Below are 71,738 nucleotides of genomic sequence, written 5' to 3'. Positions count from 1 at the left end.
TTGATACACCTCCGATTTTGCAGGTTTTCCTACTTACAATGCATGTAGAAGTCTGTAATTTTTATCATAGGCACACTTCAACTGTGAGAGACGGAATCTAAAACAAAAATTCAGAAAATCACTCATTTGCATTTTATTGCATGACATGAAGTTTTTGATACATCAGAAAAGCAGTACTTAATATTTGGTACAGAAACCTTTGTTTGCAATTACAGAGATCATACGTTTCCTGTAGTTCTTGACCAGGTTTGCACACACTGTAGCAGCGATTTTGGCCCACTCCTCCATACAGACCTTCTCCAGATCCTTCAGGTTTCGGGGCTGTCGATGGGCAATACGGACTTTCAGCTCCCTCCAAAGATTTTCTATTGGGTTCAGGTCTGGAGACTGGCTATGCCACTCCAGGACCTTGAGATGCTTCTTACGGAGCCACTCCTTAGTTGCCATTGCTGTGTGTTTCGGGTCGTTGTCATGCTGGAAGACCCAGCCACGACCCATCTTCAATGCTCTTACTGAGGGAAGGAGGTTGTTGGCCAAGATCTCTCGATACATGGCCCCATCCATCCTCCCCTCAATATGGTGCAGTCGTCCTGTCCCCTTTGCAGAAAAGCATCCCCAAAGAATGATGTTTCCACCTCCATGCTTCACGGTTGGGATGGTGTTCTTGGGGTTGTACTCATCCTTCTTCTTCCTCCAAACACGGCGAGTGGAGTTTAGACCAAAAAGCTCTATTTTTGTCTCATCAGACCACATGACCTTCTCCCATTCCTCCTCTGGATCATCCAGATGGCTATTGGCAAACTTCAGATGGGCCTGGACATGTGCTGGCTTGAGCAGGGGGACCTTGCGTGCACTGCAGGATTTTAATCCATGACGATGTAGTGTGTTACTAATGGTTTTCTTTGAGACTGTGGTCCCAGCTCTCTTCAGGTCATTGACCTGCCGTGTAGTTTTGGGCTGATCCCTCACCTTCCTCATGATCATTGATGCCCCATGAGGTGAGATATTGCATGGAGCCCCAAACCGAGGGTGATTGACCGTCATCTTGAACTTCTTCCATTTTCTAATAATTGCGCCAACAGTTGTTGCCTTCTCACCAAGCTGCTTGCCTATTGTCCTGTAGCCCATCCCAGCCTTGTGCAGGTCTACAATTTTATCTCTGATGTCCTTACACAGCTCTCTGGTCTTGGCCATTGTGGAGAGGTTGGAGTCTGTTTGATTGAGTTTGTGGACAGGTTTCTTTTATTTTTATACATGTAACGAGTTCAAACAGGTGCAGTTAATACAGGTAATGAGTGGAGAACAGGAGGGCTTCTTAAAGAAAAACTAACAGGTCTGTGAGAGATGAAATTCTTACTGGTTGGTAGGTGATCAAATACTTATGTCATGCAATAAAATGCAAATTAATTACTTAAAAATCATACAATGTGATTTTCTGGATTTTTGTTTTAGATTCCGTTTCTCACAGTTGAAGTGTACCTATGATAAAAATTACAGACCTCTACATGCTTTGTAAGTAGGAAAACCTGCAAAATCGGCAGTGTATCAAATACTTGTTCTCCCCACTGTATATATATTTTTTTTTTAAATATTTATTATCAGAACACTAACCATGTGTGTTTGCTTGTTTTGTACTGTTCTGTAGTTTCGACCCAATGATTCATCTGACAAACAAAGATCTTCGCGTCCTGCAGGTCCAGGTATGGATAAAAGCTGGCGAGACATTCAACAATGTCATCTTCACAGACGAATCAACCGTGGCCCTTGAGCAATTGGCTCAAAATTGCTACAGAAAAAAGGAAGAAGATCAAGCAACCCGAGTCCCAACTTTCCCTCAAGCTCCATGTTTGGGGGGCAATTTCTTGCCAGGGACCAGGCCCATATTTGATTTTTGTTGGTAAATTTGGCTATTTACAAAGCAAAAGGTACATAAAATATTGTAGCCTACACCTCACAGACTGTTATGTGTTCCACAATAATTCACTCTTGCCTCCTTTTTCAGGTATCATGGCTCAAGATTTCTTTGAGGAAGAAAACTTCAAGCGATATGATGGGCCCTATGTCAGAGAGGTATTTCTGGGTACACATAATTTCTATCAAGGTAGGATTATAGAAATATTAGGTTACGTTTAGGGCGATTTACATTTCTATTTCTATTATTGTAACTAATGTTGGCTGTTAGGCTAAATGTCTTGTTTTCTTCTTCAAATGCAGACAATGACCCAAAACACACTGCCGCCCGGGTTTGCATTGCAAATGAGGGCATAAACTGGGTCAGAACGCCAACAGAGTAAGTAGACTTTTATGTAGTAAAATAAAGGTTAAATAAAAATACCTTCGGTAGACCTACAGTATATCTAAAAAATATATATTTTGTTCATCTCTACATGTAGGTCTTCTGATTTCAACCCGATCGAACTTGTTAGGCATCAACTGAAAACATTAATCCGTATCTCTGCCAAGCCGTCAGGCAAAGATGAACTGGTCAAGACCATCGAGATGTTTTGGCTAGAGAAATTGACGATACAACAATGCAACAAATACACTGATCATCTCAGCAAGGTTTTACCTGTGGTCGTGGAGCTGGGTGGAAGCTAAAATGTAGCTAATATAAACATCTGCATTTGACTGTCTTTTTTCTTGTTATTTTATTTTATTAACGAAAGCATAAAGATGTTGATGAAGAAATGCTGTACTGCTGTTTTGAGTTAGAAATGTAACACTTTAGAGTACTCTAGCATTGAATACATTGCAAGTTGAGGGATTTTCACAACAGTAGCCGGGCTATAAGAAGTATATTGTCCTGCTAATAGGAAACATTTGCATGACGGGCTACATTCTTTATTGTAACCACAATTCCGCACATCATTTGTATCTACCTTTCCAATTACTTTTAGAGTTTGGGATTTACAAATGTGCGCTTTTAATCATTAGTTACATTGTTTTAGTTCGAATGTGCAGACTTTTCTTCTTTAAATTATTATTTATGTAGGATGCTACATGTTTGACCAGTTGCAAATGTAAGTAGGCCTAATAAAAAAATCCTAAACTCTACTAGGCTGTTAAGCCTCATAGCCTACCTCAGCCAGTTATTTTATTATTGATTTATTATTGATTTATTATTTATTTAAGTTATTTTATATTGGTCTAGGCTCCGAAGAAATAGACTCCAATTAAGCCCTCTTGTTGTTTGTAAAGTCTAATTCAAATTCATTTTTGTTGTTGAAATGAATTTGCTGGACTGGTGTTCTTCATCTGTTGGTGTGCAACACTTGCATAACAAGTCAGCTATATTTTCAGCACCAGCCCCTGTTCACCTCCTATTGATTGTGCTGCGGTTGCAGCCAGTTGTTGTTTGAATTGAACCTTTATTTAACTAGGCAAGTCAGGTAAGAACCAATTCTTATTTACAATGAAGGCCTACCCCGGCCAAACCCGGATGACGCAGGGCCATTTGTGCCCCGCCCTATGGCACTCCCAATCACGGTCGGATGTGTTACAGCCTGAATTCGAACCAAGGACTGTAGTAAAGCATCTTGCACCGAGATGCAGTGCATTAGACCGCCACTCGGGAGTCATGACCAATATATACAATTGAAGTCGGAGGTACACACACACTTAGGTTGGAGTCATTAAAGCTCATTTTTCAACCACTCCACAAATTTCAATTATTTTTTTCAAATCTGAGCTACAGTTGAAATCAGAACATACACCTTAGCCAAATTCATTTAAACTCAGTTATTCACAATTACTTGAAATTTAATCCTGGTAAAAATTCCATGGCTTAGGTCAGTTAGGATCACCACTTTATTTTAAGAATGTGAAATGTCAGAATAATAGTAGAGAATGATTTATTTCAGCTTTTATTTCTTTCATCACATTCTCAGTGGGTCAGATGTTTACATACACTCAATTAGTATTTCGTAGCATTGCATTTGAATTGTTTAACTTGGGTCAAACGTTTAGGGTAGCCTTCCACAAACTTTCCACAATAAGTTGGGTGAATCTTTGCCCATTCCTCCTGACAGAGCTGGTGTAACTGATTCAGGTGTGTAGGCCTCCTTGCTCACACACGCTTTTTCATTTCTGTCCACAAATGTTATATAGGATTGAGGTCAGGGCTTTGTGATGGCCACTCCAATATCATAACTTTGTTGTCCTTAAGCCATTTTGCCACAATTTTGGAAGTATGCTTGGGGTCATTGTCTGTTTGCAAGACCCATTTGGGACCAAGCTTTAACTGCCTGACTGATGTCTTGAGATGTTGCTTCAATATATCCCCATAATTTTCCTCCCATATGATGCCATCTATTTTTTGAAGTGCACCAGTCCCTCCTGCAGCAACGCACCCCCACAACATGATGCTGCAACTCCCATGCTTCACGGTTGGAATGGTGTTCTTCAGCTTGCAAGCCTCCCCCTTTTTCCTCCAAACATAAAGATGGCCATTATAGCCAAACTTTTCTATTTTTGTTTCATCAGACCAGAGAACATTTCTCCAAAATGTACAAACTTTCATCTTCCCATGTGCAGTTGCAAACCGTAGTCTGCCTTTTTATGGCGGTTTTGGAGCAGTGGCTTCTTCCTTGCTGAGCGTCCTTTCAGGTTATGTCGATATAGGACTCGTTTTACTGTGGATATAGATACTTTTGTACCTGTTTCCTCCAGCATCTTCACAAGGTCCTTTGCTGTTGTTCTGGGATTGATTTACATATTTCGCACCAAAGTACGTTCATCTCTTGGAGACAGAATGCGTCTCCTTCCTGAGCGATATGACAGCTGCATGGTCCCATGGTGTTTATACTTGCATACTATTGTTTGTACAGATGAACGTGGTACCTTCAGGCGTTTAGAAATTGCTCCCAAGGATGAACCAGACTTGTGGAGGTCTACAAATATTTTTCTGGGGTCTTGGCTGATTTCTTTTGATTTTCCCATGATGTCAAGCAAAGAGGCACTGAGTTTGAAAGTAGGCCTTGAAATACATCCAGAGGTACACCTCCAATTGACTCAAATTATGTCACTTAGCCTATCAGAAGCTTCTGAAGCCATGACATCATTTTCTGGAATTTTCCAAGCTGTTTAAAGGCACAGTCAACTTAGTGTAAACTTCTGAACCACTGGAATTGTGATACAGTGAATTATAAGTGAAATAATCTGTCTGTAAACAATTGTTGGAAAAATGAATGGTATCATGCACAAATTAGATGTCCTAAATGACTTGCCAAAACTATAGTTTCCTAACAAGAAATGTAGTGGTTCATTGGAACTTTTGGTGGTTCATTGGAACCACTCGATATGATTGGTCATATAAAAACCTTGTGACCCAAATGCATAATGAGTGCTCTAACTCTCCCTTGTGGTGGTATAGCGCAATGAAGCTGTGACGCTGGGTACTTCTAAATCCCGCAACGTAAGCTCGGAGGTACCACTGTACTGTGGGATAAATCTTTGGTCTCGACATACAGGTAACTGGCAAAATAATGGAAACACTTGTGTAAATGAGGGATACAAAGTATAATGAAAGCAAGTGCTTCCCCAGAGGTGTGGATCCTGAGCTAATTAAGCAATTAACATACCATCATGCTTAGGATCATGTATAAAAATTCTGGGCAGGTCTTTATTTTGGCCAATATTTTGGCTACCATGGCTATGTACCCCATCCACAGGGGGGGGGGGGCATAGCCTGTTGTAATTTGTAGAATCTATGCCAATGTGCATTGAAGCTGTTCTGGCTCATGGTGGCCCAACGCCCTATAAAGACACTTTATGTTGGTGTTTCCTTTATTTTGGCAGTTACCTGTACATTTCCGCATGGTGTAAAACTGTTTTTCATCAACACACCTATAAAGACACACTTTTTTTTATTCCACACCACAATCAGTAGTCTCACTGCTGGTAGCAACAGGTGCATGTTCCCTGAGTAAAACCCAGTAGAGTGCCTCTCACTTCTTGTTACTGTAATGATGGAAAAATGCACTCTTTACTTTGATCCAGGACCAATGCTGTTGCTGTCTGTGATGGAAACACTCACTGAGCATGGTGGGCTTTTTATCAGAGCTGACTGTCTTTAATCATGTCTTTCATCATCAAAGCGAAACAATGGTTATTTTGTGATTCATTTTGCTCCGTCATAAACCATTCTAAAAAGCAGTGTGTGTGCATACGTATATACCAATGAGATATATATCCATACAACTCATAATAATGACGCCAGAGCATTGTGGCATTAGTTCTCTGGATGCTACAGTACCTATTCCACCAAGTGAGGAAGAGCTCATTACTGAACAATATTTCCCGTCATGCCAAGATCAATATGTCATTGAGAGAGAAAGAGGAGAGAGAGAAGAGCAAGAAAGAGAGAGAGGCAAGGGAAGAGAGAGATATAAAGAGAGAAGGAAAGAGGGAAGAAGAGCGAGAGAGAGACAGAGAGAGCGAAAGAGAGGACCCAGAGCATTCCCCTCGGGAGTGTTTCTTCTTGAGGAGACTTTTCAGAGAGTCAGAGTGATATTGCTGATTTAACATGGCGTATGCAGCGAGGGAAGGACAAGCGGAGATAAACAGTGTTTGTAAACACAAAGTAGCCAGAACTAAAGAAGAAGAAAAAGCAGGACAGAAACATACCGCCAGAGGACGGCTTGGAGAAGTATACACACACCTAAAGCTATAGAGATCGTCTCACATGTTGAGTTATCTGTTATCTGTGATTATAGGAAACAAACAAAGAGGATCTTTCTGTATGTTTTTCTAAGATCATACTAACCCTCCTCATAACTCCACGGAAGTGAATACTCTAATTTTGCCAAAGAGTTCTGAAACCTTCTTGTTAAGGCTTGACTAAATTGTTTTTTTATCTGTTTCTGTTTAGAATCAAGTGCTGGCGTGAAGAATGCAAGGAAACGCCCCTAATGGAATGGAATAGTACAATGGCTGCATCGAGGAAAAACGACAACCCTCCTTTTCAACCAGAATCCCACCACTAGGCTGTATTAAAGCAGTCGAAGGTACTGAATTAATGTCAAGCATCTCGTGGAGGCAGCATCATGCTGCACCACTGGAAGTAGCTGGAGGACCACCCTTGGAGATTCCGCCTTCTCAACGTTCTCAATGCTCCTAACACGCGCCAAGTAAACAGAAATGCCTTCAAAGGTCAGCTGCTTATACTTGTTGACGGTCGTTTGCTGGGCTAGCGCTCTCTGGTACCTGAGTCTGTCCCGTCCCTCCACCTCTTACGTGGGCCAGCTGTCCATCCCCATCCGCCAGAAGAACAAGCTCACCAAGAACGTGACCTTCAGCAATATACGGACTCGGCCGCTCAACCCACACGCCTTCGACTTTGTCATCAATGAGCCCAAGAAGTGTGAGACGGTGGCACCTTTCTTAGTCATCCTGATCAGCACCACCCACAAGGAGTTTGATGCACGTCAAGCGATTCGAGAGACGTGGGGCGACGAGAGCACGTTCGGCGATGGCGTTCGCGTCCTCACACTCTTCCTGCTTGGGAGGAATACGGACCCGGTGCTCAACCAGATGGTGGAACAGGAGAGCCAGATCTTCCACGATGTCGTGGTGGAGGACTTCATAGACTCCTACCACAACCTCACCCTCAAGACCCTGATGGGCATGCGCTGGGTGGCCACCTTCTGCTCCAAGGCACAGTACGTCCTCAAGACGGACTCTGACATCTTCGTCAACATGGAGAACCTGGTCTACAACCTCCTCAAACCCACCTCCAAGCCTCGGAGACGCTACTTCACGGGCTACGTCATCAACGGAGGTCCGATTAGAGACATGCGCAGTAAGTGGTACATGCCCAGAGACCTTTACCCTGAGGCTAAGTACCCGCCTTTCTGCTCGGGCACTGGGTACGTGTTCTCAGCAGATGTGGCCGAGCTCATCTACAAGACGTCCCTGCACACCAGACTGCTCCACCTGGAGGATGTGTATGTGGGTCTGTGTCTTCGCAAGCTGGGCATCCACCCCTTCCAGAACAGTGGCTTCAACCACTGGAAGATGGCCTACAGTCTATGCCGCTACCGACGGGTCGTAACGGTCCACCAGATCTCCCCGGAGGAGATGCACCGCATCTGGAATGACATGACCAGCAAGAAACACCTCAAGTGTTAATCAGCTACCTACATTTCGTGCCAATATGAGGAGGTCCGGAATTCTTCTTCTTCTTCTTCTCCTTTACTGCTTCTTCTCTTCCTCCTCTTCTGCCCCTTCCTCCTCTTCCGATCTCTGCTTTTCTTTGTCAATGTACAGCACATGATCCTGAGGGAACGGTACTATAACAATAACCTTCTGGCCATTTGCATAGTCCAAGAGACACTTCGCTAAAAGCCTCTTTATCAGACCAAGGTTTCGCTCTGCCGTTGTAAGTCCTGCATTCTCCCCCGTAGCTATTGATGAGTTTAAAGTCCACAGGTAAGAAAATATCATAATTATAGACATTTTCAGAATTACTCTATGACTTTACTTTACTCTTATGAAAATCAAATAATGTCCCACAATGCAACAGTATGCCATTTGCACCATATGTTGTTTATGAGATGAAATCCCTAAAACACAGAGGTAGAAGCTTAGCAGTGGAACAGAATAGCTCAGATGCTATTAGGCTAATCTATGTAGGCAACGCTGCTAATTTACAGAAAAAGTCTGGCCCCGTTACTGAAGTAGTAGGGATGATAAGAAATACCACGATATACAACCTATGTAACATGTTCTGCTGTCAGTTAGGTTGATAATGAATGTCCACTCTTAATTTCCAGTCTTTGTATATTTAATAAAGATGTATTTGTGGGATGTACTGTTTTGGTACCGCAACAGATGTTGTCATAGTGAAAAGACCATGATTAGTATACAATGTAACAACGTGCTGTCGACATAGATTGAGTGTTCATTGGAATGATCTAAGATTGTTAGAACATGAGACTAACAGTTCAATGGACCTACTGTGTGACATGACGGACATACTTGCCTCTGCAATTGAGTTGTAATATATTGTTTTAAAGATCAAACATATTTTCTTACTATGTATTTGGAGTCCTTTGTATTGTACTAGGTAGAGAATGGCTTCATTTCTTGAACACCAGTATTTCTTATGGGACGGTACAAATGGCGATGTAACAATATTAACCACATGCATTCCCAGGTGAATGTTATTCTATCTGTATGTGATGCGCAATAACTTCTTCGCTCTTTAAGCCGCGCTGTGACAAGACAGACTGCAGAGTGTTATATTTTATATATTACTTGAAGCCGCATTACATTAAAGACGTATTTCATTTGAGAGTGTATCCCTTTTTTCCTACGTATTTGGGATTTTAAAAATGCTGTAATTTATTGTGTGTGATCCTAATAAGAGGGCAGTTTATAATATTGTTTAATTATTCAATGAGTTTTATTTCAATACATGCAGTAGACTGCCAAATACCTATTTATACCTGAACTAATGACTTCAGCTTTACCCAAGTCCCTCTCTGTAGTTGCAGTGCATCCGGTAATGAATTGTAAACATGTTCGGCGCTCATTAAGATTGCCTATCAACACAACTCTCTGTGTAAAGCTGTCAACACGCCATGAACAACTACTCAGAGAAACGCCTTCATGCTATGACTATGAACTACTCGACTGAATACTGAAGATTTGCATTTGCTCATCTGTAGAGGTGTGTGTGTGTTTTGAGTTGTCAATTAGGCTCCCCATTAGCTGACGCCATTGGCGACAGCTAGCCTTACTTGGGTCCGACACATACATTACAGACATTTAAAAACGTGTGTGTGTGTGTGTGTGTGTGTGTGTGTGTGTGTGTGTGTGTGTGTGTGTGTGTGTGTGTGTGTGTGTGTGTGTGTGTGTGTGTGTGTGTGTGTGTGTGTGTGTGTGTGTGTGTGTGTGTGTGTGTGTGTGTGATGTAAGAATAGAGCTCCAGTAATTGGTTCTTCCTATCTGTGAGAGCAGGTTTGTCAGATGCAGACAGGTGTGTGTGTGTGTGGCGGAGGTGAGAACACTTTGAAACACAAGTTTACCATCATGGCTCCTGGGAGCCTCTGGGGAGTTAGGTAGATTCTATATAGAACAAAAGGGGATTCTCAACAGTATATATGTTGAACACACAAAGACACACTGTGGTAAACATTTACTGTGTTCTCACAAACAATATGGACATGAAATCTTTGGGGACAGACACATCTCTATGTCCTAACCGTTTTCCTCAAAATAAGAGTATTCCCAGATGCTGTTCGGGTAGAAAATCTATTTGGTTAACTTGTGATCAACTTGAAACCCCTTGAAATGTAATTGGACTTTTAATACTGTAGATAAATGGTGTTTTGATGGCTTGCTCCATTCTAAATGGATCCACTTAACCACATGTTCATTCCCAGAGATTGTTCAGTAGAATGGCCATTCAGCTGATGGTTTTCTATTAAATGACTCGCGGGTGATATATTCACTATATGACTCATTTTGTGTTCCATAGATTGCAGTTATATTTGCAGTGTTGTACAATAAACTGAACAATTGTGAATAACATACTGTAGTAATGGAAGACATGTGGACAAGGAGACAAGGACAAGGAGGCATCAGCCAGACGGAGAAGACAAACTGCTGTGTTGACAGATAACGGTAGTTCTGGTGAGTCTTTGAAGTGTATTCTTTTGTGTGTTTATTTCAATAGACTCTAGGCCATTGGTAAAACAAATTAGAAAATAAAGAGATACAAGTTTCTTAGTAGACTTTTATCACATTCAAAGTGCATTTAAGTAAAAAAACTGAACCACAAAAATTTGCGACCCACGTTTTTTTTTAAATGGTACCAATCTGAGGGCAGCATGTACCATCTGCCATGGTAGCAAAGGGCTCCTTCAGATGAGGGCTCACTGAAAGCAGCTGGGCACACAATAGTTTTTATTTTCAGTGATGCTATTGTGTCACAAAATGATCTCTGAATATACAATGGGATTATGGAGTGTTGCTGTTGGTTGGTGTTGTTCAGCTGGAGGAATACGCATAGGGCTTTTCTGCATCTGTTTCACAGAGGGTGTTGGTGGATCTAATAGAGAGAAGTTATCTAGGTTACTCATTGTACACTGTTTCGTGTTGAGCCTGTGGTCTGTGTGTATGGGAGCACACACACAGGAAGAGGGGGGCGGGGATGCTGTTGCCCTGCTTTTCTGAGTGGATGAGTGCAGATCACTTGTTGTGAGTGTTGAGGAAAAGCCTTGAAATAGAAATGATCGAAGAACGAGACATTTTTATTCTAGTGCCAGTCTCCTGGGAGACAAGCTCCCCCACGCACACTGTGATGAAGCAGAAAAATGAGTTGATTATGCAGATTTTAAAATCTAATCGTTTTTTTCCCCACATCTGCCAATCAACAGCTATCTCCTCTGGAACTGTCTTGCAAAGCAGCGTGCCGTGCTGTATGTGAGCAGGCCTGTCGGTGCGTGCATGTAGGCTTACACATGCCAAAGCAATACTCCATCACATGGGTAAATACCCCAGCTCAATCCTCAGTGCCGAGTAGTTCCAAACATCTATTGACACGGTCTTGTACTCTGGAGAGGGCACAGTGTATTTGTCAGTTGGTGACATTTTCTTATTACTTAGAACTGACTTAAAGGTCAGGATGTGATGCAGTGCCTCTATGATCCTCCCACGTGTTATTCGTCTTTGTTACAGTTGCTGGAGTTTAAAAGTGTGATAAATATGCATGAAACAAAAGTACATTTGTTTGGATTGGAATGTTTTGGGATTGAATTTGCATTGCCCCCCCTGCAAATCAGATCAATCAGAAGAGAGGCAAGCAGAGAGACAAGCTGAGTTCGTGTTCTTGTGTCTGCTATCTTTTACTCCATTGAACCACAACGATAATATCATGCCCATCACTGCAGTTTTTAGGGAAGGGATTTTGTCTGCCTCGTTTTTCAGACACTTTATATTTGCCCCAAGATGATTTGTGAAGGCAGGCTTTGAATTTATCATATCAAATCACTTGCAGACATTGCCTCAGACATATCTTATATTTGTAAGACATCCTGTTGACATGTAATCGCTAAAGCTAATGCAATACATCGTTCATGGAGACCCTGACTACATTCAGTAGTCCAACAGTCCAATAGTTAGAGGATAAAAACGTAATATTCACCGTTCACTAAAGACGTGTCATCTAAGCACAAAATCAACTCTGACTCATACTGAGTCAACTCCGACTCATACTGAATCAAATCTGACTCATACTGAATCAACTATGACTCATACTGAATCAAATCTGACTCATACTGAATCAAATCTGACTCATACTGAATCAACTCTGACTCATGCTGAATCAAATCTGACTCATACTGAATCAAATCTGACTCATACTGAATCAACTCTGACTCATACTGAATCAAATCTGACTCATACTGAATCAAATCTGAATCATACTGAAGCCAATCTGAATCAACTCTGACTCATACTGAATCAAATCTGACTCATACTGAATCAAATCTGACTCATACTGAATCAACTCTGACTCATACTGAATCAAATATGACTCATACTGAATCAACTATGACTCATACTGAATCAAATATGACTCATACTGAATCAAATCTGACTCATACTGAATCAAATCTGACTCATACTGAATCAAATATGACTCATACTGAATCAACTCTGACTCATACTGAATCAACTATGACTCATACTGAATCAAATATGACTCATACTGAATCAAATCTGACTCATACTGAATCAAATCTGACTCATACTGAATCAGCTCTGACTCATACTGCTCATACTGCACGGTTGACATTCATTAATTCCCTCTCTTTCTGTTCTCTACGCCACAAGCCTGTCTGCATCTAAAACAACTGCTTTCTCTTTCTCTATTTCTTTCTCCATCTCTGTCTCTTTTGCGATCTCTTTATCTATCTCTGTCTCTTTCGCTATCGCTGTCTCTGTCTATGTCTCTTTCTCTATCTCTGTCTCTTTATCTATCTCTGTCTCTTTCTCTGTCTATGTCTCTTTATCTATCTCTGTCTATGTCTCTGTCTATGTCTCTTTATCTATCTATGTCTCTTTATCTATCTCTGTCTCTTTATCTATCTCTGTCTCTTTCTCTGTCTATGTCTCTTTCTATATCTCTGTCTCTTTATCTATCTCTGTCTCTTTATCTGTCTCTTTCGCTATCGCTGTCTCTTTATCTATCTCTGTCTCTTTCTCTATCTCTGTCTCTTTATCTATCCCTGTCTCTTTCTCTGTCTATGTCTCTTTATCTATCTATGTCTCTTTATCTATCTCTGTCTCTTTCTCTGTCTATGTCTCTTTATCTATCTCTGTCTATGTCTCTGTCTATGTCTCTTTATCTATCTCTGTCTCTTTATCTATCTCTGTCTCTTTATCTATCTCTGTCTCTTTCTCTGTCTATGTCTCTTTCTATATCTCTGTCTCTTTATCTATCTCTGTCTCTTTATCTATCTCTGTCTCTTTCTCTATCTCTGTCTCTTTATCTATCCCTGTCTCTTTCTCTGTCTATGTCTCTTTATCTATCTATGTCTCTTTATCTATCTCTGTCTCTTTCTCTGTCTATGTCTCTTTATCTATCTCTGTCTATGTCTCTGTCTATGTCTCTTTATCTATCTCTGTCTATGTCTCTGTCTATGTCTCTTTATCTATCTATGTCTCTTTCTCTGTCTATGTCTCTTTATCTATGTCTCTTTCTCTGTCTATGTCTCTTTATCTATCTCTGTCTCTTTCTCTGTCTATGTCTCTTTCTATATCTCTGTCTCTTTATCTATCTCTGTCTCTGTCTATGTCTCTTTATCTATCTCTGTCTCTTTCACTATCTCTGTCTCTTTCTCTGTCTATGTCTCTTTCTATATCTCTGTCTCTTTATCTATCTCTGTCTCTGTCTATGTCTCTTTATCTATCTCTGTCTCTTTCACTATCTCTGTCTCTTTCTCTCTCTATGTCTCTTTATCTATCTATGTCTCTTTCTCTGTCTATGTCTCTTTATCTATCTCTGTCTCTTTCTCTGTCTATGTCTCTTTATCTATCTCTGTCTCTTTATCTATCTCTGTCTCTTTCTCTGTCTATGTCTCTTTCTATATCTCTGTCTCTTTATCTATCTCTGTCTCTGTCTATGTCTCTTTATCTATCTCTGTCTCTTTCACTATCTTTGTCTCTTTCTCTGTCTCTTTCACTATCTCTGTCTCTTTCTCTGTCTATGTCTCTTTATCTATCTCTGTCTCTTTATCTGTCTCTTTCGCTATCGCTGTCTCTTTATCTATCTCTGTCTCTTTCTCTATCTCTGTCTCTTTATCTATCCCTGTCTCTTTCTCTGTCTATGTCTCTTTATCTATCTCTGTCTCTTTATCTATCTCTGTCTCTTTCTCTGTCTCTTTCGCTATCGCTGTCTCTTTCTCTATCTATGTCTCTTTCTCTGTCTATGTCTCTTTATCTATCTCTGTCTCTTTATCTATCTCTGTCTCTTTCTCTATCTCTTTCACTATCTCTGTCCCTGTCTATGTCTCTTCATCTATCTCTGTCGCTTTCACTATCTTTGTCTCTTTCTCTATCTCTTTCACGATCTCTGTCTCTTTCTCTGTCTATGTCTCTTTATCTATCTCTGTCTCTTTCTCTGTCTATGTCTCTTTATCTATCTCTGTCTCTTTCTCTGTCTATGTCTCTTTATCTATCTCTGTCTCTTTCACTATCTCTGTCTCTTTCTCTGTCTCTTTCACTATCTCTGTCTCTATCTCTGTCTCTTTCTCTATCTCTCTCTTTCTCTGTCTATGTCTCTTTATATATCTCTGTCTCTTTCACTATCTCTGTCTCTGTCTATGTCTATTTATCTATCTATGTCTCTTTCACTATCTCTTTCTCTGTCTCTTTCACTATCTCTGTCTCTTTCTCTGTCTGTCTCTTTATCTATCTCTGTCTCTTTCTCTGTCTCTGTCTCTTTATCTATCTTTGTCTCTTTCTCTGTCTATGTCTCTTTATCTATCTCTGTCTCTTTCTCTGTCTGTCTCTTTATCTATCTCTGTCTCTTTCTCTGTCTATGTCACTTTCACTATCTCTGTCTCTTTATCTATCTCTGTATCTTTATCTATCTCTGTCTCTTTCTCTGTCTATGTCTCTTTATCTATCTCTGTCTCTTTCTCTGTCTATGTCTCTTTATCTATCTCTGTCTCTTTATCTATCTATGTCTCTTTCTCTATCTCTGTCTCTTTATCTATCTCTGTCTCTTTATCTATCTCTGTCTCTTTCTCTGTCTATGTGTCTTTATCTATCTCTGTCTCTTTCACTATCTCTGTCCCTGTCTATGTCTCTCTATCTATCTCTGTCTCTTTCACTATCTTTGTCTCTTTCTCTGTCTCTTTCACTATCTCTGTCTCTTTATCTATCTCTGTCTCTTTCTCTGTCTCTTTCGCTATCGCTGTCTCTTTCTCTATCTATGTCTCTTTCTCTATCTCTGTCTCTTTATCTATCTCTGTCTCTTTCTCTGTCTATGTCTCTTTATCTATCTCTGTCTCTTTATCTATCTCTGTCTCTTTCTCTGTCTCTTTCACTATCTCTGTCCCTGTCTATGTCTCTTCATCTATCTCTGTCTCTTTCACTATCTTTGTCTCTTTCTCTGTCTCTTTCACGATCTCTGTCTCTTTCTCTGTCTATGTCTCTTTATCTATCTCTGTCTCTTTCTCTGTCTATGTCTCTTTATCTATCTCTGTCTCTTTCTCTGTCTATGTCTCTTTATCTATCTCTGTCTCTTTCACTATCTCTGTCTCTTTCTCTGTCTCTTTCACTATCTCTGTCTCTATCTCTGTCTCTTTCTCTATCTCTCTCTTTATCTGTCTATGTCTCTTTATATATCTCTGTCTCTTTCACTATCTCTGTCTCTGTCTATGTCTATTTATCTATCTATGTCTCTTTCACTATCTCTTTCTCTGTCTCTTTCACTATCTCTGTCTCTTTCTCTGTCTGTCTCTATCTATCTCTGTCTCTTTCTCTGTCTCTGTCTCTATCTATCTTTGTCTCTTTATCTATCTATGTCTCTTTCTCTATCTCTGTCTCTTTCTCTATCTCTGTATCTTTCTCTGTCTATGTCTCTTTATCTATATCTGTCTCTTTATCTATCTCTGTCTCTTTCTCTGTCTATGTGTCTTTATCTATCTCTGTCTCTTTATCTATCTCTGTCTCTTTATCTATGTCTCTTTATCTATCTCTGTCTCTTTCACCATCTCTGTCTCTTTCTCTGTCTATGTCTCTTTATCTATCTCTGTCTCTTTCACTATCTCTGTCCCTGTCTATGTCTCTCTATCTATCTCTGTCTCTTTCACTATCTTTGTCTCTTTCTCTGTATCTTTCACTATCTCTGTCTCTTTCGCTATCGCTGTCTCTTTCTCTATCTATGTCTCTTTCTCTATCTCTGTCTCTTTATCTATCTCTGTCTCTTTCTCTGTCTATGTCTCTTTATCTATCTCTGTCTCTTTATCTATCTCTGTCTCTTTCTCTGTCTCTTTCACTATCTCTGTCCCTGTCTATGTCTCTTCATCTATCTCTGTCTCTTTCACTATCTTTGTCTCTTTCTCTGTCTCTTTCACGATCTCTGTCTCTTTCTCTGTCTATGTCTCTTTATCTATCTCTGTCTCTTTCTCTGTCTATGTCTCTTTATCTATCTCTGTCTCTTTCTCTGTCTATGTCTCTTTATCTATCTCTGTCTCTTTCACTATCTCTGTCTCTTTCTCTGTCTCTTTCACTATCTCTGTCTCTATCTCTGTCTCTTTCTCTATCTCTCTCTTTATCTGTCTATGTCTCTTTATATATCTCTGTCTCTTTCACTATCTCTGTCTCTGTCTATGTCTATTTATCTATCTATGTCTCTTTCACTATCTCTTTCTCTGTCTCTTTCTATCTCTGTCTCTTTCTCTGTCTGTCTCTTTATCTATCTCTGTCTCTTTCTCTGTCTCTGTCTCTATCTATCTTTGTCTCTTTATCTATCTATGTCTCTTTCTCTATCTCTGTCTCTTTCTCTATCTCTGTATCTTTCTCTGTCTATGTCTCTTTATCTATATCTGTCTCTTTATCTATCTCTGTCTCTTTCTCTGTCTATGTGTCTTTATCTATCTCTGTCTCTTTATCTATCTCTGTCTCTTTATCTATGTCTCTTTATCTATCTCTGTCTCTTTATCTATCTCTGTCTCTTTCTCTGTCTATGTCTCTTTATCTATCTCTGTCTCTTTCACTATCTCTGTCTCTGTCTGTCTCTTTATCTATCTCTGTCTCTTTCACTATCTTTGTCTCTTTCTCTGTATCTTTCACTATCTCTGTCTCTTTATCTGTCTATGTCTCTTTATCTATCTCTGTCTCTGTCTCTGTCTATGTCTATTTATCTATCTATGTCTCTTTCACTATCTCTTTCTCTGTCTCTTTCACTATCTCTGTCTCTTTCTCTGTCTGTCTCTTTATCTATCTCTGTCTCTTTCACTATCTCTGTCTCTTTCTCTGTCTCTTTCACTATCTCTGTCTCTATCTCTGTCTCTTTCTCTATCTCTCTCTTTCTCTGTCTATGTCTCTTTATATATCTCTGTCTCTTTCACTATCTCTGTCTCTGTCTATGTCTATTTATCTATCTATGTCTCTTTCACTATCTCTCTCTGTCTCTTTCACTATCTCTGTCTCTTTCTCTGTCTGTCTCTTTATCTATCTCTGTCTCTTTCTCTGTCTCTGTCTCTTTATCTATCTTTGTCTCTTTCTCTGTCTATGTCTCTTTATCTATCTCTGTCTCTTTCTCTGTCTGTCTCTTTATCTATCTCTGTCTCTTTCTCTGTCTATGTCTCTTTCTCTATCTCTGTCTCTTTATCTATCTCTGTATCTTTATCTATCTCTGTCTCTTTCTCTGTCTATGTCTCTTTATCTATCTCTGTCTCTTTCTCTATCTATGTCTCTTTCTCTATCTCTGTCTCTTTCTCTATCTCTGTATCTTTCTCTGTCTATGTCTCTTTATCTATCTCTGTCTCTTTATCTATCTCTGTCTCTTTCTCTGTCTGTGTCTTTATCTATCTCTGTCTCTTTCACTATCTCTGTCCCTGTCTATGTCTCTATCTATCTCTGTCTCTTTCACTATCTTTGTCTCTTTCTCTGTCTCTTTCACTATCTCTGTCTCTTTATCTATCTCTGTCTCTTTCTCTGTCTCTTTCTATCTCTGTCTCTTTCTCTATCTATGTCTCTTTCGCTATCGCTGTCTCTTTCTCTATCTCTGTCTCTTTCTCTGTCTATGTCTCTTTATCTATCTCTGTCTCTTTATCTATCTCTGTCTCTTTCTCTATCTCTTTCACTATCTCTGTCCCTGTCTATGTCTCTTCATCTATCTCTGTCTCTTTCACTATCTTTGTCTCTTTCTCTGTCTCTTTCACGATCTCTGTCTCTTTCTCTGTCTATGTCTCTTTATCTATCTCTGTCTCTTTCTCTGTCTATGTCTCTTTATCTATCTCTGTCTCTTTCTCTGTCTATGTCTCTTTATCTATCTCTGTCTCTTTCTATCTCTCTCTTTCTCTGTCTCTTTCACTATCTCTGTCTCTATCTCTGTCTCTTTCTCTATCTCTCTCTTTATCTGTCTATGTCTCTTTATATATCTCTGTCTCTTTCACTATCTCTGTCTCTGTCTATGTCTATTTATCTATCTGTCTCTTTCACTATCTCTTTCTCTGTCTCTTTCACTATCTCTGTCTCTTTCTCTGTCTGTCTCTTTATCTATCTCTGTCTCTTTCTCTGTCTCTGTCTCTATCTATCTTTGTCTCTTTGTCTATCTATGTCTCTTTCTCTATCTCTGTCTTTCTCTATCTCTGTATCTTTCTCTGTCTATGTCTCTTTATCTATATCTGTCTCTTTCACCATCTTTGTCTCTTTCTCTGTCTCTTTCACTATCTCTGTCTCTTTCTCTGTCTATGTCTCTTTATCTATCTCTGTATCTTTCTCTGTCTATGTCTCTTTATCTATCTCTGTCTCTTTCACTATCTCTGTCCCTGTCTATGTCTCTCTATCTATCTCTGTCTCTTTCACTATCTTTGTCTCTTTCTCTGTATCTTTCACTATCTCTGTCTCTTTCACTGTCTATGTCTCTTTATCTATCTCTGTCTCTTTCTCTGTCTATGTCTCTTTATCTATCTCTGTCTCTTTCTCTGTCTATGTCTCTTTATCTATCTCTGTCTCTTTCTCTGTCTATGTATCTTTATCTATCTCTGTCTCTTTCTCTGTCTATGTCTCTTTATCTATCTCTGTCTCTTTCACTATCTCTGTCTCTTTCTCTGTCTCTTTCACTATCTCTGTCTCTATCTCTCTCTTTCTCTGTCTATGTCTCTTTATCTATCTCTGTCTCTTTCTCTGTCTATGTCTCTTTATCTATCTTTGTCTCTTTCTCTGTCTGTCTCTTTATCTATCTCTGTCTCTTTCTCTGTCTATGTCTCTTTATCTATCTCTGTCTCTTTCTCTGTCTATGTCTCTTTCACTATCTCTGTCTCTTTATCTATCTCTGTCTCTTTATCTATCTCTGTCTCTTTCTCTGTCTATGTCTCTTTATCTATCTCTGTCTCTTTATCTATCTCTGTCTCTTTATCTATCTCTGTCTCTTTCTCTGTCTATGTCTCTTTATCTATCTCTGTCTCTTTCACTATCTCTGTCTCTGTCTGTCTCTTTATCTATCTCTGTCTCTTTCACTATCTTTGTCTCTTTCTCTGTCTCTTTCACTATCTCTGTCTCTTTCTCTGTCTATGTCTCTTTATCTATCTCTGTCTCTTTCTCTGTCTATGTCTCTTTATCTATCTCTGTCTCTTTCTCTGTCTCTTTCACTATCTATGTCTCTGTCTCTTTCTCTATCTCTCTCTTTCTCTGTCTGTCTCTTTATCTATCTCTGTCTCTTTATCTATCTCTGTCTCTTTATCTATCTCTGTCTCTTTCTCTGTCTATGTCTCTTTATCTATCTCTGTCTCTTTCTCTGTCTATGTCTCTGTCTGTCTCTTTATCTATCTCTGTCTCTTTCACCATCTTTGTCTCTTTCTCTGTCTCTTTCACTATCTCTGTCTCTTTCTCTGTCTATGTCTCTTTATCTATCTCTGTCTCTTTCTCTGTCTATGTCTCTTTATCTATCTCTGTCTCTTTCTCTGTCTATGTCTCTTTATCTATCTCTGTCTCTTTCTCTGTCTCTTTCACTATCTATGTCTCTGTCTCTTTCTCTATCTCTCTCTTTCTCTGTCTGTCTCTTTATCTATCTCTGTCTCTTTATCTATCTCTGTCTCTTTATCTATCTCTGTCTCTTTATCTATCTCTGTCTCTTTCTCTGTCTATGTCTCTTTAACTATCTCTGTCTCTTTCACTATCTCTGTCTATGTCTCTTTATCTATCTCTTTCTCTGTCTCGTTCACTATCTCTGTCTCTTTCTCTGTCTGTCTCTTTATCTATCTCTGTCTCTTTCTCTGTCTCTGTCTCTTTATCTATCTTTGTCTCTTTCTCTGTCTATGTCTCTTTATCTATCTCTGTCTCTTTCTCTGTCTGTCTCTTTATCTATCTCTGTCTCTTTCTCTGTCTCTTTCACTATCTCTGTCTCTTTATCTATCTCTGTATCTTTATCTATCTCTGTCTCTTTCTCTGTCTATGTCTCTTTATCTATCTCTGTATCTTTATCTATCTCTGTCTCTTTCTCTGTCTATGTCTCTTTATCTATCTCTGTCTCTTTATCTATCTCTGTCTTTTTCTCTGTCTATGTCTCTTTATCTATCTCTGTCTCTTTCTCTGTCTATGTCTCTTTATCTATCTCTGTCTCTTTCTCTGTCTATGTCTCTTTATCTATCTCTGTCTCTTTATCTATCTCTGTCTCTTTCGCTATCGCTGTCTCTTTATCTATCTCTGTCTCTTTCTCTATCTCTCTCTTTCTCTGTCTGTCTCTTTATCTATCTCTGTCTCTTTATCTATCTCTGTCTCTATCTATCTCTGTCTCTTTCTCTGTCTATGTCTCTTTATCTATCTCTGTCTCTTTCTCTGTCTATGTCTCTTTATCTATCTCTGTCTCTTTCTCTGTCTATGTCTCTTTCACTATCTCTGTCTCTATCTCTGTCTCTTTCTCTATCTCTCTCTTTCTCTATCTCCGTCTATTTAGCTATCTCTGTCTCTTTATCTATCTCTGTCTCTTTCTCTGTCTCTTTCGCTATCGCTGTCTCTTTATCTATCTCTTTCTCTTTTCTATCTCTGTCTCTTTATCTATCCCTGTCTCTTTCTCTGTCTATGTCTCTTTATCTATCTCTGTCTCTTTCGCTATTGCTGTCTCTTTCTCTATCTATGTCTCTTTCTCTATCTCTGTATCTATCTCTGTCTCTTTCTCTGTCTATGTCTCTTTATCTATCTCTGTCTCTTTATCTATCTCTGTCTCTTTCTCTGTCTATGTGTCTATCTTTCTCTGTCTCTTTCACTATCTCTGTCCCTGTCTATGTCTCTCTATCTATCTCTGTCGCTTTCACCAGCTTTGTCTCTTTCTCTGTCTCTTTCACTATCTCTGTCTCTTTCTCTGTCTATGTCTCTTTATCTATCTCTGTCTCTTTCTCTGTCTATGTCTCTTTATCTATCTCTGTCTCTTTCTCTGTCTATGTCTCTGTATCTATCGCTGTCTCTTTATCTATCTCTGTCTCTTTCTCTGTCTATGTCTCTTTAACTATCTCTGTCTCTTTCACTATCTCTGTCTCTGTCTATGTCTCTTTATCTATCTCTGCCTCTTTCACTATCTCTGTCTCTGTCTATGTCTCTAACTATCTCTGTCTCTTTCACTATCTCTGTCTCTGTCTATGTCTCTTTATCTATCTCTGTCTCTTACTCTATCTCTGTCTCTTTATCTATCTTTGTCTCTTTCTCTGTCTGTCTCTTTATCTATCTCTGTCTCTTTCTCTGTCTATGTCTCTTTATCTATCTCTGTCTCTTTCTCTGTCTATGTCTCTTTCACTATCTCTGTCTCTTTATCTATCTCTGTCTCTTTATCTGTCTCTTTCTCTGTCTATGTCTATTTATCTATCTCTGTCTCTTTCACTATCTATTTCTCTGTCTCTTTCACTATCTCTGTCTCTTTCTCTGTCTGTCTCTTTATCTATCTCTGTCTCTTTCTCTGTCTATGTCTCTTTATCTATCTCTGTCTCTTTCTCTGTCTATGTCTCTTTATCTATCTCTGTCTCTTTCTCTGTCTATGTCTCTTTATCTATCTCTGTCTCTGTCTCTTTCACTATCTCTGTCTCTATCTCTGTCTCTTTCTCTATCTCTCTCTTTCTCTATCTCTGTCTATTTAGCTATCTCTGTCTCTATCTCTGTCTTTGTCTCTTTCTCTATCACTATCTCCTTCTCTTTCGCTCTCTGTCCCTCTATCCATGTAGTTGGACAACCCCACATTCACTTTCCTAAAAGTCATTAGATGACAATCTTAAAGATGGCTCTGAATGCGTCACATCCTTTATTGCCACTTCAACAGCAGGAAGTATTTGCGTAATAGTATTTACCCCATTTCATTTCGTCCAAGACCGAGACGCCATTTGCAATCCATCAACCAGCAAAATGAAAAACATGACATTAATATTGAATTCTTCCTTAAGAGACTGCCCTTGCCGTGGTGGATAGACAGGATTCAGCCCTATGTGAATTATGCTCTGTCATACATAACAGATGGATGTGATTTCAATGGGCCGCATACATCAGCCAGAGACTAGGAGGAGAGCAGTGAGACTGACAGATAATTGTGACACCCAAGGAAACGGAGGAATTCTCCTGTGATAAATTAACTCTTTAAAGTGCAGAATGAAACCATTCTGTTAGATGTGATGGAGATGTGAGCTAGGCCTATTCCACCTTCCGACTCCGACTCCGTTCATTTCACATCAAGTAGTAGTATTTATGGTTAGCGCCTCCCACTGCCTCAGACGAGGCAGCCCTGCTTTATTTGATTGTGCGAGGAGAGGCGGTCGTGCCCGTGGAGGTGACCACCATAAATATCTGATGGGTTTCATAAAGAGGGTGATTCAGACCACCACTGATGCTAAATAGACCAGGTACCACACTGAAGCACACCGTGTCAAGGCAACTCCATTACAGAAACCCTCCTAAAGCCAGCAGCACTCCATTGCTTAACATTACAGTCGCATGCCGTTATACCCCAGAACATCGCCTGTGACAGAAACAGTAATAGGTTACTTATGTCACAAGGAAGGTGTTATGTGTCAGATGCCTCCCATGTCTCCTCTGTCTCCTTCCCCCAATCCACAAAGAAGATATTGAGAAATACCCGACCTGAAGTCCCCTTGTGGTAATAGACATTCTATAAGGTAAGCCTGCTGCTTACAACATCCTGTTTTGAGGCCATGTCTAGTATTGTACCATGGTGAATCACAGTGTTTATGTGGTGTTGTCTCAGTGGGACTGATAGGGGTCAAGGCTGTGTTCCTCTGTTCTCCCGACCATGACAGACTCAGCAGTGTTCACAGCAGCATACCTAACCCATCCGGACAGCTGGGAGGGTTCCTCTAGTCTACACTAGCCCAGCCTAGAGACTCAGCCCTGGGATAGCTCTGGGCTGCCCTAGCTTTATGAATCGTAGTTCGGATCACAATCAGATCCCGCTGGTTGTCTGGGCTAGTTGAGAGGTGTTGCATTCAAAAGGATTTATCATTCATCACAATTATTTTAACGTCCATTGTTGTTGTTATTGTTGTTGTCACGCCCTGGCCATAGAGAGGCTTTTTATTCTCTTATTCTCTATTTTGGTAAGGCCAGGGTGTGACTAGGGTGGGCATTCTATGTCCTTTTTTCTATGTTTTGTATTTCTATGTCTTGGCCTGGTATGGTTCTCAATCAGGGACAGCTGTCTATCGTTGTCTCTGATTGAGAACCATACTTAGGTACCCTTTTCCCCCACCTGTTTTGTGGGAAGTTAACTTTGTCTTTGTTCAGGGCACATAGCCCAAAGCTTCACGGTTTGGTTTTGTTCTTTGTTTTGTCGGCGTCATTTTTAATAAAAAGAAAATGTATGCTTACCATGCTGCACCTTGGTCCAGTCCTTCAGCCAGCCGTGACAGTTGTCAAAAGGAGATTGTAATTGATAAGCTTTTAACAAACTGTGTTGTTGCTTTTGATACATTTCTGCTGAAACTTTAATGATCTCAGCAGTAATTTGAAATAATTCATCAGGTAGCTAATTAATTGATGAATTATTCAATGTGTTGACAGATGATTTGATTTAGGATGTTGGATATAAGACTGACAGAATTAGTTCAGAATACAGAGTGCTTCAGAGTAGGAGTTCAGCAGAACATGTACGATGTTGATGTCTCGCTATTGCCTCAGGCTAGTCTCAGTATGCAAGACACATGACACATGAAGGAGAGATTAAAATGACTTATCTTCGTGATCAATCACTGCATTACAATCAATCTCCTCATCCTCTCAAACTGCTCTTTCCATAAGCCCTGTCAATACAACATCATCAAGCCAGCTCTTTCCATAAGCCCTGTCAATACAACATCATCAAGCCAGCTCTTTTCATAAGCCCTGTCAATACAACATCATCAAGCCAGCTCTTTCCATAAGCCCTGTCAATACAACATCATCAAGCCAGCTCTTTCCATAAGCCCTGTCAATACAACATCATCAAGCCAGCTCTTTCCATAAGCCCTGTCAATACAACATCATCAAGCCAGCTCTTTCCATAAGCCCTGTCAAAACAACATCATCAAGCCAGCTCTTTCCATAAGCCCTGTCAATACAACATCATCAAGCCAGCTCTTTCCATAAGCCCTGTCAATACAACATCATCAAGCCAGCTCTTTCCATAAGCCCTGTCAATACAACATCATCAAGCCAGCTCTTTCCATAAGCCCTGTCAATACAACATCATCAAGCCAGCTCTTTTAGATGCTTCTTTTAGATTGGTGTCTTTCAAGTTTTTAACTTTCATCTACAGTGTTCTTAAATACCATTAATAATAATTGAAACACAGGAGGAGGAGAATTAGGTGGCTCATTTGGGAGGCAATTCATCTCTATTCTAATCTCTTCCATCTCCGACCTGCTCTTCACTTCGCTCTCTTATTCACCTGACCTACTGTACATCCCAGGATGCTGGCGGTCTCAATGCAATCGAGCAGCAAACACGTCTTATTACTGAGCAGGTCTATGGAGCTCTGTAGGAAAGAGACGGAGGAAGGAAGGGATGGAGGGAGGATTATATCAAACACTCCTTTCTGTCTCACTTTTGTCATGTAAGGAGTGCATCTTAGAGAGTCAGTGTGTTGCTGCTTTAAGACTCTGAGGTGACAGGCACTAGATGGATCTCTCTCCCTCTCTCTCTCTCTCCCTCCCTCTCTCTCTCACTCTCTCTCTCCCCCCTTTCTCTCTCTCTTTCTCTCTCTCTTTCTCTCTCCCTCCCTCTCCCCCCTCTCTCTCTTTCTCTCTCCCTCCCTCGCTCCCTCCCTCTCTCTCTCTCTCCCTCTCTTCCTCTCTCCCTCTCTCCCTCTCTCTCTCTCCCTCCCTCTCTCTCTCTCCTTCCCCTCTCTCTCTCTCTCTCTCCCCCTTTCTCTCTCTCTCTCTCCCTCTCTCCCTCTCTCACTCTCCCTCCCTCTCTCTCTCCTTCCCTCTCTCTCTCTCTCTCCCCCTTTCTCTCCCTCCCTCTCTCTCTCCCCTCCCTCCCCCTCTCTCTTTCTCTCTCCCTCTCTCTCTCCCTCCCTCTCTCCCTCCCTCTCCCTCGCTCTCTCCCTCCCTCTCTCTCTTTCTCTCCCTCTCTCCCTCTCTCTCTCCCTCTCTCTCTCTCCTTCCCTCTCTCTCTCCCCTTTCTCTCTCTCTCCTTCCCTCTCTGTCTCTCCCCCTTTCTCTCCCTTTCTCTCCCTACCTCTCTCCCTCTCTCCCTGTTTTCTCTCTCTCTCTCTTTGTTTTCCTCATCCCTATCTCTCTCCATTTTCCTAATTTCTCCTCTAAGGCTCCCTCCATTGTCCACACCAAGAGTGAAATCCGCAGCAGATGCCTGTGAAGCTTTTGACAGGCAGGACAAGACTTTGTGTGTGTCGGCTTCAGACAGCCAGAACAGCTTGGAAAACATAACAGGGTATTTCTGGGAAAGCTATGCACAGGAGATCAGGCATTTCTGTCACCATAGAGTTTCGATGAAAAATGAATTCATTGTTTTTTATTTAATAGCCCTCCTAAACCAATCTATGGAGAGTGCTTTAAGGCAGAGCTAGTCTGAAACTTCTTTACACCTTTTGCCCCTTATCAAATCATCACAGCAGTGCTGCTTATAGTCCTAATAATATTATAAGCCTCTCCACAGCCTCCTCATAGTCAAAAGCATGTCAATGATGCTTCCTACTCCCTACACAAGAGTTCCTATTTCCTATTCCCTACCTCCTTGTCTTTGTTCCTATACTTCCTCTAGGCCACCATCATTTTTTCTCCTCCTACTGTGAAAGATGCCCTCAGAGACAACAGTTTCATCTCATCTGCAAATAGAAACTAATAAAGCGAATCCAATCAATATCTATTAGATGTGGCACTTACTTTGCCTGCGATACTTTGTAGCTTTGTGGGGATGAAAAGATAATGCAGATTCCAAGGTAATTTAATCAGCCCGAATAGTGCTGTCAATTTCAATTGGATTAAATGTGCCCCCTTTGAGACAAATGCATTTGCTTCTTTCCCTCCCTATCAAATGATAATGACGGCGCGTGATTAATCGAAACAGAAACCAAATCTCCATGTGACACAGTCGAATAAAATGATTTATTTACCTCTCCTTTTTGCTTTCATGTGTTTGGAAGGGCTGGTGATTCAGTCTTTATTTACCTGTGTAGGAAAGGGAGGTACGCAGCAATAGTGAGTGGACTAGGGATGTACTGACTGGCAGAGAAATATTCCCCTCACAACAATCTAAACATTATCATCCCTATTTATGTCTCTTTACTATATCTCCCTTATATAGGTACATGTAAGCCCTGATCCGTGAACAGTACTTGTCTTTATCTGATCATTGTGATTATCAGTTCCAAGCTCAACTGGCTGCAATCTAACATCTGAAGATCTGCACTCAGATCAGCATGCCCATAGTGTCACAGTGTAGTTCCACCTTTATGGGATGTTTCAGCTAAACGCATACAACTGTCCAAAAGATTAATAGCTGGCCTTGTCATTTTTCATTTCAAGGGGATTTGGCTCAAGGTTATGGTGTTTCTTCAACTTAAGAGGAAAGAAAATATGTGTTTGTGCTTGTTTGTGTGTGTGTGAGTGTGTGTGTGAGAGAGAGAGAGAGAGAGAGAGAGAGAGAGAGAGAGAGAGAGAGAGGGGAGAGAGGGGGAGAGAGGGGGAGAGAGAGGGTAGAGAGAGAGAGAGAGAGAGAGGGTAGAGAGAGAGAGAGAGGGAGAGAGAGAGAGAGAGAGAGAGGGTAGAGAGAGAGAGAGAGAGAGAGAGGGGAGAGAGCGAGAGAGAGGGTAGAGAGAGAGAGAGGGGGTAGAGAGAGAGAGAGAGAGAGAGGGAGAGAGAGAGAGAGAGAGAGAGAGAGAGAGAGAGAGAGAGAGAGAGGGTAGAGAGAGAGAGAGAGAGAGGGGAGAGAGCGAAGGCAGGTGTTTTATATGCAGACAGGTTTGTGCCTGTGAGGACAGAATGAGGCATGAAAGAAAGAAAATTAGCTGATACCATCTGTTCATCAGTCTCCTGTCCAAAACCCAAAAGCTACAAGGGTATTTCAGAGCGAGAGCGAGAGGGGGGTGCGACGAGTGGAAGTGTTTGGAGTGTCACACAGACAGTGATGGATCTTTGGTCTAGAGCTTCAATTTCCTCGGTGTCCACATCAACAAGGACTTAACATGGTCCTCTCACACCCCCTCAGGAGGATGAAAAGATTTGGCCCCTCAGATACCTGCTGCATCACCGCTTGGTATGGTAACTGCAACGCAGTCGATCTCAAGGCGCAAGAGGGTGGAGTGGATGGCCCAGTACATCACCGGAGCTGAGCTCCCTGCCAGTCCAGACCTCTATACCAGGCGGTGTCAGAGGAAGGCCCTGGAAAATTGTGAAAGACCCCAGTCACCCAAGCCATAGACTGTTCTCTCTGCTACCACACAGAAAGCGGTACCGGAGTACCATGTCCTGGACCAAAAGGCTCCTGAACAGCTTCTATTGTACCCCCAAGCCATACACTTTTTTCACCTTTATTTATTTAACAATGATGGCTTACACCAGCCAAACCCGGACAACACTGGGCCAATTCCCACATGATTACACAGACACTCCAACACACCCACACTACATATGCTCACACACACACTACAACACACATACACATACACACACACACACACTTTCCACATACACTGCTGCTACTCTGTTTATTATCTATGCCCCTACCTACATGTGTCATGGCTCAGGAGAAGACCCAGATGCAGACAGTTCGAAGTAACAAAAGTTTATTACAAAAACAGGGGGCAGGCAAACGACAGGTCAAGGGCAGGCAGAGGTCAGTAATCCAGAGCAGAGTCCAAAAGGTACAGAAGGGCAGGCAGGCTCAGGGTCATCCAGAATGGTCAAAACTGGGAAAAGTTTTTTAAAATTAGAACGGGAAAAACGCTGATAGGCTCGACGAGACAAGACAAACTGGCAACAGGCAAACAGGAGAACACAGGTATACATACACAGGGGATAATGGGGAAGATGGGCGACTCCTGGAGGGGGATGGAGACAAGCACAAAGACAGGTGAAACAGATCAGGGTGTGACAACATGTACAGTCGTAGCCCAAAAGTTTTGAGAATGACACAAATATTAATCTTCACAAAGTTTGCTGGCTCAGTGTCTTTAGATATTTTTGTCAGATGTTACTATTGTCAAGGTGCTACTGGTGGAGAAGTCCAGTGCAGAGAGTTGTGAACAGGTGCACACTTCATTAGGCAATAAAACAGACAAGAAGCCACTGTGTCAAAACCACCAGCCAAAGGTCAAAGGGCAAAGAGCGAAACATTCACAAAAATGAGCAAATGTTTTACAATAAACATCCTTCGTGAAAATACCACGGACTAACGGGAAAAACCCAGCCTGGCGCGTACACACGAAACACGTAACACAAAAAACATTTCACACAAAGACATGGGGGGGAACAGAGGAATAAATACATGCAGTGTGATTAGGGAATGTAAACCAGGTGTGCAGGGAACAAGACAAAACAAATGGAACAATGAAAAAATGGAGCGGCGATGGCTAGAAAGCCAGTGACGTCGGCCACCGAAGGCCGCCCGAACATGGAGAGGAGCCGACATCGGCGGAAGTTGTGACAACTATGGAATAAGGAAGTATAATTACAAGCATATCATAAGTGTCAAAGGCCATTATTGACAATTACATGAAGTTGATGCAAAGAGTCAATATTTGCAGTGTTGACCCTTCTTTTTCAAGACCTCTGCAATCCGCCCTGGCATGCTGTCAATTAACTTCTGGGCCACATCCTGACTGATGGCAGCCCATTCTTGCATAATCAACGCTTGGCGTTTGTCAGAATTTGTGTGTTTTTGTTTGTCTACCCATCTCTTGAGGATTGACCACAAGTTCTCAATGGGATTAAGGTCTGGGGAGTTTCCTGGCCATGGACCCAAAATATCAATGTTTTGTTCCCCGCGCAATTTAGTTATCACTTTTGCCTTATGGCAAGGAGCTCAATCATGCTGGAAAAGGCATTGTTCGTCACCAAACTGCTCCTGGATGGTTGGGAGAAGTTGCTCTCGGAGGATGTGTTGGTACCATTCTTTATTCATGGCTGTGTTCTTCAGGAAAATTGTGAGTGAGCCCACTCCCTTAGCTGAGAAGCAACCCCACACATGAATGGTCTTAGGATGCTTTACTGTTGGCATGACACAGGACTGATGGTAGCGCTCGACTTGTATTCTTTGGACAAGCTTTTTTCCGGATGCCCCAAACAATCGGAAAGGATATTCATCAGAGAAAATGACTTTACCCCAGTCCTCAGCAGTCCAATCCCTGTACCATTTGCAGAATATCAGTCTGTACCTGATGTTTTCCTGGAGAGAAGTGGCTTCTTTGCTGCCCTTCTTGACACCAGGCCATCTTTCAAAAGTCATCACCTCACTGTGCGTGCAGATGCACTCACACCGAGCCTGCTGCCATTCCTGAGCAAGCTCTGTATGGTGGTGCCCCAATCCCACAGCTGAATCAACTTTAGGAGACGGTCCTGGCGCTTGCTGGACTTTCTTGGGTGCCATGAAGCCTTCTTCACAACAATTGAACCGCTCTCCTTGAAATTCTTGATGATCTGATAAATGGTTGATTTAGGTGCAATCTTACTGGCAGCAATATCCTTGCCTGTGAAGCCATTTTTGTGCTAAGCAATGATGACGGCATGTGTTTCCTTGCAGGTAACCATAGTTGACAGAGGAAGAACAATGATTCCAAGCACCACCCTCCTTTTGAAGCTTCCATTCTTTTATTCAAATTCAATCAGCATGACCGAGTGATCTCCAGCCTTGTCCTCGTCAACACTCACACCTGTGTTAACAAGAGAATCGCTGACATGATGTCAGCTGGTCCTTTTGTGGCAGGGCTGAAATGCAGTGGACATTTTTTGGGGGGACTCAGTTCATTTGCATGGCAAAGAGGGACTTTGCAATTAATTGCAATTCATCTGATCACTCTTCATAGCATTATGGAGTATATGCAAATTGCCATCATACAAACTGAGGCAGCAGACTTTGTGAAAATTAATATTTGTGTCATTCTCAAAACTTTTGGCCACGACTGTACATATTACCTAAACTATCCCTGCACATTGACTTGGTACCGGTACTCCTTGAAAATATTATTGTTATTGTTGTTTATTGTGTTACTTTTCATATTTATATTAGCACATTTTCTTAAAACTCTTTTTAACTCTGCATCGATGGGAAAGGTCTCGTAAGTAAGCAGTTCACGGTAAAGTCTAGACCTGCTGTCTTCGGCACTTGTGAAAAATAAAACTAGATTTGATTCGATTTGATTTAAGTTAGAGGAGCTAAAGTAAAAGTGCAATATCAAAAAGACCAGTTTGGACGAACACAAGGTCAGTGATTACATAACTTTGGGTGTTAGTCATCTACCCTTTCCTTTCCAATCCATTTCATTTGGGGGAAGCTACCCGTCCCGGCTTCTCTGCTGGGGAAGATAATGGGAAAATGTAATTAAGGCGGTTGGCAGTGGGCTCTTGTCACAGGGGGATTGTGGGAGATATGGCTTCTGTGGGCTGATGGGGAGATAATCTGTGATAGGATAATGGCTGACGGGAGAATAGCACTGAGGTTCTTTATGGCAGTAATAATCAGTACCTCGACTGGCACTGCAAGGTGAGACACACACAAGCATGCATGCACACACACACACACAACAACAACAAAAACATGTGCAGGGGCGGACACACACCTGCATGCACACACACACAAACACCCACACAGGGCTGAATGATATCAGTGTCAGCTGAAAGACTCCCTCCTGGAGTTGTATTGACTCAAAACACTTAGAGGGGCTCCACACTTACCCAATCATGACAAATCACTGTTCCCAATGTCTGGCTGTCACACCTGAGGGGACTGTAATGATATCTCAGAGCAAGGAAGGAAAGAGCCCTTCAACTCATAATGGAATCATTGGACCAATCATGTGTTCTGCTTTATCTTATTGCTCCTCCTTTGTGTCAATTTGTGGTGAGGTATTGCTTTATTTCATTGCACCGTATGTCTCAAGTGCTGTGATTGGCGGATGCTTGTGTTGTGCGGTTGTTTCAGCCTGCTAATTTGAGTGCTTGTATTGTTGCTCTGGGTGATAAGAGTGTCTGCTTAGTGACTAAAATGTAATGTGCATGTCGATGTAATCGTAATGTACTTCAGTAGGCGTCATCTTGTTGCTTCTATTGGAATGACCATAGATGACACTGAGAATGGATGTTCAGCTCTCCTAAAGCCTATATTTTTCATTATGTATGGCTATAATGAATTCTAGAGACAACGTTGCAAATTCAGGGTACAGGGACAAAAAATGGAGACAGTGTGTGCCATAGTTATTGCACATGCAAAAAAAGCCCTGCAATGTAATTACTGCCTGTAAACATCACTCACACACACACGCACACACACACACACACACAAACACACACACACACACACACACACTGTCAACACATACACATCCATTTTCAGAAGTTTCTCATGACAGGATCCTAAAATGCCACTCTTCTCTTGGCTGTTGCCACTCTGTCTTCTAATCAAATTGAGCAGAAGTCTACCATAACCTATACAAAAACATGGCAATGTTGCATCTACTGCTCATGTTTATTGGTGCGCTTTTGGGGACACAAGAAAACTGGGTTGTGTGTGTGTGAGTGACGTTTGATAATGCAATGGCTCTGAACTGACTGAGAAAACTCTGCCCTCTATTGGTCAAGTCAACTTAATGTCCCACCCACATTCCAGGGATCATCAACTAGATTCAGCCATGGTCCGATTTCTTCTTTAAGTAGATGGTTGGGGGAGCGGAGCATAATTACAAATAATTTGGAAATTGCAAATTGACCGCAAGAAGCCCACACAGATATAATACTTGACTATAACATCATATTTTCAAATTATTACATTTGTATACGATCACGTCTCTCTATAGGGAATACTTGGGAACAGAATTCCAAAATTAAAATCTTTGTTCAGTCTTTTATGAGTAGGGGTGTCCAAACTTTGGACTGTATATATAGTACCAGTCCATTCAGAGGTTTTTCTTGATTTGTACTATTTTCTACATTGTAGAATAATAGTGAAGACATCAAAACTATGAAATAGTAGTAACCAAGAAAGTGTTAAGCAAATTTTTGATTCTTCAAAGTAGCCACCCTTCACTTTGATGACAGATTTGCACACTCTTGTTATTCTCCAAACCAGCTTCACCTGGAATGCTTTTCCAACAGTCTTGAAGGAGTTCCCACATATGCTGAGCACTTGTTGGCTGCTTTTCCTTGACTCTGCGGTCCATCTCATCCCAAACCATCTCAAATGAGTTGAGGTCGGGTGATTGGGGAGACCAGGTCATCTGATGCAGCACTCCATCACAGTGTCACCAGCAAAGTACCCCCCACACCATCACACCTCCTCCTCCATGGTTCACGGTGTGTCTCACAAAGACATGGCGGTTGGAACCAAAAATCTCAAATTTGGACTCAGTGGACAGATTTCCACTGGTCTAATGTCCATTGCTCATGTTTCTTGGCCCAATCAAGTCTCTTCTTATTATTGGTGTCCTTTATTAGTGGTTTCTTTGCAGAAATTTGACCATGAAGGCCTGATTCATGCAGTCTCCTCTGAACAGTTGATGTTGAGATGTGTCTGTTACTTGAACTCTGTGAAGCATTTAATTGGCCTGCAATTTCTGGGGCTGTTAACTCTAATGAACTTATCCTCTGCAGCAGAGGTAACTCTGGGTCTTACTTTCCTGTGGCGGTCCTCATGAGAGCCAGTTTCATCATACCTGTAACGGTTTTCTAGTGGTGATGAAGGAGAGTCGGACCAAACTGCAGCGTGTCGATTGCGATCCATGTTTAATATAACAAAGAAACACGAACTTACAAAAAACAATAAACGAAACCGAAACAGCCTATCTGGTGCAAACTAACAACGAGTACACATAGGACACTAAGGACAATCACCCACGACAAACTCAAAGAATATGGCTGCCTAAATATGGTTCCCAATCAGAGACAACGATAAGCACCTGCCTCTGATTGAGAACCACTCCAGACAGCCATAGACCTTGCTAGACAACCCACTAAGCTACAATCCCAATACCACCACCAAAACCCCAAGACAAACACACCACAATTACAAAAACCCCATGCCACACCCTGGCCTGACCAAATACATAAAGATAAACACAAAATACTTTGACCAGGGCGTGACAGAACCCCCCTAAGGTGCGGACTCCCGAACGCACCTCAAAACAATAGGGAGGGTCCGGGTGGGCGTCTGTCCATGGTGGCGGCTCCGGCGCGGACGTGGACCCCACTCCTTTAATGTCTTAGTCCCCTCTCCCTTCGTCCCTGGATAGTCCACCCTCGCCGCCGACCATGGCCTAGTAGTCCTCACCCAGAACCCCACTGGACTGAGGAGCAGATCGGGACTGAAGGACAGCTCGGGACCGAGGCAGCTCGGGACTGAGGGGAAGCTCGGGAGTGAGAGAAAGCTCAGGAGTGAGAGAAAGCTCAGGAGTGAGAGAAAGCTCAGGAGTGAGAGGAAGCTCAGGAGTGAGAGGAAGCTCAGGAGTGAGAGGAAGCTCAGGAGTGAGAGGAAGCTCAGGCAGGTAGATAGATCTACCAGCTCCTGGCTGGCTGGTGGTTTCAGCAGATCCTGGCTGACTGGCAGATCCTGGCTGACTGGCAGATCTGGAAGAGTCTGGTTGACTGGCAGATCTGGAAGAGTCTGCAGATCTTGACTGGCAGATCTGGAAGAGTCTGGTTGACTGGCAGATCTGGAAGAGTCTGGTTGACTGGCAGATCTGGAAGAGTCTGGTTGACTGGCAGATCTGGAAGATCTGTTGAAGATCTGGAAGAGTCTGGTTGACTGGCAGATCTGGAAGAGTCTGGCTGACTGGCAGATCTGGAAGAGTCTGGCTGACTGGCAGATCTGGAAGAGTCTGGCTGACTGGCAGATCTGGCGGCGCTGGGCAGACTGGCGGCGCCGGGCAGACCGGCGGCGCTGGGCAGACCGGCGGCTCCGGGCAGACTGGCGGCGCCGGGCAGACTGGCGACGCTGGGCAGACTGGCGGTGCTGGGCAGACTGGCGGTGCTGGGCAGACTGACGACGCTGGGCAGACTGACGACGCTGGGCAGACTGGCGGTGCTGGGCAGACTGGCGGTGCTGGGCCGACTGGCGATGCTGGGCAGACTGGCGATGCTGGGCAGACTGATGGCGCTGGGCAGACTGGCGATGCTGGGCAGACTGGGGGCACTGGCGGCGCTGGGCAGACTGGCGGCACTAGCTGCTCCATATAGGCTGACAGCTCTGGCGGCTTCTTACAGTCTGACCGCTCTGGCGGCTCCGTGCTGACTGGCAGCTCCTTGCAGACTGGCAGCTCCTTACAGACTGACAGCTCCGTGCAGACTGACAGCTCCGTGCAGACTGACAGCTCCTTGCAGACTGGCAGCTCCATGCAGACTGGCTGCTCCATGCAGACTGACAGCTCTGGCTGCTTCATGCAGACTGAGAGCTCTGGCTGCTCCATGTAGACTGGCTGCTTCATGCAGACTGGCAGCTCGGGCTGCTTCATGTAGACTGACAGCTCTGGCTGCTCCATGCGGACTGACAGCTCTGGCTGCTCCATGTAGACTGACTGCTTCATGCAGACTGGCAGCTCGGGCTGCTTCATGTAGACTGACAGCTCTGGCTCCTCCATGCAGACTGACAGCTCTGACTGCTCCATGCAGACTGACAGCTCTGGCTGCTTCATGCAGACTGGCAGCTCTGGCTGCTCTATGTAGACTGGCTGCTTCATGCAGACTTGCAGCTCGTGCTGCTTCATGTAGACTGACAGCTCTGGCTGCTCCATGCGGACTGACAGCTCTGGCTGCTCCATGCAGACTGACAGCTCTGGCATCTCCATGCGGACTGACAGCTCTGGCTGCTCCATGTAGACTGGCTGCTTCATGCAGACTGGCAGCTCGGGCTGCTTCATGTAGACTGACAGCTCTGGCTGCTCCATGTAGACTGGCTGCTTCATGCAGACTGGCAGCTCGGGCTGCTTCATGTAGACTGACAGCTCTGGCTGCTCCATGCAGACTGACAGCTCTGACTGCTCCATGCAGACTGACAACTCTGGCTGCTTCATGCAGACTGGCAGCTCTGGCTGCGCTGAACAGGCGGGAGACTCCTGCAGCGCTGTGTCGGAGGAAGGCTCTGGCTGCGCTAAACAGGCGGGAGACTCCGGCAGCGCTGGAGATGAGGAAAGCTCTAACAGCGCTAGATAGGCGTGAGACTCCGGCAGCGCAGGAGAGGAGAAAGGCTCTGGCTGCGCTAAACAGGCGGGAGGCTCCGGCAGCGCTGTAGAGGAGGAAGGCTCTGGCTGCGCTGAACAGGCGGGAGGCTCCGGCAGCGCTGTAGAGGAGAAAGGCTCTGGCTGCGCTGAACAGGCGGGAGGCTCCGGCAGCGCTGTAGAGGAGGAAGGCTCTGGCTGCGCTAAACAGGCGGGAGACTCCAGCAGCGCAGGAGAGGAGAAAAGCGCTGGCTGCGCTGAACAGGCGAGGCACACTGAAGGCCTGGTGCGTGGTGCTGGAACTGGTGGTACTGGATCGAGGACACGCACAGGAAGCCTGGTGCGGGGAGCTGCTACCGGAGGGCTGGGGTGTGGAGGTGGTACTGGATAGACCGGACCGTGCAGGCGCACTGGAGCTCTTGAGCACCGAGCCTGCCCAACCTTACCTGGCTCGATGCCCACTCTAGCCCGGCCGATACGAGGAGCTGGAATATACCTAACCGGGCTGTGCACCCGCACTGGAGACACCGTGCGCTCCACAGCATAACACGGTGCCTGCCCGGTCTCTCCAGCCCCCGGTAAGCACAGGGAGTTTGCGCAGGTCTCCTACCTGGCATAGCCATACTCCCTGTGAGCCCCCAAGAAATTTTGGGGCTGACTCTCGGGCTTCCATCCGCTCTGCCGTGCTAGCTCCTCATAATGCCGCCTCTCTGCTTTTGCTGCCTCCAGCTCGGCTTTGGGGCGACAATAATCTCCAGGCTCATTCCAGGGTCCTTTACCGTCCAATTCCTCCTCCCATGTCCATATCTCCAGGTGGTGCAACCTCTCCCACTGTAGCTGCTGCTGCTCCTGCTGCTGCTGCCTCTGTTGCCTCTTCTCCTGTTGCTCCTTTGGGCGGCTACACTCCCCTGGTTTAGCCCAGGGTCCTCTCCCGTCGAAGATCTCCTCCCATGACCAGAAATCCTTGGTGAGCATCTCCTTTTCGGCTGCTCCTGCCTGTTGACACGCCGCTTGGTCCGTTGGTGGTGGGTGATTCTGTAACGGTTTTCTAGTGGTGATGAAGGAGAGTCGGACCAAACTGCAGCGTGTCGATTGCGATCCATGTTTAATATAACAAAGAAACACGAACTTACAAAAAACAATAAACGAAACCGAAACAGCCTATCTGGTGCAAACTAACAACGAGTACACATAGGACACTAAGGACAATCACCCACGACAAACTCAAAGAATATGGCTGCCTAAATATGGTTCCCAATCAGAGACAACGATAAGCACCTGCCTCTGATTGAGAACCACTCCAGACAGCCATAGACCTTGCTAGACAACCCACTAAGCTACAATCCCAATACCACCACCAAAACCCCAAGACAAACACACCACAATTACAAAAACCCCATGCCACACCCTGGCCTGACCAAATACATAAAGATAAACACAAAATACTTTGACCAGGGCGTGACAATACCACCCCTACCTTGACACAACACAACTGACTGGCTCAAACGCATTAAGAAGGAAAGAAATTCCACAAATTAACAAGGCACACCTGTTAATTTAAATGAATTCTAGGTGACTACCTCAGGAAGCTTGTTGAAAGAGTGTGGAAAGTTGTCTTCAAGGCAAAGAGTGGCTACTTTGCTTCACCTGGAATGCTCTCAAATTTAAAATACATATTTTTTGAACAATTTTTTGGTTACTATATGATTCCATATGTGTTATTTCATAGTTTTGATGGCTTCACTATTCTTCTACAATGTAGAAAATAGACAAAATAAAGAAAACCCTGGAATGAGTATGTCCAATCTTTTTTTACATTTAGTTTTTATTATTTCAATTCATAGGATTCATACAGTACATTTACAGATATATTTTTTCAATCCCCCCCACCCCTCACCGGCAATCTGATAGCATGTAAAATAAATAACGAGATAAAAACAATTCAATTAATATTACATAGTACATCTGCTGAACAATGCATCATATAGCCTCAGAAATAGTGACACATTATTGATACACATTCATGGATGTAAAGGCCCGTTGGTTAAGAGTTCAGAAATGTCCACTGCTGCTTTTTTCCATGTGTCCAGAGTGGATCCCTTTGGCCCTGTGGATCCTGGCCGTGGAGAGCTCCATAAGTACAATTTCCTTTACCCTCCCGCTGTCCTTGGGTCAAAACGACCCACCCTTGTATTTAACCCTCGCAATGTCCTCGGGCCAACATGACCCGCCCCTATGTTGAACCAACTTTTATTTCATTTTTATATTTTTGGGATCATTTGCGTGAAGGAGGCAGTGAGAGTTTCTTTAACAGCCGTAAAAACAATCACCTCCATGCTATTATTCAACTTGAAATGTGATGACCTGTCCTAGACTGACCCCAGTAGTACAACAGTGAACTGTTGCCTTTATTCATGTATCCATGTAAGCTGTAGGAAACGAAAGATAGTAATATTGCCATCGGTACACGTCCGTACATGGTCAGACATGTGGTCTTGTCCAAGGTGCTGAAGCCATAACTGCGGTTCACTGCTGAACAGGTTCTAAAACAGATTTTTTTCAAATCTTTTCAGGAGGACTACTCTGATTTTGAAGAGGAAGTGGAGGATGTGTCAGAAGATGAATACAACCCAGAGCACGATGCATTATCTTCAGAAGATGAGGAAGAAGGAATCCCTCAAGCTGAAAGAGAGACTTTCCTGTCAAAAAAAGGCAAAATCAAATGGTCCTCAGTAGCATATCACAACCAGGGCAGGATGGCAGAGCATAAGGGCCTGAAGATGACCCCGTGGGAAAAACAAGAATGTGTTACTTCTGAGCACACTGCTCACAGAGGCTGAAATTGGCGATCGCCAGGACAGGAAGCCAGCCATCATCCTAGACTACAACTGCAACAAAGGAGTCGTGGACAACCTAGATAAGGTGATTGGAACGTACAGCTGCAGAAGGATGACTGCCCGCTGGCCCCCTGGTCATCTTCCACAACATCATTGATGTTTCCTCCTACAATGCCTTTGTCATATGGAGAGAGATCAACCCTAGCTGGATGCCTCGTAAGCGCAACAAGAGGAGGGTGTTCCTGGAGCAGCTGGGAAAGGCACTTGTAACTCCATTCATCGAAAGAAGGGAGCCCCCCCACACACACACACAGGTGCATCGGCAGCAGTTGTGAAAGCTGTTCACAGGGCTAGATCTCGTGATCAACCTGAGGAGCCAGCTGCCCCAGCCACTGCCCCTACTGGGGCAAGTAAGAGGAAGAGGTGTCAGATCAGCCCACCAAAGAAGGACTGTAAAACACATACTGTGTGCTGCAGGTATAAGAAATATATCTACAAAGGCTGTGCACACGCATACTGTCCCAAATGTGCTCATTGGGGGTTTAATGAAGGCGGGACAGTTTGACCCTTAGGACAAGGGGTGTATACAGAATATGAGGACAACCTGAGGGTTAAATGTGAGCAGCCATTGTTGCAATGGTAAGTGATGAGGTGGAACCCACCTCTGTACAATCTTTTTCTTAGCAGCTGTGGTTCCTACCAACCACACTCTCTGTTGCCTTTCTGACAAGTGCAAATCAGAGACATCACAAAGCAACATCCCTATTGGATCTCATGGCAGTATTTAATCTAAGTACAGAGACGACATGGTTGACTTTCCCCCAGAATTCAAACACACCCAGTCATTTCCACAGCACATGCAGAAAAGTACCAAGGTCCCCTGTGGTGCAAAACTCAGATAATGCTGATGGACTAATACCATGTGATGTCTTTTTTGAGGTGTTAGATAGGTTATATGGCAAAATGTTTTAATTCATTGGTGATTGGGGTTTCTAGATGATCCAAATATATTTTCCATATTGTCTCCCAATTTATTTGTCTGTCAGCAAGAGTAAAATCATTTTCCCATACAGTGGATAGAGTTAATGGTTTTTGTGCTGCTAGAGTTAATTGACTATAGATATTAGACACTCCTTTTGAGGGGCGTCTGTCCGTTAGAAGTTTGACCAATGGGTGTACTGCTAGTTCTGCTCCCCAGGGGACCCCATAGGCTCGCGTGGATAGGCGTTGAAGGCAAAGACAAAATGATGAACCTGGACATTAAAACACTGGCGGATTTCATGGAAACCGAGGAGTCCATTCACATTGAATATGTCTTTGAAAGTATAAATACCCTTCTTAGACCAAGAATCTGATATAAATGGTTTCTTACACGCTAAGAATTGTTTATTACGCCATATTGGAGATTATGAAAGCCATTTAAGATTAGATCTCATATGCTTCTCTGTAGCTTTCCACACATTTACTGAGTATGCTATAATGGGTCCTAACAATAATGCACAACAACAAACAATGAGTCAATCCAGAAAATAATCAATCTAAATGGTGAAACTATTGTATCTTCTATAGCACGCCAAGGAACAGAAGTCTTTGGGTTTAACCAGGTCTTCAGGAAATGAATTTGGAAAGTTAGGTGATAAAAATGTGGATTTGGAACTGCAAATCAACCTGATGCTTCCATTCTCTGTCGTGTTGCATATTCAATCTGTGGTCTCTTTCCTCCCCCAAATGAACAACTTTATTACAGTCAAGTTTAGACCAATAGTCGATAGGAGGCGGCAGTGGGAACATGGAACTCGTAAAATTGATACGAAGGAGGACATTCATTTTAATCAATGAGATTCTAGCATGCAAAGAAGTGGCCATAGCAGACCATCTTTTTTATGTATTTCTGGATATTCTGAAAGGTTTCTAGTAGTTCTTCCTGAAAGTAGTGTGAATAGAGGGGGTTATGTAATGTCTAAGTTGGTGGTTTGCTTCATCACTGGGATAAAGGGTGGTAGTTGAACACTTCCCTTAGCTGAGTTAAGAGGTAGTAGAGCTGTTTTAGACCAGTTGATCTTGTAACCAGACCATGAGCTGAACGCTGTGAAAATATTTTCAGAACATTTTCTGAGGTGTATGTCATCTGCATACGGAGAAATTGCTTGTTCGGTTTGATTTTGAAATGTGAGGAAGCAGAATTTTGACATACGCTTTGTGCCAGCGGTTCAAGAGAGAGAGCAAATAGCATAGGGGAGGCGGGACAACCTTGTTTACTTCCTGGTTGTATGGTAAATGGATTAGAATGGGTAGTGCTTGTTGGTAAAATAGAAGAAAGATTGTGCGAATCCTAGGTATGAATCTAGCCCCAAAACCAAAATGTTCAAGAACATGCCATAAATATTCCCACTCAAAGGCTTTCTCTGCATCTAATGATAACACAGCACATGGGTTATCCAGAATGGAAGCCTCAGCAACCACATGAAACAGGCAGTGCATGTTACTGGCTGCCTGACGACCCTTAAGAAACCCTGTTTGGTCAGGATGTAAGAGCTTGTTAATAACTTTCTCTTGGCCAGGTTTTCCTAAACTGGAATACCCAGAGGTACGAGCAATGCCATCGGGTGTATGCCAAATGTTTTGTAAAAAATTTTTAAAAAATCCTTCACATTTTCAAACAGTACTGTAACGGTTTTCTAGTGGTGATGAAGGAGAGTCGGACCAAACTGCAGCGTGTCGATTGAGATTCATGTTTAATCAAATAAAGAAACACGAACACTACACAAAACAATAAACGTAATCGAAACAGCCTATCTAGTGCAAACTAACCGAGAGTACACATAGGACACTAAGGACAATCACCCACGACAAACTCAAAGAATATGGCTGCCTAAATATGGTTCCCAATCAGAGACAACGATAAGCACCTGCCTCTGATTGAGAACCATTCCAGACAGCCATAGACTTTGCTAGATAACCCACTAAGCTACAATCCCAATACCACCACCAAAACCCCAAGACAAACACACCACAATTACAAAAACCCCATGCCACACCCTGGCCTGACCAAATACATAAAGATAAACACAAAATACTTTGACCAGGGCGTGACAGAACCCCCCTAAGGTGCGGACTCCCGAACGCACAACCTAAACCTGTAGGGGAGGGTCTGGGTGGGCATCTGTCCGCGGTGGCGGCTCTGGTGCTGGACGTGGACCCCACTCCATAATTGTCTTAGTCCACCTCCTTAGTGTCCCTTGAGTGGCGACCCTCGCCGCTAACCTTGGCCTAGGAAACCTAACAACGGGCCCCACTGGACTGAGGTAGCTCGGGACCGAGGGGAAGCTCGGGACCGAGGGAAGCTCAGGACCGAGAGGAAGCTCAGGAGTGAGAGGAAGCTCAGGAGTGAGAGGAAGCTCAGGAGTGAGAGGAAGCTCAGGGAGGTTGATGGATCTCCAGATCCTGGCTGGCTGGGAGTTCCGGCAGATCCTGGCTGAGTGGCGGAAGCTCTGACTGGCGGAGCTCAGGCTGACTGATGGATCTACCAGATCCTGGCTGGCTGGCTGGTTCCGGCAGATCCTGGCTGACTGGCACTTCTGGCGGATCCTGGCTGACTGGCGGATCCTGGCAGCCTGGCGGATCCTGGCTGACTGGCGGATCCTGGCAGACTGGCGGATCCTGGCAGAGACTGGCGGATCCTGGCAGACTGGCGGATCCTGGCAGACTGGCGGATCCTGGCAGACTGGCGGATCCTGGCAGACTGGCGGATCCTGGCAGACTGGCGGATCCTGGCAGACTGGCGGTTCTGGCGGATCCTGGCTGACTGGTGGATCCTGGCAGACTGGCGGATCCTGGCAGACTGGCGGATCCTGGCGGATCCTGGCTGGCTGGTGGTTCTGGAAGATCCTGGCTGACTGGCACTTCTGGCGGATCCTGGCTGACTGGTGGATCCTGGCAGACTGGTGGACTGGCAGATCTGGCGGATCTGGCTGACTGGATCTGGGATCTGGCTGACTGGCAGATCTGGCAGACTGGCGGACTGGCAGATCTGGAAGAGTCTGGATCCTGGCAGATCTGGCGGATCTGGCTGACTGGCAGATCTGGAAGAGTCTGGCTGACTGGCGGATCTGGAAGAGTCTGGTTGACTGGCAGATCTGGAAGAGTCTGGCTGACTGGCAGATCTGGAAGAGTCTGGTTGACTGGCAGATCTGGAAGAGTCTGGTTGACTGGCAGATCTGGAAGAGTCTGGTTGACTGGCAGATCTGGAAGAGTCTGGCTGACTGGCAGATCTGGAAGAGTCTGGCAGATCTGGAAGAGTCTGGCTGACTGGCAGATCTGGCGGCGCTGGGCAGCCTGGCAGATCTGGGCAGCCTGGCTGACGCTGGCAGACTGGCTGGCTGCTAGGCAGACTGGCAGTGCTGGGCAGACTGGCGATGCTGGGCAGACTGGTGGCGCTGGGCAGACTGGCGGCGCTGGGCAGACTGGCGGCGCTGGGCAGACTGGCGGCGCTGGGCAGACTGGTGGCGCTGGGCAGACTGGCGGCGCTGGGCAGACTGGTGACGCTGGGCAGACTGGCGGTGGGGGCACTGGCGGCACTGGGCAGACTGGCGGCACTAGCTGCTCCATATAGGCTGACAGCTCTGGCGGCTTCTTACAGACTGACAGCTCTGGCGGCACTGCAGACTGACAGCTCCGTGCAGACTGCAGCTCCATATAGGCTGCAGACTGACAGCTCCTTGCAGACTGACAGCTCTCCGTGCAGACTGGCTGCTCCTTGCAGACTGACAGCTCCTTGCAGACTGACAGCTCCTTGCAGACTGACAGCTCCTTGCAGACTGGCTGCTCTATGCAGACTGACATCTCTGGCTGCTTCATGCAGACTGACAGCTCTGGCTGCTCCATGTAGGCTGACAGCTCTGGCGGCTCCGTGCAGACTGGCAGCTCCTTACAGACTGGCAGCTCCTTGCAGACTGGCAGCTCCGTGCAGACTGGCAGCTCCGTGCAGACTGGCAGCTCCGTGCAGACTGGCAGCTCCGTGCAGACTGGCAGCTCCTTGCAGACTGGCAGCTCCTTGCAGACTGGCAGCTCCTTGCAGACTGACATCTCTGGCTGCTTCATGCAGACTGGCAGCTCTGGCAGCTCCGTGCAGACTGGCAGCTACAGACTGGCAGCTCCTTGCAGACTGGAGCTCCGTGCAGACTGGCAGCTCCGTGCAGACTGGCAGCTCCGTGCAGACTGGCAGCTCCGTGCAGACTGGCAGCTCCGTGCAGACTGACAGCTCCTTGCAGACCGACAGCTCCATCAGCAGCGCTGAACAGGTGGGACGCACTGTAGGCCTGATGCGTGGTGCTGGCGCTGGTATGCCGTGCATGCTATGCCAAGCCCACACCTTTCTTTCTACTCTGTCCAATACATCCTCCACACTCTCAGACTCAGCACTCTGCTTCGCCGACAGCTCCAATTCCATCCATGGCTCTGCCCAGGGTCCTTGTCCGTCAAGGATCTCCTCCCAAGTCCATTTATCCAAAGAGTGCAGCCTCTCCCAATGCTGCTGCTGCCTCTGTTGCTTCTCCTGCTGCTGCCTTTGCTCCTGCTGCTGCCTTTGCTGCTGCTGCTGCTGTTGCTCCTGCTGCTGCGGTTGCTGCTGCCTCTGTTTACCACGCCGCTTGGTCCTTGGTTGGTGGGTGATTCTGTAACGGTTTTCTAGTGGTGATGAAGGAGAGTCGGACCAAACTGCAGCGTGTCGATTGAGATTCATGTTTAATCAAATAAAGAAACACGAACACTACACAAAACAATAAACGTAATCGAAACCGAAACAGCCTATCTAGTGCAAACTAACCGAGAGTACACATAGGACACTAAGAACAATCACCCACGACAAACTCAAAGAATATGGCTGCCTAAATATGGTTCCCAATCAGAGACAACGATAAGCACCTGCCTCTGATTGAGAACCATTCCAGACAGCCATAGACTTTGCTAGACAACCCACTAAGCTACAATCCCAATACCACCACCAAAACCCCAAGACAAACACACCACAATTACAAAAACCCCATGCCACACCCTGGCCTGACCAAATACATAAAGATAAACACAAAATACTTTGACCAGGGCGTGACAAGTACATTTATATTTTCCAACGGGGGCTATACATTTGGCTGAGTTTTTTTTCTCCCCCTGAATAGCCTCGTTTCACTGCCAAAAATTAAATTAAACCATCTAGTGTTCAGCGAAATAACAACACAATGTCAAATACAGGTAGCCTAGTCAAATAATTAACATCCAATCACATTAACCGTTACTCTCTCGTGGGAAACCTTCACTCTTGCTCAAAAATTTAGAAATGCAACATGACAATTTGAAAAATAAGCCACGGGAGTTTTTTGAGCAAGAATAAAGACTACTTTCGAGTAGTAAGACAGATACCATTAATAAGAAGGGGCTAGAAGTGTCTTATATGTTGAGCTACCATGTGGCGAGGACAGGCAAGCCCCATACTATTGTGGAGGACTTAATTATTTTGAGGGTGATTATTACTTAGGCTACCTAAGTATGATTCTCAATCAGAGACAACTAACGACACCTGCCTCTGATTGAGAACCATACCAGGCCAAACGCAAAACACAACATAGAAAAACGAACATAGACAAACCCACCCAACTCACGCCCTGACCATACTAAAACAGAGACATAATAAAAGAACTAAGGTCAGAACGTGACATTGGGGGGCCAAATAAAACCACCCACGGGCCAAATTCAGCCCACTGTCAGTTGGGGAACCCTGCCATACAGGCCGGTATAAGATAAAGGAAGAAATGGACACAAGAATTGAAAGTGTAGTGTTTATATTTATTGTACATTTCAAAATGGTTCATTCCTCATAGGGTCAAAGCTTCTTCATTCTGTTGGAGGAAACAGACCGTCTGTCAATATCTGATTATTTTCTGAATTTAGGAGTGTAACATTAGTAAAGGTTTCTTTAATATTTTTTTAAGACTATGGTCATTGTAGTTAAGGGTTGGGAATAGGACTGTAGTGAGTACAATGTTAGTAACTTATGTGACTGGAAGCATACCCTGTGATGAGATGAGTGGTCAGGGCCAGGAGGGTGAATGGGAAAGAGAAACAAGAGTTAACACAAACTTTACATCACTGTAAGTTCAGTTAAATGACATTGTTGCATTAAACACATTACATTTTGAAATGTTGATACCTTACCATGGGTAAAAGCCCTCTAGGAACCTCCTCAGTAGTCTGGAAGCAAAAAGGCGACAAACAACTTGTTTGAGAAATCTTATATCAACTTATAACTTATGTCAACATAGTAATGTAATGTATAACTACAAATAACAACCTGGATTTCTTTCAGACTAATCTGAATTCATTTCACTATTAATAATAACACCATACCAAGTCAGCAAAGTGATTGACTGCCAGGGTGTAGCTCTCCAGGCCATTCTCTGCTCTCTTGTTGTGTTCCATCACTCTTGCCCTAGTAGCTAACCAGATCTCCTTGCGCTTGGCTTCCTCCTCGGTGGAACCATAGCTCTTCCCTGCAAATGGTCAGTTAACATTGAGACGTAACGTCTGTATTGTTCAAACTGTTGTAGTCAACCATCACTGGTGTCTATTTTTGTTTCTTTCAGTGAGTATTGAACCCGTTTTACCGTGTTGAACCTTCCACGTTTCAAATTCTTTATCCACCTCTGCTTCCTCCCCTCCATCTCGACTGGGAAACACAACCAGACGTCCACCTCTAGGAATCTCCTTAGAAGTCTGGGGGTGTAAAAAAGACAGAGACTCAAAAATAAGACAATAAAATGTTAGACAAGCTGTTTGTAGCAGAATATTCTAAATACTTTAATCAATTTGATAATTATTTGACAATAAATAAATGGTACCACCTTACCATGTCAGAGAAGGAATTCATCCCCATGGTGAAGCTCACTGAGCCATTCTCTGCTCTCTTGTTGTGTTCCATCACTCTTGCCCTAGTAGCTAACCAGATCTCCTTACGCTTGGCTTCCTCCTCGGTGGAGTTATAGGTCTTACCTACAAACATGTCTATTTAGTAAATATTAGCATCTGCATTCACCAATGCTAGGTTACCACCACACTTTATTTTAAAAGCATATTTCCCTTTAATTATTTAGGGGCCATTGCACTACTACCAGTGGAAACAGTAGCCGTCTCCGAATACCAATACTAGCGTACTAAATAGAATGCGACATTTAAAAAAAGAACAGTACTCCGAATATGTAATCTAATGCGCAATTGCGTTCATTCCCACCATTCATTCGTTTTGGTACAGCGCAACAATTTATCTGATTACCAGCTGTTGTCAAATACGTGAGTCGGAAGAAACGAGTGATTTCTACTAGATCATATGCCGAAATGAGTATGGAGTTTAATTATGTAGTACGCTATTATGGGTATTCTGACACGGCCACTGCCTTAAAATGAAGCCTCATTCAGTCACAGGAGGCTAGTAATAATGGCCGGAATGGTGCAAATGGAATGGCATCAAACACCTGGAAACCATGTGCTTGTTGTATTTGATACCATTCCACTCATTCTGCTCCAGTCATTACCACGAGCCCGTCCTCCCAATTAAGGTGCCACCAGCCTCCTTTGCATTCCGTTAGTATTAAACCAGTTGTACCATTGTGAGTCTTCCACATCTCAAACTCTCTGTCCACCTCTTCTTCCTCAGGTCGAGGCTGAGACAGAAGACAGAGTTCTTCATCATACTATTATTGTGATTAACCATATAGGGAATTGCGTTGTAATGACGGCGGCACTTTACCATGGGCAAAAGTCCTCTAGGAACCTCCTCATTAGTCTGTGAGAGGAAGCAAAGACACGGAGACTCAACAAAGAGACTCAACAGGGCTGCTAAGAAAATATCACAGAAGGAACTGACTACAATATAAATCAATCATTTAAACTAAAACTATGGGCCTAAGACGGATTTGGAAATGTTATTGTAAAGCCAGTGGCTGAGATAGAATTTCTAAACTAACTAACTCAATTGAAAGTTAATAATTGACCAGTAAATATTGAACCGTACCAGGTCAGCAAAGTGATTGACCGCCATGGTGAAGCTCTCTAATCCATTTCCTGCTCTCACATTGTGTTCCATCACCCTCTTCCTCGTCGCTAACCACATCTCCTTACGTTTGGCTTCCTCCTCGGTAGACGGATAGCTCTTCCCTGCAAATGTACTCTAAATGTATCTTTCTGTGTTGACATTTTGACAGCTAATTCATTGTCAATGCAATTATACACAGAGTATACCAAACACTAGGAACACATTCCTAATATTGAGTTGCACTCCCTCTCTAGCCAGAACAGCTACAATTCGTTGGGGCCTGGACTCCACAAGGTGCTGAAAGCGTTCCACAGGATTTCTGGCCCTTGTTGACATCAATGCCTCCCACCTTTGTGAAGTTGGCTGGATGTCCTTTGGGTGGTGGACCATTCTTGATACACAAGGGAAACTGTTGAGAGTGAAAAGCCCAGCAGCGTTGCAGTTCTTGACACAAACCAGTGCACCAGGCACCTACTACCATACCCTGTTCAAAGGCATTTCAATATTTTGTCCTTGCCCATTCACCCTCTGAATGGCACACAAACAGAATCTATGTCTGAATTGTCTCAAGGCTTAAAAATCATTCTTTAACCTGTCTCCTCCCCTTTATCTACACTGACTTAAGTTGATTTAACAATGAATGGTTCGATAAGGCATCACAGCTTTCACCTGGATTCACCTGGCCAGTCTATGTCATGGAAAGAGAAGGAATTCTTCATATTTTGTATACTCAGTGTAAATATCCATTGGTGAAATATTAGTACTGAACCAGTTTTACCATATTTAACTTTCCATGTCTCAAACTCCTTGTGAACCTCTGCTTCAGAGTCTTCAGGGAGGGGTGTAGACAGCACAGATGATACAGTAACAGCCACCAATAGAAGGAGCACGAGAGACTTCATTCTAGAGATAAACGGAAAAGGTAGAAACACATGGAAAGATCTGGGTCCAGCTCAATATACTCAAATAGGCCATATTGATATTGATACACTCAAAGGCTTATCCACATCCCCTTACTTCTACCCCAAAACCACACACACGCACGCACACACACATAGTCCGCCTTGTGGGGACCAAGATTTTGTCTCCAGTTGGTCATGACGTCCCCGTACGAAAGGTGTGCAAAACAGTTCAAATTCCACATTGGGTCAGCAAAACAACACACACACACACACACACACACACGACAGCAATGTTTTACTGTACCTTCTCCCTGTGATCGTAGACTCACAATGCGTACCACTGCACACTGACACTTTATATCCACCAGTGGCACAGTAGACAAACAAAACAGATGAACTCTGTACCTCTTTCATAATCACATTGCACACAATGCTGTCTTTCACAATGACTTACAAAACAGCCTTTTAGAGAAGTAAAATGAACCCTATGTTTCCTAATCTAACCTCATCTTGATTCGAAGTCACCTGGTAGGCTAATGACTCATCGCTTTACAGTTTCACTGTTCAAATAAGTGTCCTGTTTAAAGCCCTGTTTATACCTGGTTCTAACTTGTGTCCTTTATCCTGATCTTGTCCACATTCTGATTGTGCCTGCATTTTTAGACAGGTGAAGATGAGTAAAAGACTGTTAGAGGAATTCTAAATTCCTATATGTTTTGTAGCCAAAACCAAATTCACACTCTTATCTATTTCATAATAAGTTGTAAGTTTATCATTTTGCATGAATTAGCAAGAGACCAGTTTTAAAAACAAGTTCAGCATTTATTCTTGATGAGTACTCACCCAAAATACAAAGAACATTACATTTTAAAGAGAGAACATAAAATGACGTCATCAGTTTCACACACTCTCTCCGATCCTCACAATAGCGCAGTGTCTTCAGGTCTGGAGATCTTCTTCTACTCCCCTCATAAAACAAACATTCCAATCTGTCTAAAAGATATACTTTTCTCCCTCCCTTAAACCCGCAAGGTACAGACAATTAATTTGTTTTACTTACATTTTCAGTAACAGCTTAACCAAGAACCCATACATTTCATACCATAACATGATAGTATTAGAATAAATGGTTCTAATTTAAATGTATACATAATTAATCATTTCAACTATAATTTCCTCCAACAAAGACACATTGTGATCAGATCTTCCTGGCCACCGTCAGGAAGGGATAACATATACATTTGAATACATGTGTAGTCACATTTCTGGAAATGTGGGCACGATCAAAAAGTAGACAAGATAAGGACTCATTAGCACAAGGTATAAACAGGGCTTTTAACAGATGTTAAACAGATGCATGTTATACAAACAACAACTGGCCAATTTCACAATCCGCTCCATGGTCATTGCATAGTCCACATTATTTGAGTTGTTCCACAAATAGTGCATGTTGATATTTTAAGTAGAAATGGTGCACCAATAGTGAATTTTATCAAACGTTATCCGTTAGTTCACTTATATACTGCAGACAGGTCATATTTGCATGATTTAGCTTATTCATCATTCAATATTAACGGGACTCCTCAGTTGGAGTTCCTGATCAACATGTGTACATGGTGCATTGAGTTGGTTGGAACCTCTCCAGGTAATTGTTAATAAAAGATGATTCATTTAAGATAGACTTCGAGTGTCCCTGGTGGTAATTTCCACGACATGGAGTAGAACTTCAACGACAAGGGTTAGACCCAAATCAGCATTTTGACATATCCCTCCTGTTTTTCTGACTTCTAGGAAGTCTTAATCCACTTAACCCAAACATTTCCCCAACTTTTCACCTCATTGTGAAGCCCAAATATTATTATCTTATTATTATATATTTTTTGTAAAGCCCTAGTTATTTTTCTTGCTTTGATAAAGTCATTTCTGAAGATTATAATTAATTTAACGAGATTCGCATTTCTCTCTCATTTTAAGGTCAACCCTGTTATGTGAACTGGACTCTCCTTTGAAAACGGTGAAACTATTCCTTTTTAAATATATATTTTTAAAGAAACATTGAACGTCAAATAGTAAAATCATAGTGATCTGTTTCACCATAGTCATTGAAATGGGAAATGTTTTTTTAATGAAGTTGAACATGTGCTTTTTATGATAGAATGTTGACCATTTTTTGTAGTTTAAAAAAAACCAAATGACTCTACCCAAATGGCACTCTATGAGTTCATGACAACACAACAGGTGGAATTCAGCAGGGTACCTTACCTCCGCAGTTCAGTACTCCATCCTGCATATAGTACATGTTCTACCGTGCTTCTACTCATGGTCTACACTCTGCTATTACATTACCAATTCAGTTCACTATAATACTTATGAAAAGAATAGGATACAATGCCACCAAGTGGTCAACTAATGCCACTGAGTTTACCACTAAAGTTTCATGTAGCACTCCCAAGTGAATCAAATTCCATCCCCAACCAATTCCAACCGTGGACATGGTCTTAGATTTTTTTTAAATGCATCTAATTCAATACCAAAGCAACATCAATCTCTGACAGGGCCATTTGGGAGCAGGCCTACCTATAGTCTTTGATTTAGTTGGACCCCCGTTCCTCATTCTCGTTGAGGCCCCTTGTGTCATCGATGGATGATGGAGCATTAGAAATACAGAGGTCTCTAAATCACATTTACTGTCGCTGCTTAATACAAACGCATTTACTGTTCAATAATAACTTGGTGGGTGATTGTATTTGTCTTGTTTCACACATGTACAAATATGCATGTTTGAATTGGAAATGTGTTTTCTGCATATCCCGCTCTCCCTGAGACAGGGTCTGCCATTATCAACGGCAACCCTGGGGCAATTCGGGTTGAGTGCCATACTCAAGGGGCACGTCAACAGATTTTTCACCTTAATTCAAACTAGGTTCCTTACGGTTATTGGCCCAGCACTTTAACCACGGTGCTACCAGCCACCCAGTAGGTAGTAATGACATGGTAAGTGTGTTAAATCTTCTGAGGCTTGACTTTTCACCAGGGTGGAGGCTGAGACATATGGAGAGACAGAGTAGGAGAGACAGTATAGGACTAGTAGGACTGAGACAGTACAGGACTAGTAGGACAGAGACAGTATAGGACTAGTAGGACAGAGACAGTATATGACTAGTAGGACAGAGACAGTATAGCACTAGTAGGACCGAGACAGTATAGGACTAGTAGGACAGAGACAGTTTAGGACTAGTAGGACAGAGACAGTATAGGACTAGTAGGACTGAGACAGTATAGGACTAGTAAGACAGAGACAGTATAGGACTAGTAGGACTGAGACAGTATAGCACTAGTAGGACAGAGACAGTATAGCACTAGTAGGACAGAGACAGTATAGGACTAGTAGGACAGAGACAGTATAGGACTAGTAGGACAGAGACAGTATAGGACTAGTAGGACAGAGACAGTATACGACTAGTAGGACAGAGACAGTATAGGACTAGTAGGAGAGACAGTATAGGACTAGTAGGACAGAGACAGTGTAGGACATGTAGGACAGAGACAGTATAGCACTAGTAGGACAGAGAAAGTATAGGACTAGTAGGACAGAGACAGTATAGGACTAGTAGGACAGAGACAGTATAGGACTAGTAGGACAGAGACAGTATAGGACTTCAAATCTGAGCTACAGTAGGTCAACAATAAGGTCAGGGATGGTGACTCATCTTTACAAGTGGATAACATCGTGGAGGTTAATGACTTGAGATTGAAAACACAAACTCAGTCCTTCTGCACTGGGCAATAGTGGACAAGACATATTAGAGCACGTTAGCCCCGCTTCTCACCCATTAAGTCAGAGACCCAGACACTCAACACCACACTTGATTCCAGGACCTGTCTAAGGCGCGCCGGTATCAATCAATATTGTATTGACGCTACATGGCACAAAGTAAAACAGTGTCCTCTAAGTGTACAGAATGTGAGCAGAGAGCCAGGAAAGATAATATTGCTTCATCGGCATACTGATTCACCCCTGTCTGGGTGCTGGGAACCTGGGATGCACTGATGAAGACTCCATTCCATAAGGTCAGAGCGGTGTGATCACACATTACCTCTGATGAAGACTCCATTCCATAAGGTCAGAGCGGTGTGATCACACATTTACCACTGATGAAGACTCCATTCCTTAAGGTCAGAGCGGTGTGATCACACATTACCACTGATGAAGACTCCATTCCATAAGGTCAGAGCGGTGTGATCACACATTACCACTGATGAAGACTCCATTCCATAAGGTCAGAGCGGTGTGATCACACATTACCTCTGATGAAGACTCCATTCCTTAAGGTCAGAGCGGTGTGATCACACATTACCTCTGATGAAGACTCCATTCCATAAGGTCAGAGCGGTGTGATCACACATTACCACTGATGAAGACTCCATTCCATAAGGTCAGAGCGGTGTGATCACACATTACCTCTGATGAAGACTCCATTCCTTAAGGTCAGAGCGGTGTGATCACACATTACCTCTGATGAAGACTCCATTCCTTAAGGTCAGAGCGGTGTGATCACACATTACCTCTGATGAAGACTCCATTCCATAAGGTCAGAGCGGTGTGATCACACATTACCTCTGATGGATGGACGCAGCAAATCTCATCCTGGTGTCAGGTCAGGGTGTCACGGTGTCAGTCATGGAAGTATCAGCAAGACCTGGTGTAGGGAATACTGTAGTACTAGTCTGTAGTACTAGTCTGTAGTACTAGTCTGTCCCAGGCTCTTCAAGGAGTCTGTTATCTTAACCTTTGACTAAGGAAAATCAACTGTTGTAGAATGTATTATCGTCTGCAGGCAATTTAAATGCACCATATTTGGTTCAAAGAATAAAGGTTCAATTTAAAATCAAAAACATTTTTAAATCACAAATGTATAATGGTAAACAGCACAAACGGTCGACAATCGTAAACAGTTACTTCATACCCTCAGTGTAGATATTTGGATTCAATTTATTCTTATGCAATACAGTTAATTACAAACAAAAGTAAAAAGTCAAATATAAAAAAGGTAGCCACTCAGACCTACAGTATGTCTCAGACTTAACACTGACCTGTGTCAATGTAAGACAATGAATAGAGCAGAATTATGAACACCGGAAAGCCCACCTTGAATACATGTCTTCAACAAAGTCATTGAACTAATCCTTCATGTTGTACACCACAGTATATACAAGTAGTGAATGCATACCAGCCATAGTTCTGTTTAAATGTAACGACAACAAATTAATACACAGCATGACCAATTAAAACTAAAGAATGTGTGACGGTTGACAGGATTCCTTCTGCAAAATAAATACTATATGACCCGGTGTGATGACCTGAACAGGCATTTCCTGGTTTGGCTCCTATAACCCTGAGGAGTTAGCTGATTGGTGCACCGGTGGTGACAAGTTTGTAATAGGCCCCTTTGAGAGCCATGAGCTGGTCATGTGGTCCCTGTTCGATGACAAAGCCCCTGGACATAACGGCGATGATGTCAGAGTTCTGGATGGTGGAGAGACGATGGGCGATGACGATGCAGGTTCGGCCCTCCCTCGCTTTATCCAGCGCCTCTTGCACCGTCTGTAACGCACGCACGCATATACACACACACACACACACACACACACACACACACACACACACACAAAGCTTTTAGCTGATATCACAATCACCCATGACTCACCATGATTACTTGATTACTGCCTCTGCCCCATTCAGGCAAATTGCATGCTTGCCTCGCCTCGTACCAATTCTAAAGCTATTTGTAATTGAAAGATCTGTATAAATTGAATCTATCCTGATCAGGTTCAGGACTTCTTCTACTGCTTGTGGTGATGACAGGCGGTTGTCATGGAGACATTACCTTCTCGCTCTCCGTGTCCAGGGCTGAAGTGGCTTCGTCCAGTAGCAGGATCTTAGGGTCGCGGATGATCGCCCTGGCGATTGCTATGCGCTGCTTCTGTCCCCGAGAGAGCTGGGAGCCCTGGGAACCTACGTTGGTGTCGTATTTCTAAAGGGAGAAATTCAAACTTTAAAGACTACTGTGTCAGACAAAGGGCAACAGATGAAGGGTATACTGTGACAGAGTTTTTGTGACTAGAAGTTTGGCATAAAAACTGGACATTTGTATTTGGATCTTAGTATGCAGGTATCTTTGATAGAAACGAAGATATTAGAATAACTGGCCACAACTGATTTAAATGCCATATCTAAATCGTTGGCGTTTCCTTCCTAATGGTGCTACAAACTTGCAATTTTGTCTTGTTTTAAGTTAGTACACTGACCGTGTTGTTTTAAGTTAGTACACTGACCGTGTTGTTTTAAGTTAGTACACGGACAGTGTCGTTTTAAGTTAGTACACTGACCGTGTTGTTTTAAGTTAGTACACTGACCGTGTTGTTTTAAGTTAGTACACTGACAGTGTTGTTTTAAGTTAGTACACTGACCGTGTTGTTTTTAAGTTAGTACACTGACCGTGTTGTTTGAAGTTAGTACACTGACCGTGTTGTTTTAAGTTAGTACACTGACCGTGTTGTTTGAAGTTAGTACACTGACTGTGTTGTTTGAAGTTAGTACACTGACAGCAGCATTACCTCAGGTAGTGTCATGACAAAGTCGTGGAGCTGGGCTTTCTTGGATGCGGAGATGATGTCATTCATGCTGACTTCGCGCAGGTTGTCTCCGTACTTGATGTTGTCTCCGATGCTGCAGTCAAACAGAATGGGCTCCTGGGATACGATGCCGATCTTGGAGCGCAGGTACGAGACGTTGACCTGAGTCGAGTCATGGCCATCAATAATCTGCAATGCAACGTGGAAAATCCAGTCAACTATCCTGTGAACTAATCCAGCTCCCAGGATACCCCCACCCTCTTACAGCCCTTATACCTCTAGAGACATATGGGGATATTGCGTGGTGCTGAGATAAACTGAGGACTCACCACTTGGCCCTGGTCGGGGTCATAGAATCTCTCCAGTAGCTGGACGCTGGTGCTCTTCCCACAGCCACTGCTGCCCACGAAGGCCAGCGTCTGGCCGGGCTTTACCGACACGTTGAGGCCGTTCAGCACCTGGATGTCTGGCCGGGTCGGGTACGTGAACTTACAGTCAATGAACTCTAAGTTCCCTCTGAAATCAGGCTGGGCGAGAGAGAGAGGGGGCGTGAGCGAGAGAGAGAGAGGGGGCGTGAGCGAGAGAGAGAGAGTGAGTGCGTGTTTGTGTGTGCGTGCACGGGTGACATGTACCCATTTGTCCCCCTCGTTGCTGTAGACGCGGATCTTTGGCACGCGGTCGAGGAGCTGGAAAAAACGGGCAGCTGAGATCTTGGCTTTGGCGTAGTCTGGGGTGTAGGAAGAGGCTCGGCCCAGCGCTGTGCCACTGGTCACTATGGCTGAGATCACTCTGAACCAATCACAGAGAGACAATGGGGTTTAGTCAAGTTCATATAAAGAAATAAACAAAGGTGGCGGAGGTAGTAGAATACATCTTGGACAATGTGATTTCATGGTCTGTTTATATTGTTGACAGGTATGCAGGTATGCAGGCAGACAGGCAGACGGACAGGCAGGCAGACAGTTTCTCTCACCTGAAGACCAGGCTGAAGTGGAGGCCCTCCTGGCGCACCAGGTACCCTCCAAACCTGTAGGAGGCGCTGTTGGCCATGAAGACGACACACTGGGCGAAGCCGTAGCAGGCGCCATACACGTTGGCCTTCTGCTTGGCGGCCTGGTACGGAGCCTCCAGGTGAGCCTCGTACATCTCCACAAAGCGCTGTTCCTTCCCCAGCCCTGCGATGGTGCGGATGTTGTTCAGGGCCTCGCCAGAGATCTACAAAAGATACCACAGAAATGTCACAACCACCCACCACTACCACCTTGTAAGTCTAGAACAGGAAGTAGGAACTGTCTACAGTACAGGGACTACACGCATTATCTCTACCACACTCTAAGATAAGCTCTCCAGTGGGTCTACTGTGACGAGGTTTCAGGAAGCGCTCACCTGATGTCTATAACAGACATTACAATAGTTACAGGCTGAAATATCTTACAATCTGACACAAGGGAAGTTCTGTGGTAGTGACTTTGCTTGAATGACCCAAACAGAAGCTTTCAAGACACATGTTGATAACGTATTGATAACTCATGTGAGAAGTTAGTGTACAGCCTTGCTTCAATGACAATTCACTTCCAGTCACAGTAGCACTATGTGACTCCAGCCTGTGTTACAAACAGCCCTGTCCAGTGAGTCGGTGGAGTACGGTGGAGTACGGTGGAGTACGGTAGCCTACCCGTCCTGCATCCTCCATGGCCTGTTTGTCCTGCTTGGCGAAGCCAGTGAGCATCTTAGCCTGGAAGCCTCCGGACAAAGCCAGGAATGGCAGGAAGCACAGGATGACCAGGCTGAGCTTCCAGCTGAAGTAGAAGGAAATGATGACGGCAACGCCAATGTTGGTCAGAGAGTTAACGATCATTCCGATCTGAGAGCCAGTGGCCTAGGAGAGAATGAGGGAGCGGTATCAATCAATCAATTTGGGTTCGGAATAGGTTATTTACCCAGAATGCCAGATGGGTGAGGTTGTCTTTTGTGTCTGCTGCATTAGTTCCATAGCACTCCATTAAATCAAGTATTTGAAAGACACTAGTACTATTTGGTCTGGGGTCTGGTAACTGCCCTCTATGAGGACTATATGAGGTCCATACTGACCCCTTGGACCTGGGAGGCATCAGTGGCCAGCCGTGTGGTCAGAGCCCCGGGGCTGTTCCTGTGGTCATCAAACCAGCCCACCTCCTGACCCAACATGGCGTGGAAACCCATCCTCCTCAAGCGCCTTGTCAGCAGCTCCCCAGACTTAGAGAAGGCATAGCCCTAGGGGGGGAGACACCGCCACCATCAGATCAGGTTAAGGGAAATGAATGACAAAAAACACAGAGAAATAGGCTTCACTTGTCGCAGAGTTTAGAGAAGCAGGAGAAAGGATCCGGTTGATGTGAAGATTAAGAAAGGTGAACATAAAGGATGGGAGGGAGGGAGGGAGGGAGGGAGGGAGGGAGGGAGGGAGGGAGGGAGGGAGGGAGGGAGGGAGGGAGGGAGGGGGAGGGAGGGAGGGAGGGAGGGAGGGACATGTACTTGGAGCATCTGGGTGATGAAGGAAGTCACTCCGACCAGCACAAAGAACATGCAGATGCCATTGATCTCCCTCCTCTGAGCCTCTGGGTCTGGTATGGAGAATGTCTACAGCAACACACACATACACTGATTAAGCTAATGAACCGATATTCAATGAAGACTGTCTTGGTCAATACTAGAGCCCTCCACCTTACCGCCAGAATCTGACTGAAGAGCAGAGAGTACACTGGGTTGACTCCTCCGTTGACAGCAGCTCCGATGGTTCCAAACAGCATGTAGGGCCATTCAGGGGCATTGTACTTCAGGATCCTAGTCACTGGAGCAGGCTCAACTTGCTCCTCCACCTCTTCCTCCTCCACAAAGGCACTCTGGACACATTAAGACATATATATACAGTGCCTTGCGAAAGTATTCGGCCCCCTTGAACTTTGTGACCTTTTGCCACATTTCAGGCTTCAAACATAAAGATATAAAACTGTATTTTTTTTGAAGAATCAACAACAAGTGGGACACAATCATGAAGTGGAACGACATTTATTGGATATTTCAAACTTTTTTAACAAATCAAAAACTGAAAAATTGGGCGTGCAAAATTATTCAGCCCCCTTAAGTTAATACTTTGTAGCGCCACCTTTTGCTGTGATTACAGCTGTAAGTTGCTTGGGGTATGTCTCTATCAGTTTTACACATCGAGAGACTGACATTTTTTCCCATTCCTCCTTGCAAAACAGCTCGAGCTCAGTGAGGTTGGATGGAGAGCATTTGTGAACAGCAGTTTTCAGTTCTTTCCACAGATTCTCGATTGGATTCAGGTCTGGACTTTGACTTGGCCATTCTAACACCTGGATATGTTTATTTTTGAACCATTCCATTGTAGATTTTGCTTTATGTTTTGGATCATTGTCTTGTTGGAAGACAAATCTCCGTCCCAGTCTCAGGTCTTTTGCAGACTCCATCAGGTTTTCTTCCAGAATGGTCCTGTATTTGGCTCCATCCATCTTCCCATCAATTTTAACCATCTTCCCTGTCCCTGCTGAAGAAAAGCAGGCCCAAACCATGATGCTGCCACCACCATGTTTGACAGTGGGGATGGTGTGTTCAGGGTGATGAGCTGTGTTGCTTTTACGCCAAACATAACGTTTTGCATTGTTGCCAAAAAGTTCAATTTTGGTTTCATCTGACCAGAGCACCTTCTTCCACATGTTTGGTGTGTCTCCCAGGTGGCTTGTGGCAAACTTTAAACGACACTTTTATGGATATCTTTAAGAAATGGCTTTCTTCTTGCCACTCTTCCATAAAGGCCAGATTTGTGCAATATACGACTGATTGTTGTCCTATGGACAGAGTCTCCCACCTCAGCTGTAGATCTCTGGAGTTCATCCAGAGTGATCATGGGCCTCTTGGCTGCATCTCTGATCAGTCTTCTCCTTGTATGAGCTGAAAGTTTAGAGGGACGGCCAGGTCTTGGTAGATTTGCAGTGGTCTGATACTCCTTCCATTTCAATATTATCGCTTGCACAGTGCTCCTTGGGATGTTTAAAGCTTGGGAAATCTATTTGTATCCAAATCCGGCTTTAAACTTCTTCACAACAGTATCTCGGACCTGCCTGGTGTGTTCCTTGTTCTTCATGATGCTCTCTGCGCTTTTAACGGACCTCTGAGACTATCACAGTGCAGGTGCATTTATACGGAGACTTGATTACACACAGGTGGATTGTATTTATCATCATTAGTCATTTAGGTCAACATTGGATCATTCAGAGATCCTCACTGAACTTCTGGAGAGAGTTTTCTGCACTGAAAGTAAAGGGGCTGAATAATTTTGCACGCCCAATTTTTCAGTTTTTGATTTGTTAAAAAAGTTTGAAATATCCAATAAATGTCGTTCCACTTCATGATTGTGTCCCACTTGTTCTTGATTCTTCACAAAAAAATACAGTTTTATATCTTTATGTTTGAAGCCTGAAATGTGGCAAAAGGTCGCAAAGTTCACGGGGGCCGAATACTTTCGCAAGGCACTGTATATATATATATATATACATACACACACGTGTATGGACTATGGATACATGCATAACAAATGCACACATGTAAACTGTAGATTACCTGGAAAGAGTAAGTGGCAATGAACCCCGTTTATCTCTCTCTCTCTCTCTCTCTCTCTCTCTCTCTCTCTCTCTCTCTCTCTCTCTCTCTCTCTCTCTCTCTCTCTCTCTCTCTCTCTCTCTCTCTCTCTCTCACACACACACACACACACTCGCACGCACACACACACACACACACACACACACACACACACACACACAAAAACACACACAAAAACACACACACACAGACCTTGCCCGCGTCTGCCTGAGATATGAAGGATTCTGCTTCTGGAATGAGGTTGGACAGCTGTGAGCGGGTCCTCTTCCTGATAGAGGATCTGCACAACAACAGACAAGCACCAAGTCAACGCACTACCGAGACGCAAAATGACACCGTCAGTCAGCCTTCTGGCACAAAATGTCTGACGTGCTTCACCCAGATGTGTGTCGGATTCACTGTAACCAGATATGAGTGAGGCCTTGTGAAAAGGATGTGAAGTTCATCATGAGAGACATAGTTCTACAGTACCTGAGACTGGCCCTGTAACTCCCGGCCCTGGATAAACTCTTCTGCTCTGGCTCGTCATGGCCCGCCACTGACACAGGCAAAAGGAAGGAGGTTATTATACAAAATGTTATAAGAAATGTTTTGTTAGAAGTGTTCCTGCACATTCATTTCTCTCTTAATACTTGTTATGTTGACAAAAGTGTGTGCAAGTCAACTTTAGAATTTTGGCAGAGGATGGGGATGCATTGATCTCATAGGGACCTACTCTGTCTGGCCTTCTGGTTGAGAGCCTTGTCTCCTTGGCTTTGTAGGGTGACCAGAGTGAAGTAAACACCCTTCCTCTCCAGCAGCTCATCATGCTTGCCCCTCTCCACCGCCCGCCCATGCTCGTAGCCCACGATCACGTCTGCGTTCTTAATGGTGGACAGGCGATGGGCTATGGAGATGGTGGTGCGGCCATTGCGTACCTTATAGGAGATAAACACGAGACCGTTATCCTACCTGGCTACTGTAAATATAGTTATTTTCATGGTTGTTTTTCTACCATTTGTCACGTACTTAGGTCTGATCATGTCGTATGAAAGATGATACAGGAACACAATCTATCATCAGAGTTATCCTAACTATTATTACTATATTTAATTGATCCTAGAAGAGATACTTCCTGGTCACTTCCTGCTTTATTTAGGGAATAGGGTGCTATTTGGGATGCAACCCACTCACTTTGTCCAGTGCCTCCTGTACCACAGCCTCACTCTCATTGTCCAGAGCGGAGGTGGCCATGTCCAGCAGTAGGATCCGGGGGTTCCTAACCAAGGCCCGGGCGATGGCGATGCGCTGCTTCTGACCGCCGCTCATCTGACCTCCACCCTCTCCCACCAGCGTGTCAAATTTCTGTTTCACCAATCACAAGTCTTTATGTCATTGAACTGAAAGGCCATGTGACAGTAGATAGACAGTAGACAGTAGATGTTGACGTTTTTAAGCCTTTGAAAAACACTGGAGACAAAAGTCACAAATAAGTAGACTGTGTTCCAGATCGGACTATCGTTGTCATGTTAGTGTAACAGTTTTCCTTCCGTCACTCTCCTCACCCCTGCCTGGGCTTGAACCAGGGACCCTCTGCCCACATCAACAACTGACACCCTCGAAGCATCGTTACCTATCGCACCATAAAAGCCGCGAAACAACTACTTCAAGGTCTCCCCCAGCTAACTAGCTAGCCATTTCACACCGGTTACACTAGCCCTCAATGTATAGCGCGCTAAATGCTGTCAACCTCACCTGTGGTAGGTCCATGATAAAGTTGTAGGCATTAGCCTCCTTGGTGGCGTGGATGATGTCATCCAGGGTGACTCCGGGGCGACCGTAGCGGATGTTCTCGGCGATGGTTGTAGCAAACAGCACAGGCTCCTGCTCCACGATGCCCATCAACGAGCGTAGCCATTGGATGTTCAGGCCTCTGATGTCATGGCCATCCAAGGTCACCTGAGACAAGGCATAAACAAGGAGAAAGATAGAATGGGAGGGAGAAAAAAGGGACATTTAAAATGTCTCTACACTATTTCCTCTAAAGACTCTCTCAGTGATACACTTTTGTGGAGGTGCACTTTTGTACTGATAGAAGTAGTATTATTTACTAATGTGTTACATCATGTTAAATATATGTCAGGGACGATAACATACCATGCCCTCCTTGGGGTCATAGAAACGTTGGATGAGCTGCACGGCGGTACTCTTCCCAGCTCCACTGGGCCCCACAAAGGCGGTCGTCTCGCCAGAATTCACTGCTACACTCAGCTTGTCCAGGATCTGGCAAGACACAAAGCAAATTACAGACTGCATCTTTAACGAAATATTCCACAATAATCAGATGCATGTCGTCGTTATAGGAAATACTAAGCCACAGTACCACGACTTCAGGTCTGGAAGGGTAGTGAAAGGTGACGTTATGGAACTCAATGTCCCCTTTGACCTTGTCCAGTTTGTACCCTGCTTCTGAGAGGCAGTCGATGTCCGGCTCCTAGGCACAGTGACACAGCCAGACAAATGGCAGTGTTAACCCCCAGGGCTGTGTAAAGTGAGCGTGCGCACACAGTAAATTGAATGCTCAATGAAATTCTCCAACAATGTTGAGATTCCCACCCTGTCGATGGTCTCAAAGATGATGGTAGCAGCTCCTCTTCCTGCAGCAAATGCCTCCAGACATGGAGATGCCTGCCCTAAGTTCAGGGCTGCTATCAGCACACCAAAGAAAACCTGCGATGACAGACAAGACAGATGCACAGGACAGATGAGGTGATCATTATTTTTTAAGCTCTTACTGTTTATTATTCATTCATAAACCAAATAAATGTGATTCTATAGCTGAACTACATATGGACTCTTTATAAAGTATACTTCATGGTGTTGGCCGTATGTTTACTAAATAGTACCTGTAACAGTGTTCCGGGGCTGTACTCCTGTGTGTCCACTACTAGGCTGGATCCGTACCAGAAGGCCAGGGCGTAACACAGGAAGATGATAAACCACATGTAGCCTGTGAAGAAGCCCATGATCAGGCCCTTCCTGATGCCCCAACGCTGAGCTGAGATCAGGTTCTTGTCATACCTGGGAGAGAGAGAAAGGGACAGAGGGTTAAAGATGCAATCGGAGATCTTAAGCACAACAAAATCGTAACATATCATACAAATTCCAACAAACAATTGTGATTTTTTTTTTGTTGCAGGATTGGAATTACACAATTGGATGACGTAGTACACAAAAAGCAGGGACCCGTTTTGGCTCGTGAGCACGACTTTCAAAACTACTGGCTGAAATTATACAAAAGTTCTGGAGAGTCCCTTTAAACTGGGATAGAGGCCCGGCACTCAATATAATATGTAAGGTGGTGCTACTAGTTGCCCCTTAAGGAGAAAACAATGAATGGAATTTAACAGTATATAGTGAGGTTGATCAAGGTAAAGAATGTCAAATTTGTCTGGCGAGTATTGGCACTTACAAATTCAGCAAATAGCTAAAGGAGAAATTGTTAGGTCAGTTTCTGTCATGCTATTATATTACCTTTCCACTTCCTTTAGCTCTCCTCCGAAAGCAGCCACTGTTCTGATGGAGGTGAGCACCTCGTCGGCCACGGCTCCAGCCTTAGCATAGGCCTGCAGCTCCTGACCCGTCAGCTTGGCCACAAACTAGACGAGAGCAGAGGTGGTAAGTAGAAAGGTGCAGTCAGTACAGTACACTTACTAACTCCCACATCAATGGAGCTCATTGAGAATCGACACATAGTAAATTAACAATGTAAATTATAGGCCTATTCCTAATACTCATAAATGAGCTTTCCTTGTCGCCTTTAACTTTCATTGTCTCCTTTACCAAGTGACCCCTAGTAAATTGCTTTCATCTATCCATTCCTAACAGAGTTAAACAGAGAGGAGGGAAGGAAAGGGACCGTTTCAGTTTATTGGGATAGGAAGTGACCACATTGATTGACGTTGACCATCCTACCAGAGCCATGAGGGCGGCCCCGACTCCAATTAGAGGACTGGCTGCGATGATGACGAGCGTTAACTTCCATCCCTTCACAAAGCCCATCGCAAAACCGCACACGAAGGTGGTGAAGCGCTGGATAAAGATGCTCACTTGATCCGCAATGGCGTCATTGATCTTGTTGATGTCACTGTGAAATAGCGGAGCACACCACAGACAGAGACATGAGAGTCATTAGCGTTTTTTCAGGTCAGGTCAAATTCAAGAACAACTACAGATATATATTCTTCATTTGGGCCAGTTTGCTAAAGCAGAAAAATAATCCTGCAGCAACAGGAAATGTGAATTATTATGTGGACCATAATTAATGGACATTTTTGTAGGAATTAATACATGTTTTGTTAGGGCAAATAAAGTCTGAAATTTCAACGCCCAACCAGGGAACAAAATTATTGGATCCGAGTACCTGTATACTTTATAGAACTGCAGAATTTCCCTAACAGTTCTTTTTAAAACTCAAATACACTACAATTGTATATTTCCTGCTGTGCAGGAAAATTCTCAGCAACTAAAGAGTGATCAAATTAAGATCCTACATCTGTACTAAGCATCCTAAGCATGTTAGGAAATGCAAATGTTCCCAGAACTTTTTCTATTAAAACCTAACAGGGGAATTTGGTCTGTGTTTTTCTCTTACTCTGACATGCGTGTGTTTAACTCTCCAGTCGAGTTGCAGTCGAACCAGCCGATCTCCATCCTCATCACCTTCCTGAAGTACATCTTTCTGATGATCTGGATCTGTCGCGCTGCAGACGTCACCCACAACGAGATCTAAAAGAGAAATAAGGCATTCAAAGCAATCGAGATCTAGCGCTCTGTCATCAAACTGCTTGAACTCAGTATGTTGATGCAAACGATATACTTACTTGAAGGTATCCTAGCAAGAAAACTGCGCATCCAATGGCAACGTAATAGTAAGCAAAATTGGTCATCTCATACTCAATGTCCAGAAGCCTGAAAATGAGTATCATACAGATGTAGGATCTTAATTTCAGCCAGTTTGCTCCAGCAGGAAAATAATCCTGCAGTTACAGGGAATGTGAATTATTATGTGGATTATAATTAATTGACATTTTTGTAGGGGTTGTTACATTTTTTGTAAGGGAAAATCAAGTCTGACATTTCAAAGTGGAATTATAGCCATCAGAAGCTTTATTAAACCTTGAATACACTACAGGTTTTACATGTCATGCATCGCAGGAAAGTTTTCCTGCAAATTAAGAGTCTACATCTGTACACAAATTACAAAAGACAACAGCTTGAGACAACAAGAAGACCCTAACCTTACCCTAAAATACATAAAGAGACCATTTTCCCTGTGCCCATGACAGTAGGCCACTATAGTCACATCTTTCTATCCTTAATCCTTGATATAGAAATTCCATGTACAGCAACGTCCTGATCTTGTGCGCAGCAACGAATAGGACTTACCCGCATGTTAAATTCTTCATCTTATCAGTGTTATTGCTGTCCAGCCAGTCTGTCCATACTGACTGGTTCTTCCACTGTATGGTGTTGTTGATACATTCCTTCCTGGGGTCCAGGAGCTCCTGTAACTCGATGTCGTACTCGATGAAGGTGTCAGTGAGCATCCCGAACACCAGCAGCATGAGAGGCTGGGCGGAACCGTGGAGGAAGGCACACACACTACCCCCCACCATCATCAGGGTCTCCCGGCATGTGGCGAAACGGAACTGCAAATACACACACACACCAAACACACACAAACACACACACAACCAACCAATGGGTCAGTCATCACAACAGGTGTTCTGATAATCTGACCTATCAGCTCAGCATGTACTACCTGGACAAAATATGCATGCTTTAATCACTGTAACCATGTAGATTTTAATATTGTCATTGCCACAACAAAGGCACCCCATTGGAACCTGCCTGTGTGTGATAAGTCTGGCCCATGATGCTCCATTCTTTATGGTTATTATTATTTTTCAGCTGGATCTGAGATACAGAGATACAACCTCTCTCATCATCACCCAGTGCCTGGGCTTACCTCCGCTGTACCCGCACCCCACCATACCCCTGTCTGCGCATTATGCCCTGAATATATTCTACCATGCCCAGAAACCTGCTCCTCTTATTCTCTGTCCCCAACGCTCTAGGCGACCAGTTTTGATAGCCTTTAGCCGCACCCTCATATTACTCCTTCTCTGTTCCGCGGGTGATGTGGAGGTAAACCCAGGCCCTGCATGTCCCCAGGCTCCCTCATTTGTTGACTTCTGTGATCGTAAAAGCCTTGGTTTCATGCATGTCAACATCAGAAGCCTCCTCCCTAAGTTTGTTTTACTCACTGCTCTAGCACACTCTGCTAACCCTGATGTCCTTGCTGTGTCTGAATCCTGGCTCAGGAAGGCCACCAAAAATTCAGAGATTTCCATACCCAACTATAACATCTTCCGTCAAGATAGATCTGCCAAAGGGGGAGGAGTTGCAGTCTACTGCAGAGATAGCCTGCAAAGTAATGTCATACTTTCCAGGTCCATACCCAAACAGTTCGAACTACTAATTTTGAAAATTACTCTCTCCAGAAATAAGTCTCTCACTGTTGCCGCCTGCTACCGACCCCCTCAGCTCCCAGCTGTGCCCTGGACACCATTTGTGAATTGATCGCCCCCATCTAGCCTCAGAGTTTGTTCTGTTAGGTGACCTAAACTGGGATATGCTTAACACCCCGCCAGTCCTACAATCTAAGCTAGATGCCCTCAATCTCACACAAATCATCAAGGAACCCACCAGGTACAACCCTAACTCTGTAAACAAGGGCACCCTCATAGACGTCATCCTGACCAACTGGCCCTCCAAATACACCTCTGCTGTCTTCAACCAGGATCTCAGCGATCACTGCCTCATTGCCTGTATCCGCTACGGAGCCGCAGTCAAACGACCACCCCTCATCACGGTCAAACGCTCCCTAAAACACTTCTGTGAGCAGGCCTTTCTAATCGACCTGGCCCGTGTATCCTGGAAGGACATCGACCTCATCCCGTCAGTTGAGGATGCCTGGTCATTCTTTAAAAGTAACTTCCTCACCATTTTAGATAAGCATGCTCCGTTCAAAAAATGCAGAACTAAGAACAGATACAGTCCTTGGTTCACCCCAGACCTGACTGCCCTCGACCAGCACAAAAACATCCTGTGGCAGACTGCAATAGCATCGAATAGTCCCCGTGATATGCAACTGTTCAGGGAAGTCCGGAACCAATACACGCAGTCAGTCAGGAAAGCTAAGGCCAGCTTCTTCAGGCAGAAGTTTGCATCCTGTAGCTCCAACTCCAAAAAGTTCTGGGACACTGTGAAGTCCATGGAGAACAAGAGCACCTCCTCCCAGCTGCCCACTGCACTGAGGCTAGGTAACACGGTCACCACCGATAAATCCATGATTATCGAAAACTTCAATAAGCATTTCTCAACGGCTGGCCATGCCTTCCGCCTGGCTACTCCAACCTCGGCCAACAGCTCCTCCCCCGGCAGCTCCTCGCCCAAGCCTCTCCAAGTTCTCCTTTACCCAAATCCAGATAGCAGATGTTCTGAAAGAGCTGCAAAACCTGGACCCGTACAAATCAGCTGGGCTTGACAATCTGGACCCCTATTTCTGAAACTATCCGCCGCCATTGTCGCAACCCCTATTACCAGCCTGTTCAACCTCTCTTTCATATCGTCTGAGATCCCCAAGGATTGAAAGCTGCCGCAGTCATCCCCCTCTTCAAAGGGGGCGACACCCTGGACCCAAACTGTTACAGACCTATATCCATCCTGCCCTGCCTATCTAAGGTCTTCGAAAGCCAAGTCAACAAACAGGTCACTGACCATCTCGAATCCCACCGTACCTTCTCCGCTGTGCAATCTGGCTTCCGAGCCGGTCACGGGTGCACCTCAGCCACACTCAAGGTACTAAACGATATCATAACCGCCATCGATAAAAGACAGTACTGTGCAGCCGTCTTCATCGACCTTGCCAAGGCTTTCGACTCTGTCAATCACCATATTCTCATCGGCAGACTCAGTAGCCTCGGTTTTTCGGATGACTGCCTTGCCTGGTTCACCAATTACTTTGCAGACAGAGTTCAGTGTGTCAAATCGGAGGGCATGCTGTCCGGTCCTCTGGCAGTCTCTATGGGTGTACCACAGGGTTCAATTCTCGGGCCGACTCTTTTCTCTGTGTATATCAATGATGTTGCTCTTGCTGCGGGCGATTCCCTGATCCACCTCTACGCAGACGACACCATTCTATATACTTTCGGCCCGTCATTGGACACTGTGCTATCTAACCTCCAAACAAGCTTCAATGCCATACAACACTCCTTCCGTGGCCTCCAACTCCTCTTAAACGCTAGTAAAACCAAATGCATGCTTTTCAACCGATCGCTGCCTGCACCCGCATGCCCGACTAGCATCACCACCCTGGATGGTTCCGACCTTGAATATGTGGACATCTATAAGTACCTAGGTGTCTGGCTAGACTGCAAACTCTCCTTCCAGACTCATATCAAACACCTCCAATCAAAAATCAAATCAAGAGTCGGCTTTCTATTCCGCAACAAAGCCTCCTTCACTCACGCCGCCAAGCTTACCCTAGTAAAACTGACTATCCTACCAATCCTCGACTTCGGCGATGTCATCTACAAAATGGCTTCCAACACTCTACTCAGCAAACTGGATGCAGTATATCACAGTGCCATCCGTTTTGTCACTAAAGCACCTTATACCACCCACCACTGCGACTTGTATGCTCTAGTCGGCTGGCCCTCGCTACATATTCGTCGCCAGACCCACTGGCTCCAGGTCATCTACAAGTCCATGCTAGGTAAAGCTCCGCCTTATCTCAGTTCACTGGTCACGATGGCAACACCCATCCGTAGCACGCGCTCCAGCAGGTGTATCTCACTGATCATCCCTAAAGCCAACACCTCATTTGGCCGCCTTTCGTTCCAGTACTCTGCTGCCTGGGACTGGAACGAATTGCAAAAATCGCTGAAGTTGGAGACTTTTATCTCCCTCACCAACTTCAAACATCAGCTATCTGAGCAGCTAACCGATCGCTGCAGCTGTACATAGTCTATTGGTAAATAGCCCACCCATTTTCACCTACCTCATCCCCATACTGTTTTTATTTATTTACTTTTCTGCTCTTTTGCACACCAATATCTCTACCTGTACATGACCATCTGATCATATATCACTCCAGTGTTAATCTGCAAAATTGTAACTATTCGTCTACCTCCTCATGCCTTTTGCACACATTGTACATTGTATATAGACTCCCCCTTTGTTTTCTACTGTGTTATTGACTTGTTAATTTGTTTATTCCATGTGTAACTCTGTGTTGTCTGCTCACACTGCTATGCTTTATCTTGGCCAGGTCGCAGTTGTAAATGAGAACTTCTTCTCAACTAGCCTACCTGGTTAAATAAAGGTGAAATAAAAAAAAATTAAAAAAATTCTCATATTGTACTACCATTCTTATACCCGTTTCTGAAGATTTCCAGTCCAGTTGTGGTTTAAAGTTCTTATGTACAAGAGTTATGAACCAGCTCTCCCACACATGAGATAACATAAAAAGGTCTTCATGTAACCTTCACACTACACTACACAACACAACCGCACAGTGAATTCACTGAAGGAACCATAGAGTTAGATACTGTTTTGTTTCATCTCTATGAAAAGAAACACAAATAAAATACTTTACCAGCTGAAAGAAGCCAATCCTGATAGCAGCTTCCTTCTTCTTGTTTGGAGACCTGGGACAATCACAGAGAAATTAGTCAAAGCCTAAAGGACATGAGGGGGAATAATGTAGGGGGAGAAGAGAGACTTACTTTGTGTCCTGTTTCGTGTTCCCCATCATCCTGCAGCAAAGAAAAAAATAACATACTATTAATGTGACCTTGTTTTTATGTGTCACAATTCTGAGAAACATTATAAGAAATGGGCTCCAGAGTGGCGCAGCGGTCTAAGGCACCGCATCTCAGTGTTAGAGGCGTCACTACAGACCCTGGTTCGATTCCAGGCTGTATCACAACCGATTGGGAGTCCCATAGTGTGGCGCACAATTGTCCCAGCATCGCCCGGGTTTGGCCAGGGAAGGCCATCATTGTAAATAAGAATTTGTTCTTAATTGACTTGCCTAGTTAAATAAAGGTTCAACTAAAAAATCCATAAACGTATTTTGTTTAATTTATCAATTTTACCAACATGAACACAAACCACACAGAATATAAGTCATGACAAGTGTTTTTTTTTTTTATCTGAGGAAGATGCACTTACATGTATGCGTCGTTCGGATCTGTAATAAAGAGATGATAGAGAAATATTATACTTTTCAAAAGCATTGTTTATGTCAGGAAAATGACATCAAAATGATGCATTGAACATAATCATATTTATGCAGGTGTACCTTCATCAAAACCATTGTTTTCTTCTCCCAGCTTTTTGATGCTGTGTAATTTCACTGATCCAGCAGGCATCCTGGACTGTCTACAATACATTTATAAGAGGAAAGATGAATAATAAAAATGAATTACAAAGCCAAAATACATCCCATTTGAAATGTATTGTATTGTCACTGAGATACCTACCAACTTGTTGTAATAAAAAACAACGTATCTCCTCTTTGCACTAAAATCCTTTTGGATTCTGCTTCTTTACATTATAGCCGATTCAATTGTACAGTACACTAATGGTCTCCAATCCGTACTAAGACGTGCTGCCGAGTCCACCTGACAGCTTGGTGCCACCACTGTGTGTTTGTAGAGATGGTAGGTGGTCACTGATAGTGGGTAAAGAGTAGACTGATAGGGTGACTGTGGGCTGGAAGAGGCTGAGGCCCTCTGCACCACGTACTTATTGAACAAACAAGCCAGGTCCAGGCTGGAACTTGGGGTCATACGATCGTGTTTAGAGGTAAGTGTCCTGTCGGCTCGCACTGCCCAAGGGGCCGATGACCCAGCTATGCAAAGAGTAGGAGAGAGCATGGTACAAAAAACAATCCAGACTACATAGCTCTCCTTGCAATGAAAGGGAATCAGGTCCAATCACATATCAGGGTTTTACACTTGTAATTGCACACACGGTGATGTGTGTTTTTCTTACTTTCGACCATAAATTATGGCTAAATGGATGTTATGAGAATGTCAGATAATCATTTTCAAGAATACGTAACAAGTCATGATATTAAGCCACAATCACCATCACAATCTGAGGTACGCCTACTTTTGTTCTAGGAATTTTTTCAAGTGATCAAAGACCATGGCAAAATATATAAGACATCCATCGATGATTGGGCTCAGTGTTACACATTCATCGTATCACATTGATTACTTCTAAAGATATTACAGTTTATTGTCCTTCTGCATGTAAACACAAACCGTGTGCGAAGACAGAATACTTTCCAAGAGTTGAAGCTAAGTCAAACAACTTCCAGGTCATCACCCTCAGGGCTGCTGTCCTCTTCAGTCCTAAACAAGCCAATATGATCTGTCTGAAATTATGGTCATACATTTCTGTTTCATTTGCATTTCAGCAGTCTTGTCATAACAGGTTTTCTCCTAACTGGGATGTTTTACCTTAACACTGTTGCT

The 71,738-nt window shown here is 43.8% G+C and overlaps 3 protein-coding genes across 3 annotated transcripts in view; 1 reads left to right on the top strand and 2 right to left on the bottom strand.

Moving 5' to 3' along the window:
* LOC112253722 (beta-1,3-galactosyltransferase 1-like) overlaps positions 1 to 9,292 on the top strand; it is a 115,905-nt gene extending 106,613 nt beyond the window's left edge. Inside the window, exon 3 of the mRNA XM_024425683.2 lies at positions 6,869 to 9,292. Coding sequence (XP_024281451.2) covers positions 7,138 to 8,127 — 990 coding nt within the window. The 5' untranslated portion in view covers positions 6,869 to 7,137 and the 3' untranslated portion in view covers positions 8,128 to 9,292. The remainder of the gene's footprint in view (positions 1 to 6,868) is intronic.
* Positions 9,293 to 45,684: 36,392 nt separating this feature from the next.
* Positions 45,685 to 49,310, bottom strand: LOC112237724 (cathepsin K). Its single transcript, XM_024406323.2, has 10 exons — positions 49,154 to 49,310; positions 48,726 to 48,850; positions 47,927 to 48,069; positions 47,663 to 47,698; positions 47,519 to 47,576; positions 46,766 to 46,908; positions 46,524 to 46,632; positions 46,267 to 46,409; positions 46,075 to 46,110; positions 45,685 to 45,758 (listed from the first exon to the last, which is right to left on the bottom strand). Exons 1-10 carry the CDS (start codon positions 49,261 to 49,263, stop codon positions 45,735 to 45,737), a joined length of 927 nt encoding a protein of 308 aa, XP_024262091.1. The 5' UTR covers positions 49,264 to 49,310; the 3' UTR covers positions 45,685 to 45,734.
* A 4,512-nt stretch (positions 49,311 to 53,822) lies between these two features.
* LOC112237723 (bile salt export pump-like) lies at positions 53,823 to 70,990 on the bottom strand. The gene is made up of 29 exons (XM_042323958.1): positions 70,737 to 70,990; positions 70,556 to 70,635; positions 70,426 to 70,444; positions 69,978 to 70,007; positions 69,848 to 69,899; positions 65,572 to 65,834; positions 65,007 to 65,094; positions 64,778 to 64,911; positions 64,099 to 64,270; positions 63,658 to 63,782; positions 63,030 to 63,204; positions 62,740 to 62,853; positions 62,507 to 62,617; positions 62,281 to 62,406; positions 61,879 to 62,082; positions 61,318 to 61,488; positions 60,860 to 61,061; positions 60,616 to 60,682; positions 60,337 to 60,424; positions 58,194 to 58,367; positions 58,000 to 58,104; positions 57,577 to 57,738; positions 57,161 to 57,364; positions 56,459 to 56,700; positions 56,118 to 56,274; positions 55,815 to 56,012; positions 55,468 to 55,674; positions 54,738 to 54,884; positions 53,823 to 54,454 (listed from the first exon to the last, which is right to left on the bottom strand). The coding sequence occupies exons 2-29, from the start codon at positions 70,623 to 70,625 to the stop codon at positions 54,254 to 54,256; spliced, it is 4,008 nt and encodes a 1,335-aa protein (XP_042179892.1). The 5' UTR covers positions 70,626 to 70,635; positions 70,737 to 70,990; the 3' UTR covers positions 53,823 to 54,253.
* Positions 70,991 to 71,738: the final 748 nt, after the last annotated feature.

This window comes from Oncorhynchus tshawytscha, linkage group LG07, assembly GCF_018296145.1.
Source record: "Oncorhynchus tshawytscha isolate Ot180627B linkage group LG07, Otsh_v2.0, whole genome shotgun sequence".
NCBI classification, from domain to species: Eukaryota; Metazoa; Chordata; class Actinopteri; order Salmoniformes; family Salmonidae; genus Oncorhynchus; species Oncorhynchus tshawytscha.
The sequence above is the reverse complement of the archived record's forward strand: the minus strand, read 5'-3'. Positions and strand labels throughout refer to the sequence as shown.

What these genes read in the sequence shown, in the direction of transcription:
- LOC112237723 (XM_042323958.1), bottom strand. Translation starts at nt 70,625, where the DNA reads ATGCCTGCTGGATCAGTGAAATTACACAGCATCAAAAAGCTGGGAGAA. An exon ending in GGATTGGCTTCTTTCAGCTG is followed by an intron (nt 65,835 to 69,847) that starts GTAAAGTATTTT and finishes GTGTATTTGCAG; the next exon opens with TTCCGTTTCGCCACATGCCG. An exon ending in CAACCAGAAGGCCAGACAGA is followed by an intron (nt 60,683 to 60,859) that starts GTAGGTCCCTAT and finishes TGCCTGTGTCAG; the next exon opens with TGGCGGGCCATGACGAGCCA.
- LOC112237724 (XM_024406323.2), bottom strand. Translation starts at nt 49,263, where the DNA reads ATGAAAGAGGTACAGAGTTCATCTGTTTTGTTTGTCTACTGTGCCACT. An exon ending in TCTACGATCACAGGGAGAAG is followed by an intron (nt 48,851 to 49,153) that starts GTACAGTAAAAC and finishes GTTTATCTCTAG; the next exon opens with AATGAAGTCTCTCGTGCTCC. An exon ending in TCAATCACTTTGCTGACTTG is followed by an intron (nt 46,111 to 46,266) that starts GTATGGTGTTAT and finishes TTTTGCTTCCAG; the next exon opens with ACTACTGAGGAGGTTCCTAG.